Source organism: Schistocerca gregaria, chromosome 9, assembly GCF_023897955.1.
Source record: "Schistocerca gregaria isolate iqSchGreg1 chromosome 9, iqSchGreg1.2, whole genome shotgun sequence".
Taxonomy (NCBI): domain Eukaryota; kingdom Metazoa; phylum Arthropoda; class Insecta; order Orthoptera; family Acrididae; genus Schistocerca; species Schistocerca gregaria.
This window is the reverse complement of record NC_064928.1, coordinates 160,564,621-160,636,709: the sequence shown is the minus strand read 5'-3', so window position 1 is coordinate 160,636,709 and position 72,089 is coordinate 160,564,621. Positions and strand designations below refer to the sequence as shown.

General features: G+C 40.5%; 2 protein-coding genes across 2 annotated transcripts; both read right to left on the bottom strand.

Annotated features, from left to right (window-relative positions):
- Nucleotides 1-12,338: 12,338 nt before the first annotated feature.
- Nucleotides 12,339-13,829, bottom strand: LOC126292111 (proteasomal ATPase-associated factor 1-like). Its single transcript, XM_049985938.1, has one exon. The coding sequence runs from the start codon at nucleotides 13,701-13,703 to the stop codon at nucleotides 12,471-12,473; it is 1,233 nt and encodes a 410-aa protein (XP_049841895.1). The 5' UTR covers nucleotides 13,704-13,829; the 3' UTR covers nucleotides 12,339-12,470.
- Nucleotides 13,830-46,939: 33,110 nt separating this feature from the next.
- Nucleotides 46,940-62,864, bottom strand: LOC126291968 (serine/threonine-protein kinase TNNI3K-like). The gene is made up of 3 exons (XM_049985721.1): nucleotides 62,812-62,864; nucleotides 62,519-62,657; nucleotides 46,940-47,919 (listed from the first exon to the last, which is right to left on the bottom strand). Exons 1-3 carry the CDS (start codon nucleotides 62,831-62,833, stop codon nucleotides 47,424-47,426), a joined length of 657 nt encoding a protein of 218 aa, XP_049841678.1. The 5' UTR covers nucleotides 62,834-62,864; the 3' UTR covers nucleotides 46,940-47,423.
- Nucleotides 62,865-72,089: the final 9,225 nt, after the last annotated feature.

Below are 72,089 nucleotides of genomic sequence, written 5' to 3'. Positions count from 1 at the left end.
GACCACCTCAAGTAATGTGTCACCCTCGAAGGCCAAGATGAAGGCACCGGTGGCAACTTGATGATCCCTTGGACCCCGGTGGATGTGCCGGACGAAATGGACACCTAGTCGCTCTAAGTTGGCGCGCTGCTCGTCATCGGACTGTAAAAGGAGATCCCTGCGGAAAATAATGCCCTGGACCATATTTAAAATTTATGGGGCGTGATATTAACTGAAACATCCCCCCAGCTGTTTACAAATGAGCAAGGCACAGGGGATGCTGTTTTTATCAAGACTGAACCAGACCGCATTTTGGACAAGCCCTCCACCTCCCCGAACTTGTCCTCTAAATGGTCTACAAAGAACTGAGGCTTCAAAGATACAAAGGATCACCATCAGCTCTGGTACAGACAAGATACCGGGGCGAATATGTTTCACTGGCATTCATAGACTTTCGTTCCTCCCACGGTGTGGCCAGGGAGGGGAACGATTTGGGGTCATACACATTAGCTTTAAAATGAGCTCTCAAACGCTTAGACTGCTGGTGGCTGGCCACCAGCAAGAGGCAATGTATCACGCTTCATTGTGGGTCATCCGTCCTGATGCCACCTACTGTGACCAAGGGCCCTCCCCGCGGGCGCCACCCAGCGTCAGCAAGAGCCACCTGGCAGGATGGCCATTGCTGGGAGTCCTGATACCCCAGGAGGATAGGCATCTACTCCTTGGCATACGTGGGGAGTTAACGGCGCAGGCATCAGTAGAGCGATCCCTGTGTTGTCAGGGGGCTACAACCAACAGGGTACATGGCGGCCCCATCACAACGGACTGGCTACCGTGCTGGATGTTAGGTAACATGCGGTCCATGATCGCTGTCAGTGCAGAAACAGTGCAAGGTGGAAAGTGCATGCAGGAACGTATCCATGCCCAAGAGATGGAGAGCGGGCAGGACTGCAATGCAACGACAAAAAAGCTGGCGAAAGGTTTGATCACAAGACGGACACAATGCACCAAGTAAGGCACCCTTCCCCAATCGGTTCGCTCTTCAGAAAAATTTTGAGAGATGGAGGTCAAACCCAACAGGGGACCATCACATAAGGCCAAAAAGTTTGCGACTCCTTTTAGTCGCCTCTTATGCCAGGCAGGAATACCACGGGCCTATTCTTACCCCTGAACCCGCAGGGGGGGGACAGGTGTGATACTGTTAGTTACATAAGCCGATCCACCACGACAAGGCCATCAGACATTGGATGGGAAAAACCGCATAAAAATAATCACCCATAAAAAGCATCTATCACATTGGTTTTTAATTGTCCTGAGGCCAAAAACCGCATAAAAAGCATCAATCAAAATGAAGCCAGATTATTAATTTCCATGTGATTGGTGCAAAACATGTTCAATACGCTGTCCACTGTTTTCTGCAACAAGTTGAAATCGAGAAACAGCATGTTCCACATCTGATCGAAGTGTTTCCGGGGTCACGTTCAGAATGTGTTGCACAATGTGTATATTCAATGCAGCTAAGTTTGCAATCAGAACACTGAACACAACATCTTTCAGATATCCCCATGGCCAAAAGCCACACAGATTAAGATCAGGTGATCGGGATGGCCAGGCTGTAGGAAATTTGTGGCTGATAATTGTAGCATTTCTGAAATGGTGCTTCAGCACCTGTTTAACTGGGTTTTCAATGTGCAGAGGTGCACCCTCTTGCATAAAAATGACTCCACCCACACTGTTAGAGAGCTGGAATGATGTGGTTGTACAAAAGACACTGATAGCGGTTACCAGTGATGGTACAGGTAACAGGACTGGAAGCACCTGTCTCTTTGAAAAAATATGACCCTATGATAAATGATGCTGTAAAGCCGCACCACACAGTGAGCTTTTCAGGATGAAGTGGTACTCGTTGATTTGTGTGTGTATTTTTCGTTGCCCATATTCGACAATTCTGTATATTGACATTTGTAAGAGGTAAGTGGGGCTTGCCCGTCCACAAATTCTTCCACGGCCAATCATTGTCCACTGCCATGTAAGCAAGAAATTCTAAAGCATAGGTCTCTCTTGCTGGCAGGTCAACAGGAAGCAACTCGTGTACATGGGTAATTTTGATTGGATAGCAAAGAGGGATGTTTCACAGGATTTTACCCACCGTGCTCACGGGTATGTCCAATGTTTGGGCAATTCTTTGTGTACCACATGATTGCACACCGCCACTCGTCTCCTCCTGCATAGCTGTGGTTAATGCTTCCACTGACGTCAAATCAACTCGTATCCTCCCGCTACCAGGTTGTACACCAAAAGAAACAATCTTTTCGAATTTCCGAATAATTTTCTTTGGACCCACAGCAGTCATCGGACCAATGCCTTTTTTCAATTCGTTTACTGTCTGGAACTTCTGCAGAGTCATGTGTGCACAGTCATCATTCTTGTAATACAGCTTTACAAGCGGAGTGCGATCTTGCATTGAGGCAGTCATGGCAAACATTGCAGATGTGAAAGGAGAAAAATCCGGGTACCCGGCATGTTTATACCAACTTCAATGGGTCATGCACATGACAGGTGTTTTCATTTACGTATCCTGACACATAGAGCACCATCTATTGATCTGTTTTCACCCTATTTTTTTTCTTCAGCCATACAATTTCCCCCTTCTCCGAAGACATTCCGTTGCCATTTGATGTCATTCTGACCAGTGGTGTTATTTCTACAGCATTTTGAAAGTTTAACTTTAATTATAATCACCCTGTATTTCCAGTTGTTATTATTATTATTATTATTATTATTATTATTATTATTATTATTTCTTCCCTTTCTCAGACGTTATGTCTGGTTAAAAATGGAAAGTGACGCGGACCTTGATCAAGTGTGACTTCCTTTTAACTGTACGGTATATGTTACATTGCATTTAGGATCTTTCGGGTAATTGAACATGTATCAATAATTACAGATTTCTGTAGTTATATGTATACATTTTGATGTAGCTGTATTGCGTTGATGTACTGGTGGATATTGTGTGGTATGACTCCTATAGTTGATAGTATAATTGGTATAATGTCAACTTTATCCTGATGCCACATGTCCTTGACTTCCTCAGACAGTTGGGTGTATTTTTCAATTTTTTTCTCCTGTTTTCTTCTGTACATTTGTTGTATTGGGTATGGATATTTCGATTAGTTGTGTTAATTTCTTCTTTTTATTAGTGAGTATGATGTCAGGTTTGTTATGTGGTGTTGTTTTATCTGTTATAATGGTTCTGTTCCAGTATAATTTGTATTCATCATTCTCCAGTACATTTTGTGGTGCATACTTAGATGATTATTATTATTATTATTATTATTATTATTATTACTAGTGGCAATGGTAACATAAAAAGCATTGGCAGCTTGAAGTCTGTCAATTTCTGCCAGTTCAGACTAAGGAATCTGGCAATCAAATTATTTATGAATAATAAGCATAGTACATGCATTTTAAGTTGATTGATTTTAAATGGCAATGCAAGGTACGTGGGGGAAGCAAGTGTTGCAAGGGAGAGGAATGGTGCAGAGAGGATGCTTCTTTTGTACATGTTTCTACCTTCAGTGTGGATAGTTAGCTTTCTTTTCTCAGAATGAGGATGAGTTGTACGTAGCACATTTAAAGCACTGAGAATTGCTTCCTTAATCCATGGTTGTTAGAAATAAATGGTATCAATTATCTCATTGACTCATCAATTCACAGTTTAAAGGAACACTTACAGAAACTAAATATTATTTATCTTTCATCATTTTAAAAACTAAAAAAATAATGTTTAAATATTCAAGCTTATGTATGCACTAATGCTGACGCAGGTGGAGGAAATGGATGGGACAGTCGTATCTAATATCTGGTTCCACTCAGGATAATGGTCTCAGGAAGGTTGGGAACCAAGAACTATATGGATTCAATCTGAAGACAAATGTATGGGCTAGACTCAATCATCTAGGGATGGGTTATGTGAAATGCAATGCGCTAGTGTACAAATTGGAACTCTGAATGTCTCCTGCATGTGATTGTGGAACTCATAAACACACTGTGGATTTAGATCCACGGTCATAGCCTTCATGTTATAGTTTTTAATAGCTGTCATTCGAGTAAATGCATATAATTCAAGGTCACTTTAGTTGACACCAATTATATGTATCAGAAACTACCAATGTCAAGCATAGGTTGACTGTAAAATAATAGAAGATATGTGAAATGCTCAAGAACAATCAGTGTTGAACTGTCCCAAGGACAGGCAGCAAAAGGGAAATTTAATTATTGCTAAACCATATTTTTATGACATTATGAATCCTGTTTTCCCTTACAACAGTCAGGACTATCAGCAAAGGCAGCTGACAAGGATTGCTAGTATACGTAATCAAAATATTGTGTACTAAAATGCAGAGAGCTTTACATAATGCAAAGGACTAGCTAAAATCAAGAGTTAACAATGCATTAAGAGAAGTACAGGGTATTTGAAAAAGAACTCCTTAGTTTTAAGTATAAATGTAATGGGGAAATTAATGAAAAATTACACCACTGAGTACATATCATGAAAGAGAATTCCTTAAGTTTTGTTTAATGTTAGTAGATGCCAATGTGGCATCCATTTGTTGCCCTCCACACGTCGAGACGATATTCGACTTCTCACCATGTATTCATCAACATTTCAGGTGTAACTGTACCGACCGTCACAATGATTCTTTCCCGTAAATGATTGATGTCTCTGATCTTTTCACTGTACACAACATTTTTTTATGTTGCCCCAAAAGAAAAAGTCCAGTGAGGTTAAGTCTGGGCTTTGTGGTGGCCAAGATATTGGGCCAGCCCTGCCTATCTACCTTCCTGCAAAGTGAGTGTCAAGAGCCGCACGCACATGGTTACTGTAATGAGGTGGGGCACCATCTTGTTGGAAAAATACAAGCCCCCTTTCCACCTCCGAACACATCAATTACGGATGTGTTCAACAGCATCTCAGAAGTTCTCGATCTACCTGGTGATTTTGATTTTAAAACGTATGGGTTTCCTTGAAAGACTTTAGCCAATGACGAATAGTTTTTGCTGCAGGTGGTTCTGACGTCTAAAATTATGTTGCTTTGTTATAACTGACCCAGTTTTCACAAGCCAAATAATACATTCCGCTTTCTGTTCCGGAGTACACATTATTGCTGAGTTGCTCTGCACTGCACTGCACCTGGACTGAACTGAGGGAACAGAGAGAAAAGAACTGCTCTGGTGCTGTCTCGAGGTCAAGTGGACCTACCAACTGCAAGGGAGCCAAACTTGGAGAGTTGAAGAATCAAACACCATAAACTAGAATAGTAAGGATTCTTTTTCAAACAAACTGTATTGCAAAATTCTTCAGCATGTTATCAAAAAGCAAAAACCACATGCCATGCACAGAAATGTCATACTTCCAAAAAGATGGCATGGTCAGTTTGGAGCATTGTTAGGTATGAAACAAACTTGGCAAGGTAAATGACATTCTGCTCCCAGATGACAGTAACAGCAAGACAGACATATGAAATTTATACCACTGACTATTAAATTCAATGAATTTTCCTGATAATCCAATGATCCATCAAAAGCACATCCAATAAACTTAGAAAGGTAATGCATATTCCACAACCAAACATCAGTTTTGGCAACTCATCGGCGAGAGAGATTGCAAAAAATATTAGGTCACTAAAATGAAGTAATTCTTCTGGATGTGGTGCTGGCCTAGACAAAGCCCTATAATCTTGTGCTAACTGAGTGACACTATCTTTGAACTGCCTCTCTAACAAGTTGATGAGTCAAGGTATAAGTCCTGAAAGATTGAAGTATGCAGTAGTAACATCAATACACAAAAGTGGAGAAGAGCAACTTATCTCTTATTACAAACTTGATGAATGTGAATACTTTTGATGTAAAGGAGGCACTCACTGAATACCGGATGAACACAGAATTTCGTGACTGTATTTCAGCAGGTGGACTAGGCTGGAGTGGGCAGGGGAGAGAGAGGGGAAGAGGGGTTGGGGTAGACAGCTGGTGGCCTGGAGAGTGGCAGCCACTTTCTGGGTAGGAATGCAGGATAAAGGGGTTGCAGGTACCGGGCTAGGCACGTGAAGCACAGATACCGGACCCAGTGGGGTGCAGCACACAATGAAGATGATGTGCATTGGGAGGGGACAATAGGACAGAGGGAGGGGAAACTGTTGGGTAGAGGGTGTGCGTGGACAGTGGGTTAACGGACTGATGCCAGGAGGGTTGTGTAGCAGCCACTGAAGTCAAGCATATTGTACTCGACTGCTTGTTCTGCCACTGGGTGGTCAACTCTGTTCTCAGTCACAGTTGGACAGCGCACATTCATTTTGTTGGTCAGCTGGTTGGCTGTCATACTGACATAAAAGCTGTGCAGTAATTGTAGCAGAATTTGTATACAATGTGCCTGCTTACGTGGCCCAGCCCTTGATGGGATAGGTTTAGGCTGTGACAGGGCTGGAGAAGAAACTGCTGGGTGGGTGGACTTGGTAGGTTTTGTGCCTGGGCTTTGGGATGGACTAGGATTTTGTGTAGATTGGGTGAGTAACAAAATACCACTTTCGAAGGGTAGGACATCCCTAATTTCCGGGCACAATTATAGATAATCCGAGCCCTGGTCAAGGATATGGTTCAACTAAAACAGATACTGAATACCCATTTGTTTTGGAGGAATTTTTTTAAATGACATTTCAGGTCATTGACCTATTATCAACTTTGTTTTCAATTTTGACACAATCATAACTGGTTTCGGTCTCCAATCGCCATCTTCACATGCTACTGTAACACTTACATACTGCCTCAAAACAGGTAATAACATTTTCATTAGGTCTACTTGTTAGCTAAGTAAAGTGATTTACAATAAATGTGGATCATACCTATGGGCAATACTTGGTGAGAAAATGTTCATATGTTGCCAAACTAAACATAGTACCAATATTTCAATCAGCTAAACGTACAACACAAATAAAGAGTACAGGTCTTTGAATCACTGAAACAGTATTTAAAAAAGAGTAACGTCTTTATAATAAAATAAATGCAGTAGCATGACATGTATTCTATTTTCACATTCTAAAATAACTCGCTGAGATATTATTGTAATATTTCTACATAAGTTGGAGGTGGAGGGCAGAGAAAGGAGAGGGAAGGGAAGAGACTACTGATTTCAACAGCATAAGGACTGTTTTTTCCATGTGTGTCCAAAGGAACAGACACTACACACTCATATAATTGATTTGCCTTGATGGGCAATAAATCTACCACCTTCAGTGCAGATGCAATCATGTCCGACCTTCTGTACGAATCTCAAAGTATCAAGCATGGAGGATACGGACAGGAGCTGCACAGTTGTGATAAGTGTCCGGATGATGCAGTGGTTAACACAACTGCCTATCAAGCAGGAGACTCCAGGTTCAAATCCCGGTCCAGCACACATTTTCACTTATCGCTACTGATTCTGCATAGTCTCAAGACAACCGACAGCAATAGCCCCCTTCCATTTCCTTTCTCCCCCTTCCCCTTCAATTTACATAATATGTATCACAGCTGCAGATTATGCATCGTGTGTTCCTTCAGACATGTCCAAACGAACACACAGCACTCATTCATGTAATTGTAAATTTGTCATATTTCACAAGCAAAGATTGTCTTATAGAGGACTTACACATCTACTGCCGCAACTGGTTATGATGGTGTCATAAAAAGTGATTGTATCAAAAATGAACAAAACTTTATACCTGTTAAGGTCCTGAGAGCAGTTTTCACAATGACGAGCGTAATATAAGGTTCTTCTTCGATGCGTGGTTTGCACTAGTTACACGTTAAATTTAGTAATAGCATTATGTGTCACAGAGTCATGATGCTGTAGAGAGTAAAGCAGCTCACAAAAAAATAAGATCAATCTCAGTCGATAATTTAAGGAGAGGTGTAAAACACTGGCACCCTCATTCTCTATGATGTTCCAATCAATATCTGACACCCCTGCCAGTAATTAGTACCATAACTTTCCTCATATGTAGCATTCAGAATGTATCAGTGACCACAATTAATAGCATTATGACTGCCCCTCTTGGAATATTATATCTGTCACTCTCAACTGCAGTCCACAACATGGTCTTAGACACAGTAACAACAGCACATCTTTTTCTAGTTATGGGCCTCATGGAAATTACAAGCCTAAAACAGATGACAAATACTACAAAGAGTTGGGTTTACCGAGGATGACAATGTCTTACAAGGTATGCAACAAGTCTCGAACCACATAATGTTAGTTCTTCCAATGTGCTTAGAGGAGACGATGAAAATATTCCAGACCAGCAACTTCAGTCAACTGCAACAGTGCTGTACCCAGTACCAAAAGAAATATTTCAAGCAGTACAAGGTACAGCAATCAGTCACAAATAATGTTTACAGCATATCCAGATTTTGCTCACTCTGTGTCCATCTTCATTACAGTAAGCATAAGATAAAACATTAAAACCACTTGCACTTAATCCCCCCTAAGTATGCCAAAGACTGAGTTGACACTCAAATGTGGAACTGAGTGCATATGTAAATGGTTTTTACATTTTAACTTATATTTACTGAAGACAGCCACTCAGTGACCAAAATCTGGATATGCAATAAACATTATTTGTGACTGTCCCCCTTACCATTTACTGCTTGGAATAAATACTGTCACTGGGCACACCTGCTTTCAAATGGAACCAATGCTGATAAAAGAAATATTACCAGGAAGTGTACACCAAATAATCTACATCTAAATCCATACTCTGCAAACCATTGCAAAGTGCATGGCAGAGATAAATGAAAGAACTAGTACCAGCATTTGTGTAAAGACATTCAGTTCTAACTGAGCAAATGACACGGAACTTGACAACTTCTCATGAAAATGCCACTGTAACCAGTTTGCAGAAACAGAACAGCATTAAAATTAAAAATTCAAAAAAATATTAGAAATAGCAAATGACCCAACCAGAATACTACGTTCAGATAAAAGAGCATTTTTCTGCAGCCTGAAGGGGGAAAAGTAATCACAGGTAAATTGGATAAAGTTGTACTGGAAATAGTGAGAAAGAAAATCTTACTGTAATTGTAACAGCAGCTGACCAGATGCTGCTGGTAAGCTTGCTCCTCCTACAGTTGTTTTTTCAGACACAAGAATTTCTGGTGCAGTAGCTAACAGCATACCAAGAGCATGAGGGACTGAACGACCTGAAAGTGATTGTCTGCAGATTCCCGTGTTCTATGAATCATGGCAAATGTGTTCTTGCCTTGGATAACTGAACAAGAAATCCAGTGGCCTACCATATTTTTCATTGCTGGTCATGTCATGATCTCACTCATCTGAGTTTGCCAGAACGGTATTGCTATTTCTTTTGCCATAGAATGATTTTGAATCCTTTCAGTCTATGTTCATCTGTTGGTGACTGGTGCATACGAGTGTCAAATCATTGATACATGAGAAAATCTTGTGTGACAAAGATTAGTGATAATGACTTGGTTCACCAAATTCCTTTTTTAATTAGTACAAATAATTTAAGGTTAAAAAATTACTGAGAGTAATCATTAAAACTCTAAGGAAGCTCTAGATTATAAAACATGCCTGCTGGCAGCCAATAGCTCCGCTCTGTTTACCACAGAATATCTTTAGATGACATGTTTGTAATACAGTTACATACTGCTTGTACATGAAACATACACTGTGAATGAACAAGACTCGTAAATGCAATCTTGGGTTAGGAATGCATTATCAGTTTAGCCTTGGTTGTAATTGTCAGTTCTCACAGTTCTACTTGCCGTTAATTTACTGCAGTAGTGTGTGTTAAATTGTATTTCTTGATCAAGTAGACACTGGTGTCCACGTGACTGGGTACAGTATCCTGTTCATTATTCTCTAGGAGCCAATAATGATTACCATTGTCTCATGGTCCCAATATATGGAAATACAAAAGGCCACTGCCAGATAGTTATACAAATAAAGGACAATAGAAATACAAAAGAGATGCCACGAGTATTACTCGAAGATTTCTGAAACTCATTAAGGTCTGAAGCTTTGTAACGAGTCAAGAAGGTAGTCACACTCTTGACACCTCTGCCAACTTTATTCACAGACACAATCACTGCTATGTCCTTGCATTCTCAATTCTTGTCAATAAACCATACATTGTGTATATAATTATCTTCTTTCTTTTTGTTTATAATTGAAAATTGGTTTACAAATAGATTTTATTTCTAATTCTTGTTGTAGGACAACTACCCTGCAGCAGTCAGCATCTTCAAGGTGCACCGAGTTCACATTTACACTGTGACATAACGTATCTGCGAGCACCCCAGATTTTATTATATTTTCCTTTTTCTGTCCCAAAACATTGAGAAATAAGGGACATGTATGAATAAAGATGGAGTATGCAGCTTTATTCCATGTGATTTCCATTTTTATTTTTTAATGTGAACTGGCCTAGCAGTTGGTAAGCAAGCTGCATAAGGCGTGAGGCTCTGCTGTGTCTGCCGGCAGCCCTACGCAGCCTATATGTCAAGCAACAGGTTGAGAAACATGTGAGAAATACTATGATACTGTCAATGACCAGCCTGTCTACCTTAATAAATAAATGAGTAAAAAAGGCCGAAACTAGTGGCAAAACAGGGAAGTTTTACTTAACACATTTATGGTAATAAACCACTTACAACTGCATTTGTCTTAACATGTAGGCCTCAAAAGAGCAAATCTACAACACGTAAAGGTTGAAAGTCACTGAATCATTTCCGAAATCAACTAAGCTTGGCTATTTGTAGTAAATAATGCTGTTGTTTCTGTTTATTTTAATTTACTTTTGTTAATGCACTAGTACTATGGGGCAATACTTCATTAAAACATACACTAAGTACAGCACAAAAGTGCACAGCCAGGCTAATAAATTCTGTTCACAGTCCTTAAAACTCTTGCTGTCAACTATGCCAACAAGCACACTACAAAATACAGCTTTACATCTTCCAAATGCACTTGCTTGCTACTTACGTCCACAGTTTCTCAGTAAATATTAACAGTATGTTTTCTGTACATGTTGAAAGTGATGTTCCCATGAAGCAAGCACATGGAAAAAAACATAATAGTTGCACATGTGTTGTAAGAAAAAATCTTTACAGCAGACTGCACCACCAAGAACCTGATGGGGAAGTACCATACTTAAATAAAACACATGCACTTACAATAGCATCAAAACTTGTCTGGGTAAAAGTTAAAACAAAATACAGTACAACCCTTTCATCAAGTTCACGACAACTAATGTCAAACTAGCCAAAAACTATATCAATAATGAATATTTTGGGAAAGTGTAGCCATTCAGATGCATGTGTGGTTACGTTCATTCTGCTGAAGTTAGTTGTGGAGGATGATACGGTCCAAAACCCTGGCAACATTTTCAATCTTGTTTATGTGTGTGTTGCCCACTCTTGCCAGTAAGTTAACTTTATCTACTCCTTCCATTATTTATATATTACCAAGCACTTTCCATGATAACATTTAAATAGAAGTCACCCACATAGACTATCACTATCTAATCATACATAAATTGCTAAAGTTTACTTTGAACAACTAACATGGTCATCATGAGTTGACATCAATATTCAGCCAACAATTCTCAGTTGTGCAAGCGGCAGCAGTGAGTACACCAAGTACAGACGACAATGTAGTCAATGCTTAATTACAGTATACAACACATTTCTGCCCATGCCTTCTTCAATTTGTTTGCTTGCTGTAAGTCACGGAAGCTTGGTGCCATAGCTGGTTCCTAACAGTTGTCAAAAGGCATCTGACTTGTATACATGACACAATGTGACACCGAGTGTTCTTATGAAGTTATGTGCACCACTGAGTACAGTTAAATATTGAACACCAATACAATGACAAGAAATGTGAGTTTCAACTGCTCAGAAAACAACTTTTCTATGACTTCATTACCAAGTAAACTACTGAAAGCTTCAAACACACCCGATTTTGGATCTATTGGGGCGAAACTACATTGTACAATAATAAAGCAGCATTATTTCAGACCGAAGGCATTTTCTACTATAAAGGAACTCTCCACATCAAAATCTTATAGACAATACAATTAAGTGGAACTTCCAGACAGATATTAAATGACTATGTTGTAATTCCTCGCTACACTGATTCCAATTCAGGAGTCCACAGACAAAACTGCATAGTTGTAAAACCCATTTATGTGCCTTCATTAGCCACTGTTACAATGTGTGAAATTTTAAAACTTTGCCCACATAGCAGAAAGAATGTTCCCCTTTTCAGTGCCAAGGAAACTGCATCAGAACAGAAACGATTCACACACCATTATAAAAGCTTTTATTTCCTTCAAAATTAGAGTAGCAGCTGTCAAGTTAACGGGCAAGCCTGCAAGGCAGGTAAGTGCAGTAAAGCCACACACTTAACAAACATATAATGATTGCAGGAATTGTTATCATGTATAAGTATTTTTAAACATCATGTCCAATTCACCTGTAAGTTTATAACTTCTAACAACACCATCACGACAAGCAGTGTATATTTTTTTGCCATCAAAACAAATGCCATATATAGGATCAAAGTCAGAACCAGTAAACTGAAGTCTTCTGGCAGTAGATTCATTGTCTTGTGCAACACTCCTGTAGCATATGCAAGTGCCATCAGCCCTGCCAACAAATACAGCACCACTATCAAGAGTCAACAGACTGAGGACAGGGCTACACGATTCCATTAATGTCAGCATACATTCTGATGTTTTTAAGTTGTAAAGGTGAATGCTGCCATCCTGGCACCCAACTAAGACATTATTTGTTGTATGAAATTTAACGCTATTTACGGCAGATGGGCTTTTAACCGAGAAAAATTTCTTTTTACTATAAACTGAAACGCAGCAAACAATGCCACTTTCACATCCAACCAATAAAATCTTATTTTGTGTACCAACTTCATGTTCCTGCAACGGATCTGTGCGTTCTCCAAGGTCCAATCCCTCCTCTGCGACCGAAATATTGCAGCAATTTATGTCTCCATCCAACTTGACAACTGTACCAAGACATGCTGCCTGCCCACAGCTCCAGAGCTTCGCCGTGCCATCTTTCGAAACAGAAATAATGTTCTTTCCTCTGTCGACGATGCAGAAGTCTGTCACTGCTGCTGTGTGTCCACGCAGGGTCACAGGGCACTGTCCAGTCTCTGCAGACCAAATTTTCAACACCATGTCAGCACCGCCCGAGAGAACGACAATTCCTGAAGGAAACAACGCACACTTATAAACATCTCCTGCATGACCTTCCAGCACACGCCTTACATCTCCCGTGCTTGTCTCCCAAACGAGTAACTTGTTTTCTGTACAAACGGAGACGCCCAAACCGCCAGGAGAAACATCCAATGAAACAACGCTCTTCTTGTGAATGTTCACGAACTCTGAGTCAGGAGATTTGAAGAAACACACGGTGTTAGATTCAGGATGGGTTACCTGAATTACAGTAGCAGATATCCTATTAACGGAGAGTTCATTAGGCGTAACTTCAAATGCTTTCCCATCCCTTCCTACGTTTTTAATCGTACACTGCACGCTAGTTTCCCCAATGTATTTGAAACTACACCATGCAGTACCATTTTCATTTTGCAAGGCAATGTTCCAATCATTTTGTATAGCAATATGTGGTATTTTCCTATTCGATGGCATTATAAGAAGTTTACGTCAGTACCTCCACAAACTACACCAGTTCAGTTTATTTATGTTTTTCATATACACACACCAAACCCACTGGCTGGTACAACCTACCAACCGCCAAATGAAAACATAGTCACGATACACCGTTGCCAATCGACACAGCTTATGAGTCTATCGAATTTAACTCGAACGATCCATCGAAAGATAATGCAATGGATTCGGACTCATACATTACGTTTGCATGCGACACATCTTCCAAACGACGAAACCCGAATTTCAGTAACCGTTTTTCGCTGTCGTGTTTACATGTTAAAGTCTGAAGTGGATCTGCTGGCTCAGTTAAATATGGCGCCAGGAAAACAGCAGTTACAGTCTCTGATTTAGTCAGCATAATCACCAACTCTCTTCAATTACTCGAGGTGTTAAGAGCTTCAGTCTGATATTACTACTTGTCCTTCACTGTACAAAAGCCACTCCATCACATATAGCGGAAATTTTTTAAAAACAAGACAAAAACTGACATCCCCAACACGTTCCAAGGCCGGTTCCTTTTAATTGGGGGTGAAAATCGATTGCGGAATTGGATACCGGCAACTGGAAGCGGTTTTCCAGAATCGATTTTGAAGTGATGACACCAAAACGCGGTATAGGGAAATCTGTTTACGAATTCTGGTATTGGGAGCCCCATGTAAACGGGGTGAGAACATCGAGGTACGCAGAGTCTCCAGAAAATACTTTTCTTTGTGATATAGGGCTATTAGCGTCCTGCATGTACCTGAAGATTAAACTAAAAATCCGTATAACGACAAAATATCTTGCTAATTCCAACCATTAGGCGTCAAATTTCTGTAAAACTTTAAAGCTGAGTTAGCAGTTATCGACCCGAACCGGCATAGGTTATATGTTTCATAAATTCAGAGGTTTGATGGGTAATTTTATTGTTTCTGTTGCTGATAATGTATGTCTAACGCTTTCTGTTCTTAGGTTATCCTTGATCTTTTTTACAGAGTCTGATGAAGGTAGTGACCGAAAAATGAAAAAAGCTGGAAGTTACTTATGCGATCCAAGCGGTATTATTCACAAAAGATCCTACGGTCTTGGCGTGCATCCGTGCGTCGCTGCGGTCCGGTCCCAGGTCGACGGGCACGTGCACCTTCCGCCGACCACTGGCGACAACATCGATGTACTGTGGAGACCTCACGCCCCACGTGTTGAGCAATTCGGCGGTACGTCCACCCGGCCTCCCGCATGCTCACTATACGCCCTCGCTCAAAGTCCGTCAACTGCACATACGGTTCACGTCCACGCTGTCGCGGCATGCTACCAGTGTTAAAGACTGCGATGGAGCTCTGTATGCCACGGCAAACTGGCTGACACTGACGGCAGCGGTGCACAAATGCTGCGCAGCTAGCGCCATTCGACGGCCAACATCGCGGTTCCTGCTGTGTCCACTGTGCCGTGCGTGTGATCATTGCTTGTACAGCCCTCTCGCAGTGTCCGGAGCAAGTATGGTAGGTCTGACACACCGGTGTCAATGTGTTCTTTTTTCCATTTCCAGGAGTGTATTTTTCATAAAAGATTTCATTAAATAATTTTCTTTTTATGGTCGATCTTAGGTCCGCCATATTTAACACTGCTACACCTCCCTGGCCACAAACAGATTCTACAGGGTTTCCCTATGATGTAGACTCTCTTCTGTCTCACTCTACAGCAGTTAGGCCTCCTTCAGCACAATGGATGTCTGTGAATTTCCCCATCTCGTGGCGAATCTGCACTTTTTGTGTCACACAGTCCTAGACGACAGGGTTTCTTTCACATTCCTGAGGTCTGAGTCTTTTGACCATACATTTAAATGAAAGCAAAATGCTCATTATCTCACACTTCTGTACAGAAGGGAAAAACTGGTCGATGCCGAGCTCTGGGAGGATCAGTTTGGATTGCAGACAATGCAGGAACATGCAAAGTGTACTGACCCTATGACATACTTTATAAGATAGGTTAAGGAAAGGCAAGCATCGTTTGTACAATTTGTAGACTTAAAGAAAGCTTCTGACAATGTCGACAGAAATGTTCTCTTTGAAACTCTGAAGGTAACATGGGTAAAATACGGGGAATGGAGGGCTGTTTACAATTTTTAAATAAATCAGATGGCAGTCATAGGTTTCAAGGGGCACGAAAGGAAAGCAGGTTGAGAAGGAAATGAGACAGGGTTGTAGCCTATCCCTCATATTATTTAATCTGCACATTGAGCCGGCAGTAAAGGAAATCAAAGAAAATTTGGAGTAGCAGTTAAAGTTCAGGGAGAAGAAATAAAATCTTTCAGGTTTGCTGATGACACTGTAATTCTGTCAGAGACATGAAATAACTTGGAAGACCTGTTGAACAGAATGGACAGTGTCTTGAAAGGGTGATATAAAATGAACACCAATAAAAGCAAAACAAGGGTAATGCAAATGTAGTCGAATTAAATCAGGTGATGCTAAAGGAATTACATTAGCAAACGAGACAGTTAAGGTAGTTGATGAGTTTTGCTATTTGGGCAGGAAAATAACTGATGATGTGCGAACTAGAGAGGATACATAACGGTAAGAAAAGTGTTTCTGAAGAAGAGGAATTTTTTATTATAGAATATAGATTTAAGTGCTAGGAAGTATTTTATGAAGGTATTTGCCTGGAGTGTAGCCATGTATGGAACTGGAACATGGATGATAAACGGTTTAAGACAAGAAGAGAATAGAAGCTATCGAAATGTGGTGCTACAAATGAATGCTGAAGAGTAAATAGGAAGACTCGTAACTGAGGAGGTACTGAATAGAACTGATGAGAAAAGAAATTTGTTGCACAACCTGAGTAGAAGAAGGGATTGTTCGATAGGAAACATTGTGAGACATCGTGAGATCACCAATTTAGTACTGGAGGGAAGTGTGGGGAAGTAAAAATCGTAGGGGGAGACCAAGAGATGAATACAATAAGCACATTCAGAAGCATGTAGGTTGATGTAGTTATTTGGAGATGAAAGGCTTGCACGGACTAGTGTTGCACGGATAGTTTCACCAAACCAGTCTTCAGGCTGAAGACCTCAACAACAAACAACATTTCAACAATAAATGTTCAGGATTTTACTTATTCTCTTTTTATTGCCACAATGCGAGTTTTATTGCTGGTTCTTTATAATTCCGAATTTCCTATCACAACTGATACAGAATTAGTGGCGAGAAGTACTATCATTCAACATGAAACTATCAGTTTCGATTTCACGAATCCTGTAAATTTTTATTGCGATTCTGACTCAATTTTTCCTTTCGTAGACGCGCTGTATGTAGCAGTTGGCAGCAATTGCGGCTGCAGCTAATAGATGGTGCCGTCAGCGTCACTTGGAGCACAAATTTTACGTGAATGCAACTGAGTTGCCAGCACTGCTTGATGGTAGTGCGGTTTGTTCCCCTCGGCAGCCTATGCCTTCGGAGTCAGCGGGCAGAACTTGTTTACTCCACTCTCTACACCCCTCTCAGAATTAGCTCTTCTACTTGTGGACGAACTGTAAAGGAATGTTGCAACGTAACTCAAACCCAGGGAGATCTAGAGAGGAACGAGCATTCGTACAGGGAACGGAAGTTGATTAACGTAAATACGGTATGTAACGTAACATATTGGGCATTAAAAGGTGAAGAGATCCATTACTTTTCAGTTAAGGATATTTGCGATAAATCACTTGAAACAACAACCATAAAACATTCACGAAGAAATAACAAGCAACCAGTCAGTTGCAATAGGGCAAGTTTATTTAAATCCCTTGACTTCGGTTTAAATGATGTCTTCTTCAGAAAGATATTAGGGACAATTGGATTACATACTGTAGCAGAGCTACATTAAAAATTAACTGAAAGGTGTCAGTAAAATAAAAAGTTTCACCTCCATAATATTAAAAAAATATGCCTAACATGCTAGTAGTGAATGGATAACAGTTCACCAATGCACAGCTAGTGCACTTAATTTAATACTTTACTGACACCTTGCGGTTATTTTTTAATGTACCTTCGCTACAACATATAACCCAGTTGTCATTAACATATTTCTGAAAAAGACGTTTTTTATAAACGACGAAACTATGACTAAGGGGTTAAGTAAATCTTTCATTTTGTAGCTGATCGACTGCTTATTATTTCCTCATGTAGATTTCATCCTACAGTAGCTGCTACAGCCACAAACAAAATTTTAAAACCACAAAATACCTCACAGAGACAGTCAGGATCGTCTTAAGTGGAATAAACGTGGGAAACTGTCAGAAAAGCTGGTGCCTGGCTGAGCCTGGAGGAATGTTAAGGAAATGTAATTAATCGACGAAAGAGGTGGCTCATAAAATACATGTTGGAACGATTGCTTGGGTACTGCCCATTAGCCTGGATCTCTTGCCAGGTAAGTTTAATAGTTGACTGAAAAAATCCAACAAAGACTGAAACGTTCCATCACGGGTTCATTTTTAGTAAACACGGAAATTCTCAACAGATACCAGTGGTAGACACTACAAGACAGGCATCTTGCACACTACCAGGAAGTTTACTGTTGGAATTCTGAGAGCATATGGCTGCAATCCAAGAAGAGTGTCACAACGTATTAGTTCTTCACAAATACACTATGTGATCAAAAGTATCCGGACAACTGTGTGAAATGACTTACAAGTTCTTGGCGCCCTCCAGCGGTAATGCTGGAATTCAATATGATGTTGGCACACCCTTACCCTTAATGACAGCTTCCACTCTCACAGGCATACGTTGAATCATGGGCTGAAAGGTTTCTTGGGAAATGGCCGCCCATTCTTCACGGAATGCTGCACTGAGGAGAGGTATCGATGTCGGTCGGTGAAGCCTGGCACAAAGTCGGCAGTCCATAATATCCCAAAGGTGTTCTGTAGAATTCAGGTCAGGACTCTGTACAGACCACTACATCATAGGCCGTGCATTATAAACTGGTGCTCGATCATGTTGAAAGATGCAATCGCCATCCTGAATTGCGCTTCAAAATTGGGAAGCAAGAAGGTACTTAAAACAACAGTGTAGCCCTGTGCTGTGATAGTGCCACGCAAAACAACATGGAGTGCAAGCCCTCTCCATGAAAAAGACGACCACGCCATAACACCACCAACTCCATATTTTACTGTTGGCACTACACACCCTGGCAGATGACGTTCACTGGGCATTCGCCATACCCACACCCTGCCATCAGATCGCCACATTGTATACCATGATTCGTCACTCCACATAAAATTTTCCCAACTTTCAATCGTCAAGTTTTTATGCTCCTTACAACAAGCGAGGTGTCGTTTGGCATTTACCGTCGTGATGTGTGGCTTATGAGCAGCCGCTTAACCATGAAATCCAAGTTTTCTGAACTCCCGCCTAACTGTCATAGTATTTGCCATGAAACCTGATGCAGTTTCGAATTCCTGTGTGATGGTCTGGATAGACGTCTGCCTATTACACATTACGACACTCTTCAACTGCCGGCAGTCTTTGTCAGTCAACAGACGAGGTCGCCCTGTACGCTTTTGTGCTGTACGTGCCCCTTCAAGTTTCCACTTCACTATTACATCGGAAACAGTGGACCTAGGGAGGTTTAGGAGCGTGGAAATCTTGCGAACAGACGTAGGACACAAGTGACACCCAATCACATGAGCACGTTCGAAGTTCCGCGGAGTGCCCCATTCTGCTCTCTCACGATGTGTAATGACTACTGAGGGCGCTGAAATGGAGTACCTGGCAGTAGGTGGCAGTACAATGCACCTAATATGAAAAACATACGTTTTCTGGGGTGTCCAGATACTTTTGCTCACATAGTGTACGTTTCGTAGAATGATCACGACGAGAAAATCAGAGAAATTACTCATAGATTTGGTAGTCTTTCTCCCTATGCTCTATATGTGAATGAACAGGGAAGTAGTTGTATCAGAAGCACCGTGCCCCATTCCCCATAAAATTATTTGTGGTATATGGTCATACATTTACATAATGTAATACACTGTTCAAAAGAATTAGGGGAACATTCGTATCATCATCCAGTATGTTAAATCTATTTTGATACAGGCAGCACCAGTAGTCTTACTGCATGGCTTGAGATCTTCAGTGTAGGCAAAAATTAAAATCAGTCGCCAAGTGTTGGCTGTATTTACACATTTTGGTGTCAGGTGATCCCTCAGAAGGGAGTGAGTACCAGTGTCTCAGCGTTATCTAGTGAGATACACAGATGGCAGTTGTCACTTGTTCTCATATTCAACCAAGCACACGCAATGTGATATCATTGGGAATGCAGTGTAGGTTGCAAGGGCGTTCTGTTTGTTCCAAAAAGATGGACTCCCCAGTGGTGTTTGGTGCAGATGACAGTGCAAGTGTCATCCATTGGTTGTTGACACGTTGCAGGGAGACAAATCAGCACAAGAGGCGAGTTGGACAAGGTTGCCGACACATTAAAATCCCATGTGAAGACCGATGTCAGGCCATTTCCGAGTTCCAGCGTCGTACAGATAGGGCAAAAGCACTGCAAGACGGTCTCAGAAGCACCAATGGAGCTGCTGTATCTCGTCAGACTGTAAAGAACAAGTTACAAGAAAGGGTCTTACAACCCAGCCATGCTGCTCGAGTACCCACTTGGCATGACACCTTGCAGCTCACCTTCGCTCCTGCCATTCCCATGTCATTGGCGAAACGAGTTATTCACAGACAAATCCAGGTATCCTCTGACACAAGGCGATTGCCGTATTAATGTGCAGACACCCTTGGTGAGTGGTACCTGCCATATGTTGTCCAGGAAATCAAGAGATTTCCAAGGTGTGTTATGTTGTGGGGAGACTTCAGTGTTGACAGCTATATGGATCGTGTCATTGTTCACGGTCACATTACCATCATGCATTACATCAAACAGACCTTGTTGGACCACGTAGTGCCTGCTGCGTAAGGTGGTGGCCCTGAATTCTTTCTAACGCCAGGGCCTATGTGGTGGGCATCAGAAGCAATGTCTTGCAAAGCCTGAGCATTGAATTAAGGGAATGGCCGGTGTTGGGTCCCGACCTAAAACCCTTTGTGCATAAGTGGGACATGCTTGACATTCGTATCTGTGATCATCCTTTTCCACCACAGACTCTCCGTGAACTCTCAGGGGCTCTACTTGAAGAATGGGAACAGATATCTCAAGGTGGCCTCTGTAGACTTATATGGAGTATGCAACGTAGGTGTCAGGTATTGATGATGGAATTAATGACTGTTTCCACTTTGTTTTCGACAACTGTTGGAATTTGCAGTTCATTGTATGTAAACAATCCAGGATGTAATGATTTTTTGTAATGTACTAGTTTGTGGGAGATAAAGGCATATCGTATCCAGTCCCCAATTATTTCACAATGGCAGACGATCAAAGTTGTGTTCCCTAATTCTTTTGAGCAGTGTATTATTTAATGATAGTAATTAAAATCACCTTTTTTAATATCATGCTGCTTCAGTTTTAATTTTTTTATTTACTATCAGTGACATGAGCGAATTACAGCACTACTATCTTGAAAGCGATAAAATTATGCTGCTCTCCTGCATCTTAGTAGCTTTCTGAAGACCATATTTTGAAGTACTGTGGCTCAATACTCTGTTGACCCCAAAGTTTTCCTTGGATGTTAATGTGACTTACACCTTTGGTAATACTCTGTGAGTGAAAAAAAGAGTCTTTTGTGGCGTTTGGAAACTAGATCCACAGCAGGCACATCTATAACCTGTAAGATTGAGCCAGTTAACGTCAGATGGGGGTGAGGATATTTTCTAATGGCTGTTTCCCTTCAATGTTCATGGCATTTTTTATACCTTTACACGAAAAAAGATTGCAATTCACACCATAATAATACCACTAAATCCCTCTCACTCCCATCCTTTCAACAGTAGTAGGCTCTGACATGCAACTTAATTTTGTCAATATATGTCTGTGAATAACATTTTTAATGACTCCCAATGTGAATTGCAGTCCAGTTTGTGAATAGTAAAAGTAGATAAAAAAAATCACTGAAGTTAAGCGCTGTCGGCCATGGCCGGCACCTAGATGGGTGACCATCCGAGCCACCATACGCTGTTGCCATTTTTTGGGGTGGACTGAACTTCCAATTACCCACCACCATGAATATAACCCTCAGACTGATTTGCGTACTCACTCGCCAGGGTAGCCGACAGTGCTAATGCGCTGCTTCCTGGGCTCAGGTACGCGCACCAGTCCCAGATCGAATCTGCCCAGCGGATCAACGAGGAGGGCTGGTATGCCGATCAGCCTGGACGTGGTTTTTAGGCGGTTTTCCACATCCTGCTAGGTGAATACCAGGCTGGTCCCCACGTTCTACCTAAGTTACATGAGTCGCAGACATTTGAAAACGTTTGCACTCTTTCATGCCTTACACTAGACGCAGACAGCTAGGGTACACTACTTATGATCTGGGGGGTTCGGGGTGGCATCAGGAAGGGCATCCGGCCGCCCTTTGCATCTAACACTGCCAAATCCATAATAATAAGATTGACCCCGCATTGCAGCGGGATAAAGCCCAAAGAAAAGAAAAAGGACTGATTTGCGTTCTCAATATGTTCCTTAAAATTATATCCAAAGAAAACCCAACCTCCCTCAACAACATGTTAGACCTGACCCTGCTCACCTCTCTGCATTGAATGTTGCCCACACAACATGGCCACATGTCAATGGAACACCTATAGGGCATATAGAAAAAATACCATGATGAACATCAGCAGTGACTAGTCATTGTAGGATCCTTAATCTCAGCTGCCTACATAATATCCACAGTAATATCAATAGTCTAGAACCAAGGAGAAAGTATCCCAAACCCATCCCTGCCAACCTTCAACTTATGGGTGAAAACTAGTGACAATGGAACCAACAAGAAGCAATTTTATGAAGGACAAAGTAACCATGAACGAAGATCTCTGTATAGACCTAAGTGGTAGTGAAGCTGAACCAATAATGTAAATAGTGTAAAGGATAAACTGATTGCCATGAATGGGGTTAGAGAGGAGCGTAAATAACCTAGTGTATGTATTTCAGCAAATTTCGTTGGCAAGTTTTATGTGTAAGGGAGGAAATGTGAAAGTGTCAAGTTATAAATGAGACTTAGAAGCAGCAGTGCAGCACTGAAGTGATATCAGTTTGGGAACTGGCCATTGGACTGTGTGGTCAGCATCTTTGCTCTTGACAGACTACATGTGCTGTTGCCAGGTGAGCCTTCAGTGAGGTATTGCAGCCTGATTGTGACAGTTGGGTCGTTGTCCCTGGCCCAGGACAATTGATGCGACCCACTAATGTCGACATATGGCCTGAAGTCAGCGTGGATAAGCAGTGTTTAAGGATGCATGAAAGAGGTCATTGTTGTCGAACAGCTGGACAGTTATGTGACATCGAGCCTGTGCTGCTGTGTACTGTGCCGATGACGTACATGCTTCTCCCTTCATTGCAATAAGAATTGTTCCCTTCCGCCTAAGCATCTAGGTCTGAGGGGCAACTCACAATTGACTGTCATCCTGACAGTATGACATGAGGATCCAGCCATCGCTGCCCACACCAGGTATCAACCGGTCACCGAGCCACAGACCCTGGAGCTGACACAGCATGATGATCTCACAGCCACTGCCAGCGGCACCACATACTGCGGTCCAGAAAGACAGGAATGTGGCGACAAGGCAGTAACAATGGGAGCAGCAGCAGAAGGTGCCATGCCACAGATACAGATTATATGTGATGAACAGGACAAGAGTTGAGGCAATTAGCATATTTTGAATGCAGAACTGTAGTTGGAGATAGACACATGTGACGTTTCAATTTGGAAATCGTTACGGGATTCAGTATTCCGAGATCCACAGTGTCGAGATTTTTCCAAGAATAACAAATCTGGGGCATTAGCCCTCACCAAAGAAATGCAGCAGCTGACAGCTTTCACTCATCGATGAAGAGCAGCAGCATTTGCATCGAGCTGTCAGTGCGAACAAGAAAAGCAACACTCCATGAAATAACCACAAAAATCAATGTCAGATGCATGACACGTGTACCCATTAGGACAATGCGGCCTAATATGGTGCTAATGGGCTGGGGGCAGCAGGTAGATGTTCGATGCCTGTGCATTTGCTAATGGCAGGACATTGCCTGTAGCGCCTGTGTCGGGCTTGTGATCATGTCCATTGGAACACATGACTGGAAAACAGTGGTCTGGTTAGACGAGTCCCTACTTCAGTTGGTAAGTGCCAATGGTACAGTTCGTGTGGGGCTCAGAAACCACAAAGCCGTGGACACAGGTTGTCAACAGGTCTCAGTGCAAGCTGGTGGTGCCTCCATAATGGTGGGGGCTGTATTTACATGGAATGGTTTGGGTCCTCTGATCATTGACTGGATATGTTTCTGTTTGGCTACTTGCGGGACCATCTGCAAGCATTCATGGACTTCATGTTCCCAAACAATGATGGAATTTTTATGGATGACAGTGCACCATGTCACTGGGCCACAATTGTTCGTGATTGGTTTGAAGAACATTCTGGACAGTTCAAGCGAATGATTTGGCCATCCATCAAACACTTATGCGACATAATATTCAGAGGTAAATTCATGAACAAAATCCTGCACTGGCAACACTTTTGCAATTATGGGCAGCTATAAAAGCAGCATGGCTCAATATTTCTGCAGGGGGCTTCCAACCACTTCTCGCGTCCATGCCACGTATAGTTTCTGCACTATGTCTGGCAAAAGAAGGTATGATACGATATTGGTAGGTACCCGCTGACTTTTATCACCTCTGTAGTTTAACTGGCGATATGAACTTCAAGTTATTCAAAAAAATTAATGATTTGAGACATTTTTGATGTGGTTTAAGTGGTTGAAATGCACATGTGTGCACTTGGACTTCACACTATGCTGCACTACATTCTCCCATCACAGCTGTGACTGCTTATTCCACACCATGCAGTAAACTCTGTACAGGCTGCTGTTATAAACAGTTCTTTGCATGGCAAAAATGAGTGACTTTTACATTTAAAAAATATACTTGTATTGCATCTTAGCAGCTAAAAGTCAAACATTTCATTACTTACGGTGTATTCTTCGTGCATAAAAATTTCAGGTTAGGTTTCGATATGTCGGATTGGGCCATAACCTTCTTAGTGGACTGTAAATGACAGATTTTCAGGGATGTATACCATCTTGGTTGCAGGTGCTGCCTGCCAAGTTTCAGCTACCATTTACATTCGGCTGCAGTTGTGAAAGGTTTCTGCATAGGCTTACAAGAGATGTGTGTTGTGAGCAAATAGTGTTTAATGTGCTCAGCTTTGTATTATTGTTCTAATGTTATATTGAAAGTGCTAGTAACATTTGACCAAATTATCGAAATGTACTTAATTGTTCATTTTTATGGGAGTGTTTGCACTCCTGGCAATCTAGTCATAATAAATGAATGTTAATGTAGCTGTTGAAAACCTGTGGATTATTGCACTTACATGTCAGTAAATGTACTGTCTAATGGCTATGCATGCTATGCATCTCTTTCTAGGCTTATACGGGCATTTTATATTCTGGAGCCAGTCGGCATCAGGTAGGAATCTGAAACACCCCAAATATTGTTGTAGGAAATATCTGGCAGAATGCAAATACTCTTGCAGGAAAGGAGATCACTCACCAAAATGCAGAAATGTTGAGATGTCGATAGGTACCACACACAAAGAAAGGAAATTTACTAGCTTTCAGAGTAACATGCCTATGCCCCTACACGGTGCCGGTTCGGCTAAGTAACATAGAATAAGGAAGGTATGCCACATAGGGTTAGCGCAGACTCATTGGTAAGTGAATTGTTACATCACTAGGCAGCCATATACTCCTTGTTGTATACGGAGATTACAAAATTTGTTCACATCTCTTCTCTTCCCATTTAGCTTAAAGCTTTGCACTGACAGGGTTCACAACATTTAATTTTGTATACAAAGTTCCCAAACGAAATGGGTTAAATAATTAGAAGCAATGATGATATATTGCTACGCAAATCTTGTGCATGATGTTTTGCACTCATGCTCAGTTTTAGGCATCAAACTACTGTAAATGTTTGACAGCTGCTTGTTTGACACATACTTTTGTGAATAAAATGGTAATTTCCAAACTCACATCACAAAAATGATGCAGAAGCTACATCTAAGATGCAGAAGGTGACAGTGTACAGAGTATATCCTTTCTTGCCAAATTACGTTTCATCGCGTCAGTTTTCGACTTTTCTTTAAATGCCTAAAGTGAATAAAAGTTATTGTTCTGATATATAATTGATATATTTTGCTATTAAGCTCAGGAAATTTCACATGTATGTAATCTGCTAATATACCCATCACTTTACTACAATGACAAATAAACTGAAGAGCCTAAGAAACTTCGGTGGCCAGCAGAAGTGCTTAAATTCGTAAGAATGTTCCTAGACCCACTCTGTAGCAATTCTGAACGTGTGGGGTGTAGCATTGTCCTGCTGGAATCGCCAAAGTCCATCGGAATGCACAATGGACATGAATGGATGCAGGTGATCATACAGGATGCTTACATATATGTCACCTGTCAGAGTCATATCTAGACGTCTCAGGCGACCCATATCACTCCAACTGCACATGCCGCACACCATTACAGAACCTCCAGAAGCTTGATCAGTCCCCTGCTGACATGCAGGGTCCATGGATTCATGAGGTTGTATCCACACCCATACACATTCATCTGCTCGATACAATTTGAAATGAGAATCGTCTGACCAGGAAACACTTTTCCAGTCATCAACAGTCCAATTTCCGTGTTGATAGGCTCAGTAGCATAAAGCTGTGTGTCTTGCAGTCATCAAGGGTACATGAGTGGGCCTTTGACTTGAAGCCCATATCAGCATTTCATTGATGTTCACACACTGATGCTCGTTGCTGGCCCAGCACTGAAATCTGCAGCAATTTGCTTAAGCATTCTACTTCTCTCACGTTGGACAATTCTCTTCAGTCGTCATTGCTTCCATTCTTGCAGGATCTTCATCAGACCCCAGCGATGTTGGAGATTTGATGTTTTACCGGATTCCCAATATTCACAGTAGACTTGTGAATTGGACATACTGGAATATCCCCACTTCATCGCTACTTCAGAGATGCTACGTCCTATTCCTCGTACGCCAACTATACCACCACCTTCAGACTCATTTAAATCTTGATAACCTGCCATTGTAGCAGCAGTAACAGATCTAATAACTGCGCCAGACACTTTGTCTTATATAGGCGTTGCCAACTGCAGCGTCATACTATGCCTGTTTACATATCTCTGTATTTGAATACGCATGCCTATACCACTTTCTTTGGCACTTCAGTGTATTTGATGCATGAAAACCGGTAAATACAATTTCTAGTTCACGTTTTTTAACCAATGAGTCAGGAGAGGCCAAAATGAAGCCCCTTTTTGAAATAATAGAAATCCTAATCTCTCAAAGTAAGAGCATTTGTGATGTCCTCTGAGCTCTCTTTTACTTGCTTTCTCTTCAACAAACACCGAATTTTTCCTTGTGTGAACCACTGAGAAAGTATAGCTCTCACATCCGTGCACACACATTTATGCTTCTTAGTGTCAGAAACAATGCAGCCTGCTTTTTATCTTATTTTACATAGATTCAATTTTTTTTTGTTACAGTAGAGCATTTATAAACCTCATACTCCCCAACTCTTTTTTTTAATTCTTGAAATTCCTGGTCTTTAAGTGGAATAATCAGATCAGTACAAATGACTTGTTACATTTGTCCCACTTAGTTCTCTTCAGGGACAGCATTTTCAACGTTGAAAGAGATTATTATTTACTGTTCTAGCTTCACAACAACATTCCCTCTCTGTTACAATGCTATCGGCAATAATAACCCGCAACTTCAAATTTATTTCCGTGCCAATTTGATATTTTTCCTGCAGTAGTATCCATGAAGGTATCATTCTGCAAGTCTCGTTTATAATCACTTTCACAAAAATATTCAGAACAATTTCTTGCATTTTTAACACTAATTTTGCCCTCTCGTTAAGAACCGGCAGTCCACTTACACTGTTGTTCAACTTTTGTTATAAAGCGATGATAAATTATGCCTTCAGTAGTACATCCGTCACTGCTACATTCAGTAACTCTGTGATGTATTGGTAGACATTCTAAAATAAATAAATAAATCAGAAAACAAGCTACTTAACAACTGAACACTCAGCAGGCCAAGAAATACACTCACATGCACGCCTCTATAGAAATACTGAGCGACACTGTTGTAACCAGCTAGCAGTAGCTGCCAGGTGACGTCACAACTCACAATTCTATACAGCGGACGAATGTGCGGGAGGCCGATTTTATACCCTCCCTGGACTGATCTACCAGTGCCAGTGCTGCATTTTGGCTGGTTGACTAGGTTGTGGTGGGGGTATTGTCAAATGGAGTTAGTAGAGGGAGAGGGGGAGTGTGGGGACAGGGGAAGATTGGGTGAGAGTGGCTAGCAGCTCGGTGGGAGATAACCATTTTGGTGGATAGGAGCGTGAGGAAGGACACTGCCAACTGTATGAGCTAGACATGTTGTAGGGAAGCAGCATACTCACGCATTATAAAATTCACATCAGTCTTTCCATTGTGCGCCAACCTAGTCCGCTGTAACTAGCTCCGACATCATAAATATTGCGCAATACTTTAAAATGAAGTAAATAATCTGAAACATTTCTAGCATGTCAGGAGTAATACAAAATCAATATGTGTTGGATATCAGTTCAATAACTTTAACTATTTTCGAAATTTGGATGTTTTTCTGTAAAAATCATTGGCGCAACTGAAAAGAGATAGAAACTTATAAATTTATATTTAGATTCCTTTTGCATAATAATTTAGTAGAAACAGTGTTCTGGATCTCACAAATTAAAATTTTAGTTGAAATTCATGATTTTCTGGTTTTTGTCTTAGAAATTAAGGAAGCAAGATGGATTAAGTAGGCGAATAAATAAAGCTAGGATGTTTAAATTGAAGTAGAAGGGAGATCCACTATAATCATAAAAATGTGAGAAGTTTCAACAGAATAACTATAAAACTATAGTGATAGCGTATCTCCAAAGGGCAAGTTCAGAGCTCGTCTACTGCGTGTAGTGTATTTAAATTAATTATCTCGCCCAAAATATTTGACTTAGCCACGTCAGACTTTTATTATGATTACTTACCTGTGTGCTGATTGCACAATTAAATTGAGAGCTTCATTGGCCATCAGCAAAGGAAGCAATGATTTATTCAATAACTTAAAAGTGGTGCATTACTAGCCCAGCAGCTAGTCGGGAGAGCAGATTTGATCAGGCGTTCCCTTAGCCGTCCACACTGCGGCTTTATGTGTAAGAATGGTGCGTGAGAGAAGGAAAGCCCCAGTTCCCTCCAGACACTGATTAGCGCACCACCTGTGCCAGGAGCAGCGTCGCATGCAGTAATAAGTTAGTCAGGATACGCGTAACCATGAAATCGTTTTCGAGTGAAGTGTTAATTTTGGGATGACGTTAATGATCTATCTTTAGTTTGCGCATGTTGTATTTTCAAGTGCCGCCGCAGGACAGACATTCTACCATTATTTAGCGCGGCGTTTGATGAACATTATCATCAAATTACAGCAAGCATTCACTAAAAAATTAAATTTAAACAGTTATAGTGGCATCAGCGCATTAGACTCTGAACTGCTCTGGTAGTTGGAGTGTGTGGATTCTTTTTGGTCTGTGACTTTCAGAATATAGTGAACATTTTAGAGAGAATGGTTTTTGATTATGAATCCCAGACAACCTCCTAATTCCTCAGAGCTATAAGCTGAATCTATAAACATATTTCTCAGATGAAGTAGGCACTAGGAATTCTAATTACAGGCACTAGGAATTCTAATTACAGGCTTCACATTTTGCTAATCACTTTCTAGTTGCCAATATTGTAGTTAGAGAGCCAGTGTTGAGAACGGCAAACAACAGCATTAAATAAATAATAGGAACATTAACAATTATTCCACCCGCCGCCCCACAATGTGATGGACGGTTACTGGATCTGGTGGGAAGCAGCACCCACTGAAAACGATATGGGGCACAAGTTTGGAAGGGGTAAAAGAACAGAGGAATGGGAAACTGTTGGGTGGACAGTGTGGTGACAGCAAATTACCGGAGATTTGGGCCAGGATGTGTCTTGCTCAATTCGCCCAACCAATATTTCCTACTCCCATCCTGTCACAGCCTTATTCTACCCCATCAGAGGCCGAACCACCTGTAAAAGCAGCCATATCACATTCCAGCTCTCCTGCAAACACCACACACCATTTTATGTCAGTATAACTATCAACATGCTGCCCACGAGGATGAAGGGCAAGCAGCATCTGTTGCCAAGAAAGTCAACCACCTGGTGTGGCACAACATGCTCAGTTTAAATGGCTGATCAACAACCTGGGCCACGTGGATCCTTCTGTTCCCACCACCTTCTCTAAACTATTCAGCTACCATTATAACACATTCTTTGCTCCTATAATCGTCACAGCGTTAATGGCCAGTCACCCTCTCCCAATTCGTGTCCCCATGTCACCATCAGCATGCACCATGAAGGTGTGTACTGCAAGAGAGCAAGAACTGAAAAGCTAGTAGAATTCTTGTTCTATTTCATGTTTCCACGCACCTGTCATCTATAGGCAAGCAGTTGCCTTTACTTTAAGTACAGCTACTTTTTGTTATATTTATAAAAGAATTAAAGTTCATTTTCATTAAAAATCTTTGTTTCACATTACATATGTGCTTTTGCAGTTTAACTTCCCACACAAGTTATAAAACGATTATCTTCAGACATGGCTTGACCATGGCTTTGTTTCTGTTTACTTTGAGAATAATTAACTCTCATTTCAGTAACAGCAACAACACCATCAGATCAATGTGTCTCTCACCTTATAATTTAAATATCTTTTTTTTTTATAATTTATTACATATATCATCATCAATGGCTACATTATGCAACATTTCATAAGCATAATCAATTTCTTTTGTCAAAATTTTTTAAAATCACACTCAGAGATCATTGTTGGTTGGCTTATTTTCAATATTGTATTCCATTGCTACTGCTAAACAACCTTTCCCATAATAAAATGCACACCTAATATTGAAATAAATAATTGTTTTTCACTATGTGCTTGTCACCAGCCACCTTAACTTTCTTCCTTAATATGTATTTATTATTCCTATGTCTTTCTATTTTCTTCCTATTTATTTATAATTTCCTTGGACATCACAATGCTGAGACATACTAATATATTTAAAATCTTATATTACTATAATGTGTTATATATACACACCTTCAAGCGCAATAATTTGTTTTAGTATTTGATAACAGGCTAAAACAGCAAATAAAAAATAATCACCTTACCCATTTGGCTATCCTGTCATGCATCAAGGCCAAAGAGTCACTTTCAGCATATGTAATTACGCATTCTGTGATAAAGTCACTTGGTGAGGTGCAATCGAGCATCAAGAAACAAATACAAATGGAGATAGTAACTGTTCTCGAAAGAACAGATACCATTGATGACTGTGCAGCTTCTCTAGAATAAATGATAATTAATTGAAACCCCAGCTGCCAACTGGTGTTGTCAATATACCTCAATGGGACCAGCTGAAAATGTGTGCCCTGACCGAGACTTGAACCTGAATTCTCCAGCTTACACAGCAGATGCTCTGTCCATCTGAGCCATCGAGGACACAGATGAATAGCACGACTGCAGGGACTTATCCATTGCACACCTCCTGTGAGATGCACATTCCCAACTGCCCACAATTTACATATGTAATGTACCTAATAGATATTTGCCCATTAATTATCATTTATTCTAGAGAAGCTGCACAGTCATCAACAGTATCTGTTACCAAATGAAAGCGCTGGCATGTTGATAGACACACAAACAAACACAAACATAGACACAAAATACAAAAATCTTGTGTCTATGTTTGTGTATCTATCAACATGCCAGCGCTTTCGTTCGGTAAGTCACCCAAATTCTTACGGGAATCGCTGCCTTAGTGTGTGCGAGTAATGAGAGGATGGGCAAATGTCTGTTAGGTACATTACGTACGTAGATTGTGGACAGTAGGGAATGTGCATCTCACGAGAGGCGTGCAAGGGATAAGTCCCTGCAGTCGTGCTATTCATCCGTGCCCTCAGTGGCTCAGATGGTACCACAATTTTGTGAACACACTGTTTGTTTCTTGAATTTCATCACACTGTCATTCCATAATTCAGGTATGGTTCAAAGAGTCCATGGTGTACCGTTCACAGAAGCTGTACGACTGTTACTGCAATAGCTGTCTCATTCCAAATATGATGGACCTGTATAAAATGTTGTGACAGTAGAGTGGAGGAGGAAAAGGGCAAGGAGAAGAATTACCTTTTTTCAAAGTAGCTGTTTCTTTTCTTCCATACATGTGTAAAGCAATCTAGAAGTAATTACCATATTTATAAACTTGAGAAGATTAATTTGTTTTTGGAATACTTACAGAAGTAGCCACCAATGTTTTACTTCTGCCTGCTAATGAATAACTTCACTCGTCCCACATCCTTTATAGCTTCAATTCATGATAGGATAGACAACATGACGTGTGAATGAATGAATATGCTCAGCTACGAGGTTCATCCTTGACGCAGATTGCACCTTACTTTTTCTTTCAGTGTAGCTCCAAATTGGAACACAGCAAGGTGGAATACCTCCACTTGCACTGATAACACAAATATTTTCGACTACTTACTTTAAGATGACAATTAACTACTAAAAAACAAATTACTTCAAAGGCCTATTTTACACTTTCTTATTATTCAGACAATTTGTTTTTTTATGTATTTCTATGAAGAACTTACAACTGCTGAGGAACTTCTATCTTACAGAAGACCTCAATATTAAAAATGTCACAATACAGTTGCTGTAAAAAATTGCAACCCTGTTAAGACTTTGTTGGGACAATGGACTATGTTGATTTAAAGAACAAAGTTTCAGGATTATAGAAACGTGTGATTTTACCTGAAGCATAATTGTTTGGAATTTACTTGAATCTTTCGTTGTTTACATGAAACGCAATAATGAATCCAAATATCTCAAGAATGTAGGATCTGTTTAGTATTTAACGAATTACGGGGGGGGGGGGGGTTACAAAGAACCATGTTACTTTGTTATTAACTAAAATTACCCTAGCATAAACTGTACGAAATAAGCTTATTTAAAGAAAGCATGAAATATTTTTTTTTTAATATACTGAAGTTCAGTTTATATATAAACATTAAAAGTTGGCTTTGGGGTTGAAGAGTCTTAGTAACAGTGGAGGTGGTAGTGGTGGTTGTTGTTGTTGTTGTTGTTGGGTGAGGGGCCTTATTACGTACAGTATATAAATGACATGTGGTATTTTGTGCCACTAATAGCACTCTGAACTTAACTGTATTTTTTTTGTTTTCAGGAACATCAGTTTTTATTTAATTGTCTTGGTGATAAAGTTTTTGAATAAAATTGCCTGTTTCAGCTATGTAACAGCCATCTTCCAAATCATTTTGCTGCACTGCAACAAGTTATAACCATATCAAATATGGGATGATGATGAGTTTTGACTCATGATTTGTTGCAGTGGAACAGAATGAGAGACTCTGAAAACTGCTATTGTGTAGCCGAAACCAGTAAGTCTGTTCAAAAAACTTTGCAATCAAGACAAACTACGTTCATCATATGATCATTCACCAAATTGTCATTTGATATCAAATTCTATTCATTACGTTAAGGCTTGGAGAACAATTTGAGACGTTTTCAGCAAAATGATTGCATGATTACCATATGGCAGCAATTTTTTTTCCTTCCGTCCTCTGAAAGATTAGATTGTTGTCTGCTCCAAACTCACAAACAAAATCATTCCCATTTTTTTTAAGGTCCCCAAACACCTCTTTTTCCCATTCGGCATCTAGTTTTATTTTAGGCTGGAACCTCTACAAAATTTCACAGGAAACCGAAATAGGATTTTCCAAAGGTTTCAAGAAACACCACTGACCTCACATTGTAAAGAGTACAGGGTGAACTGTATGATGCTCCAGTGTTCTACACACATCAACACGTCCTTTAGCTAGTACCAGAGTAAAAGCAGACTCAGCTGACATCACGATATGAGGCGTGATCAAAAAAGTAATGGGAATTTTTGTTTTTCTTAAAGAATCTCTATTCACCAACACCCCTTGAAAGTAATCCCCCAATGACAGAATACACTTGTGCTAGTGATTTTCCAGCCTTGGTAGTACTTCTACCACTGACGTTTTGATGGTGTTCAGCTCCTTCAGCAATTGTGTTTTTGTCTCATCAATGGTGGCAAAACAACATTCTTTCATGGTTCTCTTGAACCGCGGGAATAGAAGTCACAGGGAGCCAGGCCCAGCAAATAATGTGGCTAAAGCAGCAACGGTTCTGTTGTTGTCAAAAAATCACAAGCAAGCAACAACGCGTGAGTAGGAGTATTATGATGCAATTTCCATGGGTAGTTTTGCCACAATTCTGGTTGTTTTCTTTGGATTTCTTAGACACCAACAGTGCAAAACTTCCAGGTACTAATCCTTACTGATTGCACAACCGTAGGGCAGGGACTCTCGTGTACTATCCCACTGTCTTTGAAAAAAATGGTAATAAGATCCTTCACGTGTGATCGAACTTGTCAATTTTTTTTCAGTCTTAGCTCTTCAGGCAGTTTCCATTGGGATTATTGAGCTCAATTTTGACACCATACCAGTACACCCATGTTTCATCACCTGTCACCGCTTCCTTTAAAAGTTCTGGATCACTGTCTACTTATTTCAGCAATTCCTGAGTGATGTCCACATGATGTTTTTGGTCAAAATTCAATAATTTCGGAACAAACTTTGCTGCTACGCATTTCATGCCCAAAACACCTGAAAAGATTGCTTGGCATGAGCAACCTTTCCAATCCAGAATCATTTTCTTTACTTCTTCCACTTTATTGCCAGTAATTTGTGTGGTAGGGTATCCAACATTTTGGCAATCACCAGGTTTAAAAGTTGTGGCAGTGAAGGTTTATCACTTTCTTACGCACTCTCCATCACACTATTCATTTAGACCATTCTGCAGAAGTCTTAAGCACAGCAGCCATTTTTGTAACAGTAGCCATCTTATTGCAGGCAATAAATAATTTTTAATGCTCATCTGTCTGGATCAGTAATTTAAATTTTCATTAAACAGTTACATTTAACACACAAAATCTTTTCCTTTTCCTAGCATAGTGTCATGGAAACAATTAGGTGGTGTGTTTTTTAGTAAGTACCATTTTTAAGAATTAGAACTGGTATGTGCGCACGTGTGTGTGTGTGTGTGTGTGTGTGTGCGCGCGCGCGCGCGCGGGGGAGAGGGGGGGGGGGGGGGGGAGCGCGCGCGTGTGAACATACAAGTGATTCAAGGGTAATAAAATGGGTTGTAGTATTAGCAGTTGTGGAGAGTAAAGCCACATAATATGTCATAAATGAAGACTTGGAGCGGAAGGTTGATGGAATACTTTGAAAGACCACGGCTCTTTACAGTTTTACCTTTATTTGACGAGCTTCCTCAAACTCCAGTAAAACTATTTCGGTGACCAACAGTATAACAACAATGACAAACGATTGTTCAGCAATGATTAGTAAATGAGGTCGTAGATTTTTATGAGAATACAACACAGAAGTCTGTTTATGATATGTGCTTTAACATTGTTCATAATTTTGTTGGAAAGTAGTTTACCTAAAGGACTTCACATAATAATAAAGTTGTTTTAAAAATGCACTTTGATTGTGACAGTAAAGAAACATCCTTTGTACATTATCTTTTGATGTTGCCATGAAATTTGTAGCTGTTACTGCAACACTGATTTATCACTGTTGGAAATGTGTAATATCAACACAACCACTCCAGTAATCACAGTTGCACAGAGGAAATAAAAAGAAGAGCTCTGTGATGTAAATGTTTATTTTTTGCTGCCACATACCAATTTTGTACAGTCCTGTTGCACAGTTTCATTGCAGGCTCAAGTAGCAGCCCTCTAATGCACCCTCTGCCAATCACTGCACTGTCAGTGTCTAGTTGTTGCATATTTTTAGTTGTATGTAAAAATTTTCCTTACTAATGTATCAACATTATCACGCTGGATGACATGCATGTGGGAAAACCATTAAATAATAAATATTGTTCCAGACCAACAGTGTTTCTGTAACAATGCACCACAAAAATGAGGTGGCGCAGTACTATTTGTAAATTCAGTAATGTATACAACATGGCTACACAACTGTTAACATGCACTGTACATGAGAAACAAAAGTTTCATTTTATGGTCAGACAAATTACATTATCCAAAATCTGCGGCAGAATGAACTTCTGATACGGAAACAATTTTTTTAGGCAAAGAAAGATAATTCTAATGTGTGAAAAGGCCAGAAACATTAGATATGAAGTCTGTTCCTAAAATAACCAAACATTTTGAATTATGCACCAAGAGATATATATAGTGAGATGCAATTGGCAGCAATGACACATTACCTTCTTTGTAATCGCATGTTTTTTGAGTGTTGATATTTTATTAAGCTTTTGTGGTAATTGAGTGCAATGTGTTTTAAGTTGAGTGGTAATTTTTTGAAATATGTGATTTTCTGAAGCAACGATACAGCTTAAAACTGTTGTGAACGGTAGCAAGTTTTTTTCAATCTCGGAAACCAGCTTACGGGGATGAAGCTCTGGGTTGCACAAAACATTATAAATGGTTTTCACAACTTATAAGTGGTCATTTGAAGATGGTCCTCAACCAAGAAGGCCATCCACTCCAACTGGTGACACACACAGTCAGAAAATGTAAAACAGTGAACGGTATTTATTATCAAGGCATTCTGCAATGGTTATGCAAAAAAATCTGTGACAAGAAACAAAGAGTTGTGGTGGGCCAGCTGACAGTTCTCGCAGCTCAACAATCTGTAACAAACTTACCTTTGTGCCAAAAGTCAGATGACTCTCCTCCTGCAGCCTCCTTACTTCTACCTGGCTGCCTGTGATTTCTTCTTACTTCCAAAATTAAAATCAGTGCTGAAAGGATGCCATTTTCAGCATGTTGATGACATCAAAGCAAAATCTTCACAGACGAAAGTTACTTAAATGAAGCTACCCAAGACTGCTTTGCAAAATGGAAACATCACTGGGAAAAGTGTGCGAATAGGGAAGGGAGTATTTTGAAGAGGTCAGGGACCAATAATCTTCATTTTAGATAACATTATTGGGAACAGCAATTCATTAGTAAAGTAAAATTGGTAAGAAACAGTTTTGATTGCTCTGACAGCCTCTAGTAGTATGTCATCCTCAAATGACGCAAAATCCAGCTGCAGATGATGTCAATTGGAACAGCTGTGCTGACCTCACTTGCAAAATTGTTTTTAGACTGGGGTCAGTACAGATGTTCCAAGTGTCATCATTGTCAGCCAGGATGGTGCATTATTTAAAGATGGCCTACTAGTAGAAGTCAAAAATGGTTATATTCTTAATAAATGACACTGTGATCAAGTCTGAACAATAATCTATTAATTAATAATAAAGTTTGGTTATTTTCTGAATGGACCCCATATTCTATAGACTTTAAAACTAATCACATACCTGTGTACATTGACATCTGTGATGACTTTGGCCACTGGAAAGAGTGTAATCAATGAGCACCAAGGCAGCTGATAATAATTGAATAAGTTCAGGAGTAATTTAATCATGTATGCAAAGCTAAGGTTTCTCTCATTCCAGTATTTAGTTGCAGTAGGATTCCTGTTGGACATCATAATTATCCTTACAAATACATCAACACTACTTCACTCACACAGACTGCATGGTCTGCAAACGTTCCCTCTCTTGCAAAAACCTTCTAAACTTTTGACACTAATTAAGACCAGAGAAGCACTGCCTTTCCCAAATGTACATCTGACCAAAAAGTGATTCTCACATCTGGAGCCTAAGACTGCATTCTTGTGATAACACTTCAACAGAAATGATCATCTCCGAACAAATATTTCTTTACCAAGAAGTGGAATACCAATTTTCATAGATATTGCTTTAATTTTTTTTAAATATTTTCTTTAAAAATTTCATATCCTCTTTCACCCCTTTAGGAGTTGAATTTCTAGAATTGAAAAAGACATTATTATTATTATTATTTCTTTCTTATCTTATCTCAGATGTTATGTCTGACCTAAAGTAGAAAGTGATGCGGACTTTGATCAAGCGTGACTTCCTTTTAACTGTACGGTATATGTTATATTACATTTAGGAACTTTCAGGTAATTGAACATGTATCAATAATTACGGATTTCTGTAGTTGTAAATATAAGTTTGGATGTAGCTGTATTGCGTTGATGTACTGGTGGATATTGTGTGGTATGACTCCTGCAGTTGATAGTATAATTGGTATAATGTCAACTTTATCCTGATGCCACATATCCTTGACTTCCTCAGCCACTTGGATGTATTTTTCAATTTTTTTCTCCTGTTTTCTTCTGTACATTTGTTGTATTGGGTATGGATATTTCGATTAGTTGTGTTAATTTCTTCTTTTTATTGGTGAGTATTATGTCAGGTTTGTTATGTGGTGGTGTTTTATCTGTTATAATGGTTCTGTTCCAGTATAATTTGTATTCATCATTCTCCAGTAAATTTTGTGGTGCATACTTTTCTGTGGGAACGTGTTGTTTTATAAGTTTATGTTGTAAGGCAAGCTGTTGATGTATTATTTTTGCTACATTGTCATGTCTTCTGGGGTATTCTGTATTTGCTAGTATTGTACATCCGCTTGTGATTTGATCTACTGTTTCTATTTGTTGTTTGCAAAGTCTGCATTTATCCGTTGTGGTATTGGGATCTTTAATAATATGCTTGCTGTAATATCTGGTGTTTGTTGTTTGATCCTGTATTGCAATCATGAACCCTTCCGTCTCACTGTATATATTGCCTTTTCTTAGCCATGTGTTGGATGCGTCTTTATCGATGTGTGGCTGTGTTAGATAATACGGGTACTTGCCATGTAGTGTTTTCTTTTTCCAATTTACTTTCTTCATGTCTGTTGATATTATGTGAGCTAAAGGGTAGTAGAAGTGGTTATGAAATTGCAGTGGTGTAGCCGATGTATTTATATGAGTGATTGCTTTGTGTATTTTGCTAGTTTCTGCTCGTTCTAGAGAGAATTTTCTTAAATTCTCTACCTGTCCATAATGTAGGTTTTTTTTTTTTTTGTCGATAAATCCCTTTCTTCCTTCCTTTCTGCTTAATGTGAATCTTTCTGTTGCTGAATGTATGTGATGTATTCTATATTTGTGGCATTGTGATCGTGTAAGTGTATTGAGTGCTTCTAGGTCTGTGTTACTCCATTCCACTACTCCAAATGAGTAGGTCAATATTGGTATAGCATAAGTATTTATAGCTTTTGTTTTGTTTCTTGCTGTCAATTCTGTTTTCAGTATTTTTGTTAGTCTTTGCCAATATTTTTCTTTTAGTTCTTCTTTAATATTTGTATTATCTATTCCTATTTTTTGTCTGTATCCTAGATATTTATAAGCATCTGTTTTTTCCATCGTATCTATGCAGTCGCTGTGGTTATCCAATATGTAATCTTCTTGTTTAGTGTGTTTTCCCTTGACTATGCTATTTTTCTTACATTTGTCTGTTCCAAAAGCCATATTTATTACATTGCTGAATACTTCTGTTATCTTTAGTAATTGGTTGAGCTGTTGCTGCCAGTAGTTTTAGATCATCCATGTATATCAAATGTGTGATTTTGTGTGGGTATGTTCCAGTAATATTGTATCCATAATTTGTATTATTTAGCATGTTGGATAGTGGGTTCAGATCAAAGCCGAACCAGAAAGGACTTAATGAGTCTCCTTGGTATATTCCACGCTTAATCTGTATTGGCTGTGATGTGATATTATTTGAATTTGTTTGGATATTAAGTGTGGTTTTCCAATTTTTCATTACTATGTTTAGGAACTGTATCATTTTAGGATCTACTTTGTATATTTCCATTATTTGTAGTAACCATGAGTGGGGTACACTATCAAAAGCTTTTCGGTAATCAATGTATGCATAGTGTAGCGACCTTTGTATAGTTTTAGCTTGATATGTTACCTCTGCATCTATTATCAGTTGCTCCTTACATCCTCGTGCTCCTTTGCAACAGCCTTTTTGTTCTTCATTTATAATTTTGTTCTGTGTTGTGTGTGTTCATTAATTTCTGTGTAATGACTGAAGTTAATATTTTGTATATTGTTGTTAGGCATGTTATGTGGCGGTATTTAGCTGGGTTTGCTGTGTCAGCTTGATCTTTAGGTTTCATGTAAGTTATTCCATGTGTAAGTGTATCAGGGAATGTGTATGGGTGTGCAATGTAACTGTTAAATAATTTAGTTAGATGTGAATGTGTTGAGATGAACTTCTTTAGCCAGAAATTTGCTATTTTATCTTTTCCAGGGGCTTTCCTATTGTGAGTAGAATTAATTGCTTTGGTGACTTCATGTTGCAAAATTATCACTTCAGGCATTTGTGGTATCACCTTGTATGTGTGTGTTTCTGCTTCTATCCACCGTGCATGCCTGTTATGTTGTACCGGGTTTGACCATATGTTGCTCCAGAAGTGTTCCATGTCTGTTATGTTTGGTGGATTGTCTATTTTAATGTTTGTGTTATCTATTGTCTGGTAAAATTTCTTTTGGTTTGTGTTGAATGTTTGGTTTTGTTTCCTTCTATTTTCACTTTTTTTGTATCTTCTAAGTCGTTTGGCCAATGCTTGTAATTTCTGCTTCTTTTTATCTAATTGCTCTATCGCTTCTTGTTGTGAGATTTTACCCAACTTTTTCGTTTTTTGTCTGATATTTCTTTTCTTATAAATTGTGTTAGCTGTCCAATGTCTTTTCTCAGTTCTTCTATTCTGATCTGTAGCCTGTGTTGCCATGCTGGTTTTGTGGGTTTCTTCTGTGAGTTGGTTGGTTCTGATCTCTGCCTATTGTGTATATTTAGTGTAGTGAGTGCTCCTATATAAACCAGTAGTTGTAACTCTTCCATAGTAGTGTTTTCATTTATTTTGTTGTGAATGATTGTGTTGATTGTTGTTTCAACTTGTGGGTTATTTGGCGGTCTATGCAATAATGGTCTTATGTCTGTATTTGTGTCTTTGTATTCTATATATGTCAGCTGATATTTTTCTTCTATATCTAAAATGTGTGTCACTTCGCTTCTATTTGTGCTTGTCCTGGTGGCAGACTTAAGATTTCGTTTTCCTCTGATTGTTTAATTGATGCGTGTTGTTATTTGTTTGTTTTCTCTGGGATGTGTGAGTCCATTACTGTATTTTCTTCTTCTGATTGCACATTATTTTGTTCCAGTATTTGTTTTCTAATTCTAGCTTCAAAACTGCCTTAACAGTAAAATATTTCTAAAAACCTTTCCTACAGTATAACATCACAGTCAGTCGGTCAGAAAATTGCCTTTTAAATGGTGAAAGAGCAAGAGATGATTGATTTAGTGGAAGTATTCTATCATCTGTGGTCAAGAAAAATAATTCCAGATACAAGTGTCCACTCAGAAAATTAGACCGGTAACCTTTGGGGATGTCATGGGTTCTACACTAGTGCACTTCTTGAATGGCCAAACTGTCACTAGTTCGGACTAGAATGACAGTTTAAGCCTTCTCTTCAGAGACTGCTCTCATGGGAACTGCTGTCCCATTAAAATGCAGAGTATCACATGACATTATATACTGAGAATGCCCTTTGCGATTTGAAATTAAAGGTACTGACATTTACCAAACAGTCGCGATTTAGTGTAATCAGCATTTCATGTGCGGGGACAGAAATTTGCAGACAGCGAGGTCTTGGGGCTGGTACAAAAATTATGAACAATGACAAACACTATTTTTGAGGATATCTGTCTTTTGTAGTAGTTGGACGACAAGTGTTGCAAAGTACCTTTTCAAAAAAATTCTTATTTAAATACTTTTATTTAATTACTTACCATATTTTTACATGATTTTCTTTGAATTCCACTGCCTTCTATCTTTCAGATGTCCTATTAGCAAGCATTTCAGGTGTCTTCTGATAACCTGTATTGAAAAGTGTCAGCAAAGGAGGTAGTTTAGGTTGCAAAGTGACAGCATTCCCCTTCGCACACAATAAATTATCCTTATTTACAGAATGAGATTTTCACTCTGCAGCAGAGTGTGCGCTGATATGAAAATTCCTGGCAGATTAAAACTGTGTGCCGAACCGAGAGCTTCTGTAAAGTTTGGAAGGTAGGAGATGAGGTACTGGCAGAAGTAAAGCTGTGAGGACGGGGCGTGAGTTGTGCTTGGGTAGTTCAGCTGGTAGAGCCCGAGAAAGGCAAAGATCCCAAGTTCGAGTCTCAGTCTGGCACACAGTTTTAATCTGCCAGGAAGTTTCATATCCTTATTTAATTTACATATGGTAACTCTCATGCTTATTGATTTTCAGAAAAAAAATAGCCTTAGGTTTTACACAGTGACTTTGTAACTTGTTTTGGCTGTCAGATCTGCAAAAATAACAGTATCCAGCAACAAAAACATCTGTTGAATTCCCCATTAAAAGTTTTTACAGCAAAATAACTGACTTTCACTGTGTTGGTGGCAGCACAATTGGGGTGGGGGTGGGGGGAATGGGGGGGGTGAGATAAAAGCTACTTGGTAACTCAGTCATTTTGGATTAGAGGATTAGATCTGTTATATTCACTGTTGGCTCAGTTGGTTGGTGCATGATCAAAGCACAGGTGTTGAAGTTATCACAGGTGATTGGGAACACAAGAGTGATATGTGCAAACCAAGTACTAGCATAAAATTTTTGGTCATTTAACAAATTTTGCATTTTTTCTTTTCTGCAAATCCCTGTAGAATATTACCAAAGGGGCAGACTGCTGCTAACTGCAAAGATGACCTGTTGAGTTGCAGACAGGCACAACAAAACAACTTTTACACATTACAGCTTTTGGCCAAAGCCTTTTTCTACAACTAAAACACACACACACACACACACACACACACACACACACACACACACACACAGCAAGCAGGCTTCACATACACGACCACTACAACCAGCAGCACCGACTGAAATGCAACTGTCAGGTGAACAGCAATATATAATATTTTTTTTTGCTGAAGCCGGCTTTGTCCAAAAGCTTTAAAGTGTAACAGTGTTTCATTGTGCCAGTTAGCAACTCAATGGCTCATTTTTACAGAGAGTAGCTATCATATGTTTCATATGTTTGTTTATTAGCCATTCATCATGTTTACCACGCAATTGGCCCTGTCAAAATACATTTTACGTATTTCATATAAGTATAGTTGTTATTAATTTTTATATTACACATTATGCATACATATACATACACCTTTTCAGTAGTTAGTAATTTGTACATTTTACTCACATCATCCTTTTACATATACATATAAATACATAAACTTCTTACTAATCAGACAATTTCAGCAATAATCATTATACAGTTTACGTTCAAGTATTAGTTATACAGTTTTACACATTCAATTAATGGTAGTTACATTATTTCATTGTTTATACATTCCTTTCAAATTACTTCCAAGATATTCTTCAATTGAGAAATATGCTTTATTTTTGAGCCATGTGTCTAATACCTCCTTTAAGTGGGTGAGGGTTTTGTCTGATTGTGGCAGTTTATAATATAACTTTAGACTTCGATGTTTGTGACTGTTGTGTGTCAGTGACAGCTTAGAATGCAGTATATCAAGGTTGCAGTTATTTCGAGTACTGTGCAAATGTAAATTCTTTCTCTGTGTAAATTATTTTATATTTTCTTTTACGTGTATAAAGCAGTTATACATATAGAGACTTGGGAGTGTCATTATGTTTAATATACTGAAGAGCTCCTTACAGCTTTCTCTTGGACCCAATCGTTGTAAACATCTAATTGCTTTTCTTGCCATTTGAATACACAGTTTGTGCCTGGTGAATTACCCCATAACAGAATCCTATATTGTAGCTGTGACTGAAAGAAATCATAGTAGCAAAGCATCAATAAACTTAATAATGGAATTTCTTAGTTTATACAGCAGGACTATTACGCGTGCAAGTTTGCCTGTCAGATGGCTTATATGGTCACCCCATGAGAGCCTTCGGTCTATTTTTAGTCCAAGTAGTTTGAAACTGTAATTCTCTGCTTTCCATACCTTCAGATTACAATAAATTTCCTCTGTTATTGCATTGTTTATACATAACTCATTAGCAATACAACACACCCTACATTTTTCAAGAAGTTCATTATTTTTGTTTACCACCTCTTGCATACTCTCACCTGTGGAGATCATCGTCATATCATCAGCATATAAAACATTTTTGCAGGCTACATAGTTTGAGAAGTCATTAACAGATAAGAAATAGGAAGTGTCAAAAACCGCAGCCCTGTGGAACTCTTCTCTTAATTTTCATTAAATCTGACCTTTCATTGTTCAGATACACTGACTGTTGCCTGTTATTTAGGTATGACTTAATCAAATTAAGTGGTTTGTCTGCAATACCATAATATTCTAATTTTTTAACAATTATCTCATGTGATACTGAATCAAATGCTTTGCTTAAGTTGAAAAGCGCTGTGGATTTCGGAGGCTTTCAATAGCTTTTATGGTTGACTGATTAGTTCTAAACCCAAACTGGCTGTCATTAAGTAATTTATTGCTCTCAAAATACTTGTAAATTTGCATGTGTGACCAGCTCTCTATGATTTTGGTGAGTATAGGGACAACTGATATTGGTCAACAGTTATCTCCCCTTTATTTATATGGGTAGTGTTACTGTAATGTTAAGGCAATCAGGGAAAATGACATCATCAATAATTTTATTTGCAAGGTAAAGTAGAGGAGTTCTAATTTCCTTAATTATAGCCTTTATTACAATGTTACTGAATTCATAGTAGTCTTCTGTTCTAGAGTTAATCAACTTGTTTACTGAATTATTTATATCTGTAGCAGTTATTCTATTCCAGCTAAATCTTCTGTTTTATTCCGTGATTGTGAAAGAAAAGCTTCCGCATCAGTTAAATCATCACTTTTTGGTACCTGGGCATTTACTGAATTTATGAAGTGTTTGTTGAGTGTTGCAATTAATTGGGTTACCGATTTCTTCCTTCCCTATGTTTATCTCACTTTTAACTATGTTCCAGCCACCTGTCCTTTTCCTAATATTGGTGACATTCCAACCTGGAGTTTCCACTGTCTAATTCATCTGGCATGTTTAATAATGAGCCAGTATCCAACGTGTGGATTATGCTCGTGCTATCCTGAATTTCCGTTTGGTTGGATTCAGGTGTTCACCTAATGCCATACGATTAGAACTTAAGCTACCCTGTTCATTACAGCATACATAAAACACTCTTGTTCAATGAGCTGTTACAGAAAACTATGCTACTAGATTGTTAGTACATATCCATAGTACCCTTGCGTTTCCAGTCAGGTGTGATAACTTCCACAGTTTTACTTCAGTGGTACACGCAGCCAACACTCACCACTTTGTGTCTGACTGACGTACCAAAATATACTTTTACTCTCCAACATGTTGCAATCTAAATACACATATGGCTCTTATTTTATACTAAGTGTGAAAGTCCTTTGTGTTATACTCCACACTGTCACTATCGGAGAAAAAACAGGCCACTCACAACAGCTTCCTCCAATCTATTTCAATTTTGAAAAATGATTCAAATGGCACTGAGCACTGTGGGACTTAACTGCTGAGGTCATCAGTCCCCTAAAACTTAGAACTACTTAAACCTAACTAACCTAAGGACATCACACACATCCATGCCCGAGGCAAGATTCGAACCTGCGACCGTAGTTGGTCGCGTGGTTCCAGACTGTGGTCCCTAGAACCGCTCGGCCACTCCGGCCGGCTACATTTTGAATCATCAAACTGTGTTGACTTGCTAATAAAAATGCTCTTTCAATCCCTGATGTTTTTTATGATAATGACAAAAAGATTAACTTGGGGTGCATCCACAAAGTGAGTTCCATTTGTATTTCTTTTCACTGCAGCACTACAATTGCTGTTTGGCACATGTGTAGTAGTTGCTTTGAGTAGAGGAGAAAGATGACACCATTCCGAGTTCTCTGTTTTGCTTGTGCTGTGTAATACTTGCTTATAATGGTAGAACTGACTGGAAATCCTGTCACTTGCGACAGGATATGAGCAATTTATGGTTCAAATGCAACAAATGATTCAACAGTAAGGAGATAAAGACGACAGTTCAATGAAGGAGATTATGAAACATACTATGAACAAAGTGGGTGTCCATGTTTGGTTAACTAAGAATTGGATCATTCAGTCAAAGGAAACCCTTTACAGTGTATGATCTGTTTACAAGCTTTCTGCAAAAATTAAGATCACTTTATGAAACCCTGTCTCAAAAACCAAATTTTCCCAAACTATGCTTGTTGGGTGCCAGATATGGTGCTCTCTCCCTTTTTTCCTAGCAAGGCAGACAATCTACATAAATGTTTACCACAACATTTACAAAACTGTACTGCTGAGTATAGAGTAAGAGCCTTAGAAGGCTCACAAATTTTATACTTTTGATTCTGGAACATGTCCCACCTAACTGAAGAAGACAAAATCTTACAGGACTGCCAAGTCTGTTTGGTCCAACAATTATTATGAGCTCAAAATACAGGTTACCATACGGCTGGCAACACATGTGACAAATTTGTTTGAGGAATACTTGCAGAAAGTTGTGCAACATTATGACTAGTGTCTACAAAATAGCACAAACTATGTAGACTGGTAGTTTAAGATTTGTGGTTTTCTGTATCCATATTCTTTTTGTTTCACTATCAATCTGAACTTAATTTCTGGATGCACCATTTTATTTCCCCACTGAAGGCGTGACAGGCAGTCCTTTAACTGGACCTCCAGTTCCACTTCCACTGCCCAACATTCTCACTTCAGAAGGGATGCAATTAGCAAGCCTCATGTTAGTGTAGAAAGAGTTTCCTCAACAATGCACTAAAGAGGACTTCCTCTGAAATCTGATGACTGTGACAAGTGAACAAGGAAAAACTCAGTGGCAACATAATAATAGTACGATACTGTTACTTGGATGGTAACCTGAGAATATTCCATCAGTAAAATAAATCAAAACCTATATTGCCATAGTCAATATTTATTTTGTAATTAAAATAGTACAAAACTAAATTCAATAATATTTTCAACTGTTTTCAAGAAACCTTTGAATTCTTAGGCATGCACTTTGTCATTTCCAACTATTTATACATAGTTAATTATAGATTGTGATGCAACCACACGAAAAAAAAACCAAAATAACTTTCACTTTACATTGTCTAATATCCAAGCTGTAGTTAAGTACTCTGGTCCCATAGTTTTTATCACCTTCTCAGAGGTCAAGAAACGAAGTTAAAAGTCACAACATCCATGGAGTACATTAAATGACATTTATTATTAATGGCCTTGAGATGAACATCAGCGGCAGATGCCAGTCACTTATTATGACACAGTTCACAAAAAAATTCAGCTCTTTATCATCATCTCATCTCTGTCCACAATACCTGAATGCCATTGTTCACACGTATCCGTGAGCTGTGTGCACGTACTGTGTGTGTATGTACCTCACAGTTCTTCTCCAACATCCAATTTAAGATGTAGGAGAAGGTTGCTCACATCCTGCATAACACACGTGTGAGCCCTTTCCTGGATGCCCCTATCTCTCATTTTTGCACCAGCCTTCAGAAGCACACTCACCACACGTTCATGGTTCCATGCCACAGCCATCTGCAGGGGTGTGTCCCCCATCTCGTCAGTTACTTCCAGGTCCGCTTTGGCAGCTATCAGCAGCTCTACTTCCTTTACTCTGCCATACAATGCGGCAAAGTGTAGAGGTGTCTCCTGCTTGTCACTCCTCGCATTGACATTTGCACCACACTCCAGCAGACATTTCATCGCTGCAGGGCGCCCGACGATCGCCGCGACATGCAGTGCAGTCCATCCAGTCTTGGCTCGTGCGTTGACAGGCATTCCACCAGCAACTAGCAAACGGATGTTATCCATACTATCACATATTGCAGCACAGCTCAAAGCAAGGGCTGCTATTGTTTGACCGTCTGGGCTGCAAAAAAGAAAAGAGTTTTATTTATCTCCATCCTTTTAGTAAGACACATTTATGTACCCCACTGCACATGTGCACGACAGACACACACACACACACACACACACACACACACACACACACACACACACACACACACTTTCCTCTGCACTACCATGATGAGGACTTGAAACCCAACTGCAAAAGTTTTGGCAAAATTTTCACAAAGTGTTGCTCATGAATAACTGCATGCAAAAATTTTGGGTTTCATGACACAGTATCAAACTGTAATTGCACTAAACTATCAAGCTCAAAAGCCCTCTTATAGTTCCTCAAGCAACACTATGACGAATGTGTCTTCCTGAATTTGAGAGCTGTCAGCAGTCACAGTCTCCATCACTACCAAATAGAAATCCTTTACTAACCCTGAGGTGATGTGTCTCTATCAAACAGCATAAATGGAACAAATCTCTCTCAATGAACTTTCTCTCCTTATGCCTAATACTAAAACCTGAGAGAGAGGAAACAATCTGGATGGAGTGAGAGTAATTTGCAACAGTGAAAGAATGAAAATATTTTTTTGATTTGGTCAATGATTTATAAGTACAAAATTTTTTTCTTAATTTTGTTCTTTTGAAAAATAAAATTCAACCTTTCACTGCACCAAAATTGAAGTCAGTATTAAGGTACTTTACTTTTTTATTGAAAATAAAGATTGCTAACCATCATATAAAGGAGATGATCGAGTTGCACACAGGTACAACAAAATGACTGCTGTACATTACATGTATGCTTTCTGCCAAAAAATCATCTTATTGAGAACTATGTCTGACCACCGAGGCCAAGGTGATGTGTTGTTTTTTTAAAGTCCTTTTGGCCAAAAGCTCACGTCTAGTATTCTTTCGATGTCTCTGTATTCTTTTCATAATACTGTCATTATTTCATTCTTGATTTTTCCATTTTATCACAATAATTAATTACGTGTTTGTAACAGCCAAATCATAACAATAAATCCTAATTATCTCATCACTGGTTTACTTCAATTCTGAAGAACTAACCACTTTAGACGGAGTCACTGGATTGGAGTTTAGAATTGGAACTTTGATTACTCCTTGTTTGAAGCGCATAGCCTCACCAGATCGCTATTACCGAGTTGTATTTGTCACTGTGCACATTCAACTTTTAATGTCAAAATGGAGGGAACAGCAGCAGCAAAAGAGATATTACACAATATGCTTGAAAGAAGGAAAGCTACCTTCAATGAAATATACATAAAAATTATTAAACATTGTGACACTGGGATGCTAATAAGCCAATCAGTTCATGGAGTGGACTGGAAGGCTTCTCAATGAATACCTATTTGTTTGTGATGATATGCAGTTTGGGCAGAGGGGGCCAACACAGTGTTCTGCCAACCACTTTATGGTCCAATAAGGTTAAGTGGCCCTCCCTTAATGAGAGTGGTAACAGTCCACTTCACGAATAAAACTCTAAACTAAATCAGCTGCTGGGGCATCGTCTCATAACACCAGGGGCAGCGAGTTTGGGAGATTGAAAGTCCACCACAGGGAGGCTATGTTGGGACAGCCCAGCATAATGTGCAACACCGTCAAATGGGAGCCACAATGACAGTGGGGCAGATCCTCACTATGGAGATGACCACGAGTCAGCTGAGTATGGTCAATGCAGAGCTGGCAAAGGATAATAAATAGTCTTTGAGAGAGGCCAGCATGAAGGACTTCCACAGATTTGTAGTCTCCTTTGTCACCCTTAGTTTGTTTGGCGAAATCCAAGTGAGCCATCCCGTATTCCAGGCACCTCGAACTTGACAGCGTAATACTGATCAGTGGTCTGTTTCTGGAGTACGAATCTAGTTTACTAGTAGCCAATTCGGCCACACTATCAACAAGTTCACTCTCAGGAAACCCAAACAGATGAGAAAGGACCCATCACTGCAGGAATGGATATTCAAGTGATCAAGAGATGGTTACCAACTCCACAGTGAAAACACTACAGCCATCTGGCAAGCACAGCAGTTCAGGACGTCCTGCGCAAGTATAACCAAAGCTTAAATCACCAGTAAGCCATCAGTGTAGACAACTTCTGAACCCCAGGGTGCGCCAAGGTTGGTGAAAAATTGGCAATAAAAGGCCTTGGGATGAACCGAGTCTTTCTGACCTTGCGATAGGTGAAGAGAAACCTGTCACTGAGGGATGCACTAAGGAGGTGTATCAGACTGGGTCCAGAGGCAAAGTGGAAGAGGAAACAATGAAGTTCAGAGAGGACAGACCGGATGCAGACTGAATGTAATCACTGATTGGGGCAGCCATTGCAAGAGATGGATTACCATGTTTAGAAAGAGGAGACGTAGTTCAGATGTTTAGGGGAATAGTGAATGTGGGTAGCACAACTAACAAGCTGCTGTTGACACCTGATCTGCAATGGAAGGATCCCAGTCTCCGCAAGTAAGCCGTTCACAAGGCTAGTTTAAAGGCTCTTGTCCAATCAAACCCTGCAATGGGATATCAGCTCCAGTATCCACAATGCTGAGGGCAATGCAGAACTGTATGCCAGACTCCCATAATTGAGGCAAGATTTTTATCAGGACTTTGTAAAGCTGTAGAATGATAGTGCAATCTGCAACCCTGCTGGTTTTACTCAGGCAGTGAAGTGGAGTAAGTGCAACTAGCACCTTCACTTCAGCTGGCGAAGATGGGGAATCCATGTCAACTGGGAATCTAAGACCAGCACTAAAAGGTGACATCTCCACCACACTGATTAGCTGGTCATCGAGGATTGAACTTCTGGTTGTGGGTGAACAGCACAATGTCGACAGAATGGCACAGGGTGAGTCTTGTCGGCAGAAAATCAAAAGCCTGCTCCTTTCGAATGGCACATTGCAGTCTACTTTCAGCAACACTCTTCCTACAGAAGCAATAGTAGAGGCAAGACTGTGATACTGAGGATCCCACAGCTTCTGCTATACTATTAATGGCTACTAGAAAGATAGAGACTCTCAGTACAGTACACTGCCAGACCCCATTTTCTTGCATGTGGGGGGTACTGTGGGAAACACCATCTCAAACCTGGAACGTATAGGGCGACAGGAAGTTCTGGATGAAATTCAGGGGTGCACCCCCAGAGACTCCACTCGGGTAAGGTAGCAAGGATGTGATGTCACCATGTGGTGTTATCAGTCTTTTGCAGATCAAAGAAGACAGCTATAACTATTTGACATCAGGCAAAAGCTGTTTGGATGGCAGACTCCACATTAACCAGATTACTAGTAGTGGAACCACCTTGGCAAAAAACCACTTTGGGACGGAGCCAAAAGGCCCTGAAACTCAAGGCGCCAACACAGCCACCGCCACACTATGCGTTCAAATAACTTGCACAGACCATTGATGAGATTAATTGGCTTATAAGTGTCCATCTGTAGAGTGTGCTTACCTGGTTTCAATACTGGGACAACGATGCTTTCTTGTCTGTGCAATGGAAACTCACCATCGCTCGAGATGTGGTTAAAAATGGTAAGGATTTGATGCTTACAAGCCACAGGTAGGTACTTTTATCATTTGGTTGTGGATGTGGTCTGGCCCTGGAGCTGTATCAGGGCAGTGGGATAAGATACAACCTACTCCCACTCACTGAATGGAGCATTATATGGCTCCAAGTGGCTTGTTGTAGAAAATACTTGCTTTCACTCCAACCGCTCTTTTAGCACATGAAAGGCAGGTTGATAATTCTGACCTGAGGCTTGGAGGTAATGCAGAGCCCAATGTTCGACAATGGTGTCTAGATCAGTGTAGACAGTGTCATTCAATTAATACCACGTACACCTGCAGGTGTCTGGTATCCAAAGAGATGTCTGATCTTAGCCCAAACCTTGTAAGGAGAGGTACATGGTCCGATGGTTGAAACATACTGTTCCCAGCATTCTTGCTTCTGTCTTTTTATTAAGTGGCAACCCAGGCATGGTGCCGCTTAAAGGCAATGAGGTGCCCAATCAATGGGTACCTCTTATGGCATTGGAGAGCCCACCTACGATCTCTAATGGCCTCAATGACTTCCGAGGGCCACCACGGTACTGTCTTCCGTCAAGGTCGGCCCGAGGTACAGGAGATTGCTGACAGCTGCAGAAAGAATGGCTCCCTCACTGATCTCTCCATGCTGTGGGGAGCCAAGGTCGACAGCAGAGGCAAAAACATCCCCGTCAGCATTGTTGAGAGTCTATCTGGACAGGCATCCAGAGGGTTGACACTGAGGGAGGGACATGAATATCAGGAAGTGGTCACTACCCGACAGGTCATCATGGACCCTCCAGTGGATGGATGGGAGAAGGAAAGGGCTGCAGATGGAATGGTCAATGGCCGAGAAGGTTCCATGCACCACACTGAAGTGGGGGTACTAGTATTCAGGAGGCAAAGATGACATTGTGCCAGTAAGTTTTCGAGGTCTTTACCGTGACCTATGACCATGGTTCCACCCAACAAAGTGGTCTGGGCATTGAAATCACTCGAGATTAGGAAAGGTGGGAGGCGTTGAGAAACCAATGCAAACAGTATCTTCCGAGACACTTTCATATGTAGGGAAGTAAACACTGCAGGTGGTAATATCCTAAAATGGCCTTACCCAAACAGTCACAGCCTCCAAAGGTGCATTAAGAAGTGTCTAGAACATGGGTGCCAACTTTGCCCAACACCCTGTCATAGGCAGCACGATTCTTTTAACATCCTCGGTATCTATGAAAGACTGGGGTCTGCATTGCTGGGAACCAAGTCTCCCAAAGGGCACTGCAGAAGGCAGGCGAAGGGCTTCAAAACTATTGTAGCTCAGCCAGGCGGTGGAAAAAAAACTGCTATAACTCCACTGGAGAATAATGTTGTCAATGAAAAGTGAGGCCATGAAGGAACCAAGGGGCAAGTTAGGCCTCAAGATCACATGCTGCCACTGGTTGAGCAGTTATGTCATCTACATATGTAAGTTTTAGGTTCTGTTGTGTGGTGTGTATCAGGACCTCAGGAGCCAGAGTCACCGCCTTGGCCACAGGAGTGGAACAAGTGGGATTTTGAAGGTTCGGGACCACCAGAATGTCCTCATTCTTGAAGGACTTTTCTTGTCTTTCCTCTCTTAAGAACATCTCAATGAATATGAGGGCTTCTCTGAAACATTTTGAGGTAACGACGACAATCATGAAACTCTGCGACCAGCCTTCAGCCACTGAATAGTGTCCGGTTGTAGACCTGCAGAAGTCTTTGAAGAATATGTCCTGACGGAACCCTTCCTGGGTAGAGAAGCTGGAGGAACGCAATTTGTCTCTGGCTGGGATGTGGGCACCAATGTCGCTGGTGGGTGGAAAGCTATTGATCCCACAGTAGGTTTGGGAAAAGCAGCAAGAGGGAAGCCCCCAACCATCACGGAGGCATGCATGGTTGTGCAGACTGAACTGTGGAGGGGGATTGGAGTAAAAACTGTAAAGGCAACAGTAAGCAGGTGCAAGTGGATGCAGGGTACAATGATTGTGCTGAGATGAAGGGACTTGCATGTGATAGATTACGCAGAAATGTGTCAAACCAGTGTTAGGGTTGCTGCTGCTGCTGCTAAAAACAATAACAACAACAACAACAACAACAAAGTCTCTCTTTAGAATTGAGGAGCTTAACAGCAATATATACATGCTCGGGGCGGCAGTGCACACTTCATAAAAATGCAAAGATCTGTGGTATACAGTTGGTATGGTAAAGTAAATTTATAGTAAGTTTGTTGGTCTGTGGGTAGCATTGTGTGTCCCACATTTCCAACTACAATTACTTTTACTACAGCCAGTTGAGATGTGAGATATTACAGAGTTATGAAACTATGCTGGTATCGTTCATTTGTTCCTGTGTTTTGAATGTGTGCAAGTGAAATTGCTTGGAAGTGAAAGAAAGTGGTTGTTTCGATACACAAAAAGTTGGAGGCACTAAGCATAACAAAGGAAAATGGTTGAAAAACTGATGTAGAATGTGCTGTCAGAATGAAGGAAGAACCAAACAGAAATTTAAGAGTACTACTTAAAAATGATCATAAATGACAAAGACAATTTGCAGAACTGTGGTACAATACTTCATTTGATTCAATGAGGAAAGAGAGCAGTGTTCCACCATCTGTTCCAATCCTGCAGCAAGAGGCACCAAACATACAGAAACCACCTCATGGTTAGCCTAACTTCACAGCCGGCCAAGGTCGATTAGAAAGATGGAAAGCTCATCACAGCCAATACATAATACATTAGCTGGCAACAACAAAGACGCGCTGACATTCATTAAACGTCTTCGCTATCGTTCTGCTCTCGAGTATCACACAAGTTTGAAACAAAAGAAACTTACACTCTATTTCAGCAAATAAATGTGAGTAGATTACAGCAACTACATACTTTAACTGCCAAGAAAGGGTTTACTGTTCAAAAATGAGATGTATGTATATTGTTGCACACATTAAGTACATTTAGTAGAATACTGGGTGATCAAAAAATCAGTATAAATTTGAAAACTTAATAAACCACAGAATAATGTAGATAGAGAGGTAAAAATTGACACACATGGATGGGTAAGGAAATCGGTCGTGCCCTTTCAAAGGAACCATCCCGGCATTTGACTGAAACGATTTAGGGAAATCACGGAAAACCTAAATCAGGATGGCTGGAGACGGGATTGAACTGTCATCCTCCCGAATGCAAGTCCAGTGTGCTAACCATTGCACCACCTCGCTGGGTCGGAGGTGGGGGGGAGGGAGGGGGGGTGTCATCTCTTCTTATGTCTTATTGTGTGGAAAAAAACAACCAATATAATGTCAATGGATATTAATTACTGAATACTTCGTGGTATTCTGTTTTAGGGTCTGAAACTATTTTAATACTTCAGCTGCCATAACATACCTGGGTTATCAACTCCCTTGGGTTATCAACTCCCTTGGGTTATCAACTCCCTTGGGTTATCAACTCCCTTGGGTTATCAACTCCCTTGGGTTATCAACTCCCTTGGGTTATCAACTCCCTTGGGTTATCAACTCCCTTGGGTCATTTTGTTTTTTTTTTTTTACTCCAGTTTTCTGCTTTACTTTTCACTAAGTAAACTATATATGTATAAATAAATTTAAAATGTCACAATTTGCTACCTAATACTACAATTTTTTGTGAATATAATGTAACTAGATGGATAAAAATTCTACTCACCAAGAGAGAGCAGGAGAACGTACTATGAGGATACTGAAGTTTGCAAGTTTTTGGAAGCAATGGCTCCTTCTGGCATAAGGGTTGAGGGGGGGAAGGCAGACGTGTGAAGGAAAATGACTGGTGAGAAGTAAAAAATGGGGAGAGTTCAGAACACAAGTTTAGGAGATACTTACTAGATGAGATGATGAGGGAAGACTGATTGTTGGGGATTGCACCAGACAAGTTGTGAAAACCTGAGAGCTTAACCCCTTAACGTACAATTTAAGTTCCAATGGCCCGGACCCAAAATGTAAACATGACTGCCAGCCCAGGTCTGAAATGTAAACACTCAGCCTTAGATCCACTCAACAGTTCGGCAAATCTGTCTGGTGCAGCAAACATGCACAACTTAACAGAATTGGGTTAGAGCACCTGCCAGTTTTTTATTCCAAAAATTATTGTTTGTGCATAGTCACAATATTGCTTTCCTTCACTGTTGCTGCAGTCTTTATTTGATGATGTTTGTGCTGTAAGCTAGTGATGATAAGAAGCAAGAAAAGGTGTTACGTGAAACTAAAAGTGAACATGGTAGTAGCCAGAAGTATGTATACAATGTACTATAAAAATAATGAGTGTGATCTTAGCTATCAATAAGTGTAAGAAAACTGTGTGCAAATATAGGAACTGTTACTCGTATTTTTGTGTGCAGTATTTTTTCATAAAGCATAGTGCATGAAGGTGATCACCACTATCAATGATTTTTTCAGTTTTTGTTACAATGTCAGCTAGAGAATGTAAATAAAAACTGTGTGTAATATGTATTTTACACTGTAAGTATAGCCTGATTGTGATATTCTTGCACTTGGCCTTCCATGGCCATTGTTGGGAACACACGTTTACATTACAGTGGTGACCAAGGAAAATGCAATGCAATGTAAATAATTTCACGACAGCAGTGCATATGCTATTAAATGTTTCAGTGGTTCCTCATAAATATCGTGATAAAAACTACCAATAAGCTGAGCAAAGTGCTCTCACTCTCAAATGCAATAACTGTGTTCAGATGATAAAATGTGAAAGTAAATAACAAATAAGCAATGAAAGGAAGAAAACTAACAAGACCAGCCACGCGAGTGGTATTTAAGTCACGATTTCAGGTGCCTTTAACTTCTGCAAAAACACAGAACATGATTTGTTACTGTAAGGCAGTCTGTCACAGGATGCTGCTGTGAGTCACCAATGGAACCACAGAGCTTTCAAGGAAAATGTCTTACTTGCATTTACTTCACATGGACCACAGAATAAATTTTCTGTGAATCATTTTTAATTTGCTTGGCAATCAACATTTTAATAACGCATAAATCACTATTCAATAATATAAATGTATTTGCTTTGAATAAGAAAAATCACTATAGTGAAGATAGACATATGAACTAATACAACTGTTCTAATGAATGCTATGTAAATGTGGGCAAGTATTACAGTCCAATGCCAAGAAAATTATTACTGCACAAAATCCAGCAGCTTAGTAATTCAAAAAAATTCATGTGACAAACTAAAAGGTATAAATTTTGGAATTACTGACATGTCAATGTAGATAAAAGGGACACAATACATTGTAAAACAAAAAAATGATTTATTAATCATATTTTGTCTTTCATCATGCTGCAATTGATCAAAGAATTTACAAATGCAATAATTAATCATGGCACTCATGTTGTACAGTATTAAGCCCAATGGTCAATGATAGTGAGTAAACTGGATTAGTTAATAACCTATCATCAAACTGAGACTGATATGGAAATAAGAGCTTTGTGGAAACTATTAACATCACACCAACATGAATACATTCATGAAACAAACTGATAAACTATGGGGCTTCACAGAATACAGGGGCTTTGATGAAGAAATGTTTATGTTATTAACAACTTCAAATGAAACTTAAAATATCAGACCATATTGGGGAAATAGGGGTTTCTCATCAAGAATGTACATGTAAATATGGAATGCTCACTGTAGATAGGGGTTTCTCATCAGGGATTGTATGCAAATATGGAATGCTCAATGTACAGACCAAAAATTTTTGGCTCTGCCAATTCAAACAAAGTATGACCTTCACCCTAACCTATACCTCAGGTTATGCTACATTTTTATTCATCACTGTAATCCTAAAATATATATCAATTAGATAATACAATCCAAAACTTCAATGGATTGCCATCCCCCACTAGACTCTCAGGTCTAGTAAACAGGATGGTCTCAGCCACAACACCCAAGAAAAAAATGACATCCTAAACAAAACTTATGAACTGGATTCTACAACTGAAACATAAAACAAAACATCCCAGACACAATCTAGATAACAAACAATGTTATACATTGATTGCTCACGTTGTTCACTAGACCTGAGACAGTGAAACCAACCAATGTTTTAAAATTTTCCAGTTCAGCTACAGGGCTGAACTATGAATGTAAAAAGCTAATCCAGTTGCTCACGAATCACTCAGAGCTAACAGGCCCAATTTGTGACACATACCTTTGAAGGTCATCCACTTATTAAGGAACAATTATCGTATGACATGAACTTACCATTGGCAATCAGTTGTTTATCCCACACCATTTACTATAAGAAGCGAAAGAACCATTAAATTTGTCCACAGGTTTCCTATTGGCTATAGTCGAGACAACATGAAAAGACAGGTCGTAGCGCTGTCGCCAGCTTTCAGCTGTGAAGTGTTAATGGCTGCAGGCAAAACAGTAGTCATCTACAGATCTATGACAACACTGTGGTGTTGCCAGAGACATAGATAAGACAGTGCCCATATTGCCTACCGATTTCTCTTTTTCCATATGGAAATTGTTACTAGCTAGTCTTGAGTCGTCCGTATTAACGTACAGTCTGCAGAGAGCGTGCGTGTGACATGGGTGTGGATCAGTTATTAGTAAAAGCAACAACAATGAATGCAGGAAGCTACTGCGACAATCCATTTAAGAAGCTGTGCTACGGCTGAACATTAACTTTATACGAAAAATCTACACAAGAAATGAGAAGTTTTACACACTGCTTACTTGGACATATAGCCTACGCATTGTGCAAGACTGAAAGAAGAAAACAAATCTGAAGGTATGTACGATGAAATAAAAGAAATTATTCAGATAGTGGAGGGAGACGAAAATTTAATAGTAATGGGTGACTGGAATTCGAGTGTAGGAAAAGGGAGAGAAGGAAACATAGTAGGTGAATATGGATTGGGGCTAAGAAATGAAAGAGGAAGCCGCTTAGTAGAATTTTGCACAGAGCACAACTTAATCATAGCTAACACTTGGTTTAAGAATCATGAAAGAAGGTTGTATACGTGGAAGAACCCTGGAGATACTAAAAGGTATCAGATAGATTATATAATGGTAAGACAGAGATTTAGGAACCAGGTTTTAAGTTGTAAGACATTTCCAGGGGCAGATGTGGACTCTGACCACAATCTATTGGTTATGACCTGTAGATTAAAACTGAAGAAACTGCAAAAATGTGGGAAATTAAGGAGATGGGACCTGGATAAACTGAAAGAACCAGAGATTGTACAGAGTTTCAGGGAGAGCATAAGGGGACAATTGACAGGAATAGGGGAAAGAAATACAGTAGAAGAAGAATGGGTAGCTCTGAGGGATGAAGTAGTGAAGGCAGCAGAGGATAAGGTAGGTAAAAAGACGAGGGCTAGTAGAAATCCTTGGGTAACAGAAGAAATATTGAATTTAATTGATGAAAGGAGAAAATATAAAAATGCAGTAAATGAAGCAGGCAAAAAGGAATACAAACGTCTCAAAAATGAGATCGACAGGAAGTGCAAAATGGCTAAACAGGGATGGCTAGAGGACAAATGTAAGGATGTAGAAGCTTATCTCACTAGGGGTAAGATAGATACTGCCTACAGGAAAATTAAGGAGACCTTTGGAGAGAAGAGAACTAAGTGTATGAATATCAAGAGCTCAGATGGCAGCCCAGTTCCAAGCAAAGAAGGGAAGGCAGAAAGGTGGAAGGAGTATATAGAAGGTTTATACAAGGGCGATGTACTTGAGGACAATATTATGGAAATGGAAGAGGATGTAGATGAAGACGAAATGGGAGATACGATACTGCGTGAAGAGTTTGACAGAGCACTGAAAGACCTAAGTCGAAACAAGGCCCCCGGAGTAGACAACATTCCATTAGAACCACTGATGGCCTTGGGACAACCAGTCCTGAGAAAACTCTACCAGCTGGTAAGCAAGATGTATGAGACAGGCGAAATACCGTCAGACTTCAAGAAGAATATAATAATTCCAATCCCAAAGAAAGCAGGTGCTGACAGATGTGAAAATTACCGAACTATCACTTTAATAAGCCACGGCTGCAAAATACTAACGCGAATTCTTTACAGATGAATGGAAAAACTGGTAGATGCAGACCTCGGGGAGGATCAGTTTGGATTCCGTCGAAATGTTGGAACACGTGAGGCAATACTGACCTTACGACTTATCTTAGAAGAAAGATTAAGAAAAGGCAAACCTACGTTTCTAGCATTTGTAGACTTAGAGAAAGCTTTTGACAATGTTGACTGGAATACTCTTTTTCAAATTCTAAAGGTGGCAGGGGTAAAATACAGGGAGCGAAAGGCTATTTATAATTTGTACAGAAACCAGATGGCAGTCATAAGAGTCGAGGGGCATGAAAGGGAAGCAGCGGTTGGGAAAGGAGTGAGACAGGGTTGTAGCCTCTCCCCGATGTTATTCAATCTGTATATTGAGCAAGCAGTAAAGGAAACAAATGAAAAATTTGGAGTAGGTATTAAAATTCATGGAGACGAAGTAAAAACTTTGAGGTTCGCCGATGACATTGTAATTCTGTCAGAGACGGCAAAGGACTTGGAAGAGCAGTTGAACGGAATGGACAGTGTCTTGAAAGGAGGTTATAAGATGAGCATCAACAAAAGCAAAACGAGGATAATGGAATGTAGTCAAATTAAATCGGGTGATGCTGAGGGAATTACATTAGGAAATGAGACACTTAAAGTAGTAAAGGAGTTTTGCTATTTAGGAAGTAAAATAACTGATGATGGTCGAAGTAGAGAGGATATAAAATGTAGACTGGCAATGGCAACGAAAGCGTTTCTGAAGAAGAGAAATTTGTTAACATCGAATATAGATTTATGTATCAGGAAGTCGTTTCTGAAAGTATTTGTTTGGAGTGTAGCCGTGTATGGAAGTGAAACATGGACGATAACTAGTTTGGACAAGAAGAGAATAGAAGCTTTCGAAATGTGGTGCTACAGAAGAATGCTGAAGATTAGATGGGTAGATCACGTAACTAATGAGGAGGTATTGAATAGGATGGGGGAGAAGAGAAGTTTGTGGCACAACTTGACTAGAAGAAGGGATCGGTTGGTAGGACATGTTTTGAGGCATCAAGTGATGACAAATTTAGCATTGGAGGGCAGCGTGGAGGGTAAAAATCGTAGAGGGAGACCGAGAGATGAATACACTAAGCAGATTCAGAAGGATGTAGGTTGCAGTAGGTACTGGGAGATGAAGCAGCTTGCACAGGATAGAGTAGCATGGAGAGCTGCATCAAACCAGTCTCAGGCCTGAAGACGACAACAACAACAACATTTAATAGTTTGTTGTTATTTAATATCCAATACCAGTTCCATTTGAAGCTGTGTTCCCAGAGCCAGAGCTGATTGCAAATTATTTTTATAAGACCACCATATTTATATTTAAAAGCCCATCAATTCAATGACACGCGGCCCCATAACTAAATGCTATCATAGGAGATGCAGGACTTTATAGAGAGTGTGCCATTTCCCAAAGTAAATGGTTAGGTAAAGGGTATTAGGCACAGCTTCTTTAGTTACGAGTACTAGTCACTTTGGCAATCTTTTGCTATCAACTATATTCACACAGTCTGACATTTAACTAATCTGTATTGCAATCAAGAAAGAGTAATAGATTGTCATGAGCTCAATGCAGATAGTTTGAGCTGCACAAATTGTTTGTTAAATTATTTATAAAATCAATTTGCAAATGCAAACAACACCAGTGGAAGTAAGGTGGGGGGGGGGGGGGGGGGGGAGATACAGTAACCATAAGGAATTAATGTAATGATAAAACGCCACATTTGCTTATTACTAGCTCTGCTCTGCCACTAGCTCTGCTCTACCAAAGTGTTTTGTACAACATGTTGAAGGCAGCTCGATCTTTAGACGTGTTGAGATCAGGGTCACGAAGACATGATACTCTCATTGGCATCATCAAACTAATAAGCAATTATGTCACCAGTGGTGGTTTTTATTAACAGCACATCTAATTATCAAAAGAATATTACACAGAGTAATGTTGCACACCGAGAAAAATTAACTGAAGTATCCCATATCGAAAACTAGTCAATCAGGCAAACCACGTTTTCTTACGTATATAAATAGTCGAGACCCACGAGTGACTATTCACTAATCATTATGAGATTTTTAAGTACAAGCAATGCTGTTATTCAGTTATGCTAATGTCTATTCACTTGTAATAACTAAGTCTTATGTCTAATACTTTCCGCCGATTTGTAAAACTTAACACGGAACCTGAGCTTCTGAGAAGCTTGTTTTCAATTAAAAGTTTCTTTACGTTAACATTTTAATTGCGAGTAATGTTTTCAACATTAACGCTGTTACCTCTTGATACTTTATGGACTCTAAGGCGGCTGCTTCCGCCTGGAGTGCGGCAATTTTTATGGTGAAATTAGTTGTTGGAGGCATGTTCGTCCGATTTTGTTAAAAATTTTGTGAAGGTCACTAAACCAAAGTAAATATTAAGTTTTTAGAATGTATTTTCTTTAGTTTAAAGCCAACGTTTCGGCCATGTCCGAAAATGCTGGGCTGCTACAAGCTACAGGGAGCAGACAATCTCACGTATTGTCAATGGAATAATGAGCAAATAACATAAGTAAAAACATGACATCGAGTTAGTGTCATTCATAGACTTCGTGAAGCGTTTCCGTAACATGAAGAAGCAATCATAATCACTTATTCCGAACTTTATTCGCGGTAGTAGGGTAGTTACTGTAGTACACAATATCTACATCGTGCACGATCATTATTTAGCTAACACAACCGCGCCTATACTAATAAATTCCAACACAAACAAGGACACTAGTTCAACTCCAGTAAGTGTGAAAGTTATTCGTATTTTTCTCCTAAAGGAAAAATTGTTAAATCAAGGGGACGAAATGAAAAACTGACCGAAAAAGTCCGCGCTCCCACACAATTTATGCACGCCAGTGAAGGCCATGGATGCGCAGACGAAGTTTTAGGGAGAAAGGCACTCTCCTCACAAAGCTTTTGCACTATAAGCAAATTCACAGTCTCGGCTTATATCAATAAGAAATAAACTGTTCCAAATACTTACGTCTTTACTAATCCCAACGCCATGATCTCCAAGTCGAAATCCACCACAAAGACACCCTCCCTCCCACACTTTCCTCCTTTCACTGAGAGCGGAGACACGTGATGTTTGTCGCCAAGTGGAGCCAACAGCTGAACGAACCCTGATTACCAACACAACGCGATTTGAGAGCAGCACATATGGCTGATGTTAGACTGTGTGGGTGACATACAAATATAAATATTTAAGACGACAAAACGTAAGTTTTAAAAATTTATGCTAAAGTACTTTTTTCTAATAAAACAAAGAACATAAACCTTGGAATTCTACAGAACACATTCCGCCATTTTGCGTTTTCCACCATCATTATATCACGGCTTACAACCCAACAAGCAATTGAATGGTGGAACACGGGCATAGAACGTTAAAAGCCAACTTGGTGACATAATTGGTTAATAGGCTGCTATTTTGTTTTGTACACTATTATCTGCCAATTGTAAATCAGTTTCAAGAGACTATATTCATTGCGTACTTTTACTTTCCGTAGAGGTCATTGTTTTATTGTACGGTAACGCCAATATTAATTAAAAATCATTTGGAACGAAGCCCTTTTAACTTGCTACAGCCATTATGGAAGTACTGAGTTGTCATGACGTAACAAGCAGACGTCCGCCATGTTTGAAGCATATATGAATTTTATGTGTGCTGGTTACTTTTAATGTAGTGGTTTCTTTTTCTAATTTGTCTTTCGATTTCCTATTAGTAAAACACGAGGAGCGTTCTGGTTGAACCCTGTTAGAAGGGAGGATTGCAAACATCGAGTCATAAGGGGCTACTGGTACGGTACAGACGTTCAAAATTTATTGACAATATACTGAAGCGACCTCACCGACCGTATCATCAATCGTATTGGCAAAAACTGGCAACACAGTTCGACATATGCTGTAATTATGTTAGCTATAGCTGGCAACCAACAGAAAACATCGAAAAAGAGAAAATGGGACCCAAAAATGACTGAAAAAAGCGAGCAACTAGTAACAAGTGAATTTACTGACTGAAATCAGAACCACAGATCCGAAAGATTTCATGACATATTTTCGGGTGTGGCCTTTAACGCGCAACAAGTTATTGATATTTTAGCCGACTACAGCTTATCTCTGTCCGCTAAAGAGATACAGCGTTGTAGTCAGGCAATAACTTTTTATTTCCACAAGCTCGAATATCAATCAACTGAAATCTAAGTCAATACAAAGAACAACAATAAAAATCAAAGAGTACAGCAGATTTTCTACGCTCTCATCGCCACAGAATAATGCTGCGTTTCATTGAGCATTTAGAGATGCTCTTCTGGCTAATCCCACACACCCCCTCTGGTAGAGCGGAGCTCTCTGAATGTTACGGTATTTACACTTCACCCGATGTCCAGCTCTCGTGTGTACTGAAGGCACTGCTCGAACTACTTCAGTGCTGGCAGTGACGATGCTACTTCCTCTTGTGGCTCGTCTGGGTCCAATAGAGTGGAAGGTGACACATGTTCAGCGCGTACATATTCTTCGGTTGGTACCATATGTGCAGGTTTGACGCAATCCAACGATACCACTTTGGTCTTCCCAGTTTGATCTATGTGCACGATATGTTCACCCAGGGAAATAAATCTGCAGGGCCCAAAATATGGGGGCGGCAGCAGTGACTTGACAACATCTGTCCGTAGCATCACGATCAAGACTGCGCGTGGCACATTAAAGCGGCTTTTAACGTTCTATGCCCGCATTCCACCATTCAATTCTTGTTGGGTTGCAAGCCGTGATATAATGATAGTGGCAACCGCAGAGGTTGGCCAATTCTGAGAACAGCGTCAATTCGAATTGTCGTCCCTGGCCTGTGGTGACATGTAAAGGGCAGTCGAAACGTGTGATTCACAACAAAAGAAATACCCGTGCCACCGTTTCCGATGAAGTTTCCGATAATGGAACCGCCTCCGCCCATCTGATAAAGCGGTACACTGTAGTGAGGAGATAATGGTAACCTTGGCCATCTGATGATCTAAGCACGTTTTTGCCCAACTAAGGCAGTCCTCCTTTATACTGGGCCACACAAATCAGTCTGTCATCAGTTTGACGCTGGCATTTATTCCCGGATGAGCCAGTCCATGGATGCTATCAAATAATTGCCCTCGCAATTTCTTACATCTACATCTACATGACTACTCTTCAATTCACATTTAAGTGCTTGGCAGAGGGTTCATCGAACCACAATCATACTATCTCTCTACCATTCCATTCCCTAACAGCGCGGGGGGAAAACGAACACCTAAACCTTTCTGTTCGAGCTCTGATTTCTCTTATTTTATTTTGATGATCATTCCTACCTATGTAGGTTGGGCTCAACAAAATATTTTCGCATTCGGAAGAGAAAGTTGGTGACTGAAATTTCGTAAAAAGATCTCGCCGCGACGGAAAACGTCTTTTCTGTAATGACTTCCAACTCAATTCGCGTATCATATCTGCCACACTCTCTCCCCTATTACGTGATAATACAAAACGAGCTGCCCTTTTTTGCACCCTTTCGATGCCCGCCGTCAATCTCATCTGGTAAGGATCCCACACCGCGCAGCAATATTCTAATAGAGGACGAACGAGTGTAGTTTAAGCTGTCTCTTTAGTGGACTTGTTGCATCTTCTAAGTGTCCTGCCAATGAAACGCAACCATTGGCTCGCCTTCCCCACAATATTATCTATGTGGTCTTTCCAACTGAAGTTGTTCGTAATTTTAACACCCAGGTACTTAGTTGAATTGACAGCCTTGAGAATTATACCATTTATCGATTAATCGAATTCCAACGTGTTTCTTTAGGACCTCATGTGGATCACCTCACACTTTTCGTTATTTAGCGTCAACTGCCACCTGCCACACCACACAGCAATCTTTTCTAAATCGCTTTGCAACTGATACTGGGCTTCGGGTGACCTTACTAGACGGTAAATTACAGCATCATCTGCGAACAACCTAAGAGAACTACTCAATTTGTCACCCAGGTCATTTATATAGATCAGGAACAGCAAAGGTCCCAGGACGCTTGCCTGGGGAACACCTGATATCACTTCAGTTTTACTCGATGATTTGCCGCCTATTACTATGAACTGCGACCTTCCTGACAGGATATCACGAATCCAGTCGCACAACTGAGACGATACCCCGTAGGTCCGCAGCTTGATTAGAAGTCGCTTGTGAGGAACGGTATCAAAAGCTTTCCGGAAATCTAGAAATACGGAATCAACTTGAGATCCCCTGTCGATAGAGGCCATTACTTCGTGCGAATAAAGAGCTAGCTGCTTTGCACAAGAGCGATGTTTTCTGACACCGTGCTGATTACGTATCAATAGATCGTTCCCTTCGAGGTGATTCATAATGTTTGAATACAGTATATGCTCTAAAACCCTACTGCAAACCGACGTCAATGATATAGCTCTGTAGTTAGATGGATTACTCTTACTACCTTTCTTAAACACTGGTGCGATCTGCGCAATTTTCCAATCTGTAGGTACAGATCTATCGGCGAGCGAGCGGTTGTACACTCCTGGAAATTGAAATAAGAACACCGTGAATTCATTTTCCCAGGAAGGGGAAACTTTATTGACACATTCCTGGGGTCCGATACATCACATGATCACACTGACATAACCACAGGCACATAGACACAGGCAACAGAGCATGCACAATGTCGGCACTAGTACAGTGTATATCCACCTTTCGCATTAATGCAGGCTGCTATTCTCCCATGGAGACGATCGTAGAGATGCTGGATGTAGTCCTGTGGAACGGCTTGCCATGCCATTTCCACCTGGCGCCTCAGTTGGACCAGCGTTCGTGCTGGGCGAGCAGACCGCGTGAGACGACGCTTCATCCAGTCCCAAACATGCTCAATGGGGGACAGATCCGGAGATCTTGCTGGCCAGGGTAGTTGACTTACACCTTCTAGAGCACGTTGGGTGGCACGGGATACATTCGGACGTGCATTGTCCTGTTGGAACAGCAAGATCCCTTGCCGGTCTAGGAATGGTAGAACGATGGGTTCGATGACGGTTTGGATGTACCGTGCACTATTCAGTGTCCTCTCGACGATCACCAGAGGTGTACGGCCAGTGTAGGAAATCGCTCCCCACACCATGATGCCGGGTGTTGGCCCTGTGTGCCTCGGTCGTATGCAGTCCTGATTGGGGCGCTCACCTGCCCGGCGCCAAACTCGCATACGACCATCATTTGCACCAAGGCAGAAGCGACTCTCATCGCTGAAGACGACACGTCTCCATTCGTCCCTCCATTCACGCCTGTCGCGACACCACTGGAGGCGGGCTGCACGATGTTGGGGTGTGAGCGGAAGACGGCCTAACGGTGTGCGGGACAGTAGCCCAGCTTCATGGAGACGGTTGCGAATGGTCCTCGCCGATACCCCAGGAGCAACAGTGTCCCTAATTTGCTGGGAAGTGGCGGTGCGGTCCCCTACGGCACTGCGTAGGATCCTACGGTCTTGGCGTGCATCCGTGCGTCGGTGCGATCCGGTCCCAGGTGGACGGGCACGTGCACCTTCCGCCGACCACTGGCGACAACATCGATGTACTGTGGAGACCTCACGCCCCACGTGTTGAGCAATTCGGCGGTACGTCCACCCGGCCTCCCGCATGCCCACTATACGCCCTCGCTCAAAGTCCGTCAACTGCACATACGGTTCACGTCCACGCTGTCGCGGCATGCTACCAGTGTTAAAGACTGCGATGGAGCTCCGTATGCCACGGCAAACTGGCTGACACTGACGGCGGCGGTGCACAAATGCTGCGCAGCTAGCGCCATTCGACGGCCAACACCGCGGTTCCTGGTGTGTCCGCTGTGCCGTGCGTGTGATCATTGCTTGTACAGCCCTCTCGCAGTGTCCGGAGCAAGTATGGTGGGTCTGACACACCGGTGTCAATGTGTTCTTTTTTCCATTTACAGGAGTGTATGTCGGTGGTGTGGAACGAGCGGGTCGAGTTGACGGAAGAGCTCCCCGCGGGTTGGTTATATACAGAATCGCCCCACGAGTAGTTGCTGTTCATTTCAGCTTGGTGGAACGTTAACAAGCTTCTTTAATTCCTCCGTTTCAACACTGGAGTTTAAAAAGGGGACACCTAACATGAAGAAGCGGTCACTACTCATCAACTTTGCAGAGAAGACGTGAACTCCGGTGACAGAGCGTGTTGGGTACACTGGTGACGGATGCGGGGTCGGATATGATGTGTGGATCCTTGCAATCGGAGGTGGTGTACTGCCTGTTCGAGCAAGTTAAGTTAGTGTAAGGTTTAATCATTAAGTAATAAGTTTGCATAACCGGTGGCCTCCAGCGATCGGGTTTCCTGTCCCCGGCACCGGTGTAATTGAAGACAGTGATCTTTCCTCCTCCTCTCGTTACTGCCCGATGGGAGGTGTAGTTTTGGCAGTTTAATTGTTTCGCTATTCTGTCGTGGGTTATGAGTAAACTCATGCTTCTTGTTCGTTGACCGTTCATTTAGGACTGTGTGGTGTAATGTTTCCTTGCACGAGGTTAGCTCTAATTCCGTCAGCAAGTTAAGCCCTTTTATAGCAAGTTATCGCTGGCTAAAAGTCGGTGCAGTGACCAGCCTGAGACTGGCAATTGTGTTTACGGGCGTATTTAAATTGGCCAGTATTCTGTCTAGCCTGAGCATCCCTGAGTGGGTGATTTGTGGCCGCCTTCCACGGGTCTGTCATATATGTTATGTTCTAATGATATTCCAGGACACTTTTGTTTAAAAACATTTTAAATTCCTCCATTCCTTTATTGCCATTAATCTTGTGTTTGCCGAGACCTTTGATTTTTTTTTTTTTTTAATGGCGGTGTTGGTAACTTCACTACCTCACCGTACTTTATTAGGAAAGCTCTGTATTTACTTTAGTAGCCTGTTAACTAATGTTCTATAAATTTTTTATAAACTACTGTATTGCTATAAAATTACTTGACTGCCGTTAACGGCGTATTTGAAAGGTTGTTATTGCCGTACTGTTAGCTTCTGTGTTGTTGTTTTTTTAAGAAAGATTTTTTTAAAGTTGTGGTATTGCTGTAAAATACCCGATTGCCTTTAGCGGCGTGTTTCGAAAGGCTGTTATTGCCTTACTGCTAGCTTCTGTATTTTTTTAGAGAAATTTTTAAACTGTTGTATTGCTATAAATGACTGGATTGCCGTTTTTTTTAAAGAAATTTTTAAACTGTTGCATTGCTGTAAATGACTTGATTGCCGTTAGCGGCGTGTTTTGAGGCTGTTATTGCCGTACCGTTAGCTTCTTTGTTTTTTAATTTTTTTAACTTGTGGTATTGCTATAAATTATTTGATTCCCGTTAGCTGCGAGCTTTGAAAGGTTGTTTATTGCCATACTGTTAGTTTCTGTAAGATATGAATAAAACATTTGTGTGTGAAAATCTCAACTCGACAGCAAACTACTAAAAATTTGGCCCCGTTTCCCAACTTGTGGCGTGGCTTGTAGTAACCGTAACCAGTGTGTGTGTCACTGCTTGCTGTGGTATTTGAAGGTCCCACCCAGAAAAGAGTCTTGTTTACTCTTTACAGCCTCTCTTTTTGCTGTTCCACTAAAAGCAATGAGCCTTTATGCAAAAGAGCTAGCGTCATTTATAGTTAGTACTACTGTTTGAAGCTCAACATCTTGTGTTTCTGGTTCTTTCTGATATCCATGTTATTTGCCCTCGTTGTTGTATAATGTCCTCTTCGCTGCTTCCTTTTTTGTTATTTCAGTAACGAAATTATACCTTCGATTGTGCAAATCACCTGACTCTTCGGCATATTTTAGAAATCGACATCTCTTCTTCCTCTGTTCTGTTCTAGGCCTTCATAGGGGCCACATGGCTTACTGTGGATGGCCTACATTTACATCTACATCCATACTCCGCAAGCCACCTGACGATGTGTGGCGGAGGGGACTTTCAGTACCTCTATCGGTTCTATTCCAGTCTCGTATTGTTCGTGGAAAGAAGGATTGTCGGTATGCCTCCGTGTGGGCTCTAATCTCTCTGATTTTATCCTCATGGTCTCTTCGCGAGATATACGTAGGAGGGAACAATATACTGCTTGACTCTTCGGTGAAGGTATGTTCTCGAAACTTCAACAAAAGCCCGTACCGAGCTACTGAGCGTCTCTCCTGCAGAGTCTTTCACTGGAGTTTATCTATCATCTCCGTAACACTTTCGCGATTACTGAATGATCCTGTAACGAAGCGCGCTGCTCTCCGTTGGATCTTCTATCAACCCTATCAGTAACGGATCCCACACTGCTGAGCAGTATTCAAGCAGCGGACGAACAAGCATACTGTAACCTACTTCCTTTGTTTTCGGATTGCATTTCCTTAGGATTCTTCCAATGAATCTGTCAGGCATCTGCTTTACCGACGATAAACTTTATAGCCCGCATCTCGTGGTCGCGCGGTAGCGTTCTCGCTTCCCACGCCCGGGTTCCCGGGTTCGATTCCCGGCGGGGTCAGGAATTTTCTTTGCCTAATGATGGCTGGGTGTTGTGTGCTGTCCTTAGGTTTACGTAGTTATAAGTTCTAGGGGACTGATGACCATAGATGTTAAGTCCCATTGTGCTCAGAACCATTTGATCAACTTTATATGATCATTCCATTTTAAATCACTCCTAATGCGTATTCCCAGATTGTTTATGGAATTAACTGCTTCCAGTTGCTGACCTGCTATATTGTAGCTAAATGATAAGGGATCTTTCTTTCTATGTATTCGCAGCACATTATACTTGTCTACATTGAGATTCAATTGCCATTCCCTGCACCATGCGTCAATTCGCTGCAGATCCTCCCGCATTTCAGTACAATTTTCCATTGTTACAACCTCTCGATACACCACAGCATCATCCGCAAAAAGCCTCAGTGAACTTCCGATGTCATCCACAAGGTCATATTTGTATATTGTGAATAGCAATGGTCCTACGACACTCCCCTTTCGAACCTATGAGGGGCGTTCAGTAAGTAATGGGGCATATTTTTTTCTGAAAGAGGATTGGTTTTATTCGGGATTTGAATGTACCATATTATCTTTTGTATCGTCGTTGCCAGTGTAGAATCTTGTACCAGAGGAAGCAAAGGAGAGGATGTTTGGTGGCAGGTATCCTCTTTTAACAACACAACTGCAGACATCTATTAACAGGGTTCTTTATTCACAAGAAGCTACCTGTCATTAAGCTAGCCCGTGGGTTGTGGTACAAGCTCTTCCGTAATAGTCCACATTAGCCTCACTGCTGGTGAAGGACAAGTCCCCCTATAAACACTACACCGGTCGCAACAAACTGACAGCCGCCAGCTAGGATAGTGGCTGAGACTGTGACTCACAAACTCTCTGAATGACTAGGCCCTCCGGTCTGCGGCGACGATCTAAATACTTGCAGTCGAGAGGGCGTTGGAGACGCGTCGGTTGCGAGTCTGTCTGGCCTCTCTCCTGATAGGCGCTCTTCCTCCTGTGCCTAGTATCGATCGTCTCGCAACCTCTTTGCCGACCTTGGAGGCAGTTAAGTGGGAGATGTGTTTCAGAGCTGGATAGTGACAGATTGTGAGGCGAGACTGGACGCACACGTAGCTTATGTATCAGCCGATAGAGGACAGTATTGGATAGGGGACTGATTTACTTTCGATTGTTCCCAGTAGAGTGCACTAAAGTAATAGAATGTTTTTCATAAACTGTTCTAGTATTTTCATAAAGTCTTTATGGGTATGTAAAATGTTATAAATGTGTTTTAGCAGTATGAATGACGCGTGAGTGCGAATTAATGTTAGTAAAAAGATAATTGTTTAACGAGTTATGTAGTAGGATTTAGTGGTGGTGGTTAGTGTTTAACGTCCCGTCGACAACGAGGTCATTAGAGACGGAGCGCAAGCTCGGGTTAGGGAAGGATTGGGAAAGAAATCGGCCGTGCCCTTTCAAAGGAACCATCCCGGCATTTGCCTGAAGCGATTTAGGGAAATCACGGAAAACCTAAATCAGGATGGCCGGAGACGGGATTGAACCGTCGTCCTCCCGAATGCGAGTCCAGTGTGCTAACCACTGCGCCACCTCGCTCGGTAGGATAGTGTGGTAACATTTAGAAGAAGTATGGATATGAACAAAGAGGATTTTTGTAGAACAGATTTGTAAAGTAAGTTTATGGTAAAGGGAAATGTAATTCAGGAATAAATAACAATAGTAAATAACTTTATGCATAAACAAAACTTCAGCAAATTAGAAAATTACGTCGGTAAAAGGTGCAGTCGTTAGGTTTACAATTTTGCGATTGGTTATTGATGAAAAGCGCGGACTGACGCGGTAGAATGTTGTTTTGCTACTGGCTGTTGAGTAAACTGACCAACGGTAAAGCAATATTCTTCGCGCGCTTTTCTCTGCTGGTAGAGAAGACTTACAGTATTCTAGGAAAAGGTCGCAGCCTAGTCATGAAAGAGATCGGACGTATGCAGTAGTAGTTTCGATGGAAACGATAAGTTGCCGGATCTAGCAGTGTTTCATACATCAAAAGTGTTGAAAAGTGACGGCATA

What these genes read in the sequence shown, in the direction of transcription:
- LOC126291968 (XM_049985721.1), bottom strand. Translation starts at nt 62,833, where the DNA reads ATGTGTTCTGTAGAATTCCAAG. An exon ending in GTGTTCTGTAGAATTCCAAG is followed by an intron (nt 62,658 to 62,811) that starts GTTTATGTTCTT and finishes GTTGGTAATCAG; the next exon opens with GGTTCGTTCAGCTGTTGGCT. An exon ending in GCGTTGGGATTAGTAAAGAC is followed by an intron (nt 47,920 to 62,518) that starts GTAAGTATTTGG and finishes TCTTTTTTGCAG; the next exon opens with CCCAGACGGTCAAACAATAG.
- LOC126292111 (XM_049985938.1), bottom strand. Translation starts at nt 13,703, where the DNA reads ATGCCATCGAATAGGAAAATACCACATATTGCTATACAAAATGATTGG.